The sequence below is a fragment of the Lactuca serriola genome, chromosome 7 (assembly GCF_051521515.1).
Source record: "Lactuca serriola cultivar US96UC23 chromosome 7, Lser_US96UC23_V15, whole genome shotgun sequence".
Taxonomy (NCBI): Eukaryota; Viridiplantae; Streptophyta; class Magnoliopsida; order Asterales; family Asteraceae; genus Lactuca; species Lactuca serriola.
The window spans coordinates 176,251,220-176,323,308 of record NC_136414.1 but is presented as its reverse complement, the minus strand read 5'-3'; the positions used below and the strand labels follow the sequence as shown (position 1 = coordinate 176,323,308).

Sequence of the window (72,089 nt, the reverse complement as noted above, 5' to 3'; positions counted from 1 at the left end):
TTTTTTTCTGTCTTAGTTCAGTTTTATATTTTTATTTTTGTTTATTTTGGAGAAGTTCATGACTAGAGGTTCCAAGACACCTTTGGTGCCACCACTTGAAGCTCCAGAGTTAGCCCTTCACAAGAAGACGGAAAAGAACAAAGGAGTAACTGAAAGACCAAAAAAGTCATCTTTCAAAGACCTCAAATTAGTTTTTGGAAGGAAGTCGGGAAAGAAATTAGGAGAGTCGAGTACATCATTAAAGGAAAAAAGCAGGATAGAAAGCTTTGAGCAAGATCTAAACCCAAAGGATACCGAATACGATACTGAGCCCAAATTTGCATTACATAGAAGTGAAACAGAAGACAAGTCTAATAAAGAAATGGAGGATATTGTGGATATGTCCATGGGAGCTTACAAAAAGAAAGTTAGAGATGATGCTGGTCCCGACCTTTTACAACCTACAATTCCTACAACTGCCCCATTCGAACTGAAAGGGCACATCCTTGCTGCACTTGGGGATGTACCATTTTTTGGAAAAGATCATGAGAATGCTTAAAAGAATTTTGTGAAGTGAATGACATAGCGGATTATTTTAATATCCCAAATGTTCCAAGATAGACAGTCTTGCTAAGGATGCTGCCAGTCACTTTTAAAGGAGTTGCTAAAGATTGGCTAAAGGCACTACCACCCGGTGCAATCACTACTTAGGCCCAAATACGCGAACAATTTTTAGATCATTTTTCCCACCTTCCAAGATAGCTAAACTCAAAAGTCAATAGCAAATTTTGAGCAAAATCCGGGTGAGTCACTCTATGAGGCATGGGAACGCTATAAGGGATTGTTCAGAAATTGTCCTCAAAATGACCTCAATATACAACAAGAAGTATCAATCTTTTATGATGGTGTTAATGTCATGACAAGGAAACTCCTTGATTCCCAAGGATAACTTACCAAGAAAAATCCTGGGGAAGTTAAGGAGTTAGTGGAAGAATTTGCAAAGCATTCTCGTGAGTATCATAATCCAAGAATGGAGGGAGTAAAAAGAAGCGGGTGTGGAAATTCTGTAGACATGGCTGATATGATGGCCATGCTTGATACAATGGATAGGAGGTTGACAAAAATGGACCAAACAATAAATGCTATACGATTTGGATGTGAAAGGTGTAATGGTCCACACTTGACCTAGGATTGCAGCTTAGATGATAATGGGTATAAAAAGGCTCAAGTTTGTTATTCTAGTGGGGATAATTATGATGAAGATTGGAGAAAACTAAAGAAGGAGTGACTGCCATATGATGAATACAAGAAGCAAAAGGAAGAGAAATATAAGTAGACAGGCCAAGGCTTCTACCAAAAAGAGCAACCACCAGCTGAGAAGAAAGTAGATTTGGAAAACATTTTGTCCCAATTTATGGAAACTTCCGAGAAAAAACATGATGATACCGATGCAGTGCTAAAGGAACACATGAAAATGATGAAAGAATAGCAAACAATGATGATTGACCAGCAAGCTTCATTAAGAAATCATCAAGCATTGATCCATAATCTCGAAGTCCAAATTGGTCAACTAACTACTTTGGTGAGCAACAAATTATCCTCACAATTTCCCGAAAAGAATGTTCAATCCCATGTTATGATGATTGAGACTGAAGAAGAGGCCATCTCTGAGTTCCTAGAAGCATTAGAAGTAAGGCAAAGGCAGCCCGAACCAGAACCGAAGAAGTTAAAGATCGAAAATCAAAATTCTACTGAAATACCAGATTCACGATGTGAGCCCGATATGCTTACGACGTAGGATCAGTCTGAACAGAAAACTTCAGAAAATGTTCAGGCTTATCGTCCGCATTTACCATTTCTGTCTTGAGCTAATCTTAGTCCACTGGAAAGGGAGCATTTAGAATTCATAAAGCTCATAAAGGGTATTCCTATAAATACTCCTTTTGTAGAGACGTTAGCTAAAATTCTCGAGTATGCAAAGTTGCTACAAGATTTAATGGATACTCGTCAACAATTGAAGAAAAATTCAAAGGTGGTTTTAAGTGAGAAATGTTCAAGGGTAGTGTTGGGAGAGTTACCAAAGAAGATGGGAGATCCTGGACGCCTCCCTCTTCCATGTGAGTTTGGGAACAATCTGAAAACTTATGCTTTAGCCGATTCTGGGGCTAGCATAAATTTGATGCCTTTCTTATTTTACAAAAAGCTTAATATTCAGAAGATGAAGGCTACTAAAATGACAATTCACATGGAAAACCGTTCAGTGACACAACCCCGGGGCATTGTGGAAAATATTCTTGTGAAAATTGGGAAATTTGTTTTTCCAATAGACTTTGCGGTTTTAGATATGAAGGAAGATCCTAATGTTCCGATTATTCTTGGTCGACCATTACTTAATACTGTTGGAGCTTTGGTTGACATACGTGAATCCAAGCTCACTTTGAGAGTTGGGGATGAGAAGGAAATTTTTGGAATAGAAGAAGGTTTCCAAGGGAGTGATGTTCAAGAAGAGGTTTTCAATATAGATGAAGAGAGTGAACTTGAAGAATTAGAGAAGCTCATGGAAGAAGAAATCAAAACAATTCAACAAGTTAAACGAACAAAACCAAGAGCATCCGTCCCGTTTTTAGTTGAATCAATTGCCTACACAAATCCAACTTCTTGGGTAAGTAAGGAAAGTGATGAGATATCAAGTGATGATGATGAAGATGAGGTAACTTCTAAGGAGACGAGTCCAGTGGTGAAAGAAGAAAAGGTTCGCATGGAGAATGAAGAAAAATTGGAGACTAAAGGGATCAAAAGAAAGCTTGATGTAGATGACATGAAAGCTAAAAAGGAAAACTCGAAGAAGGCGTACATTAGACGGGTTCAAGCTTAAAAGATGCGATGGAAAGAACAGAAGATTTAGGCGGTGATGGACTCGTCAGACGATTCAACGTGAGGAGGCACAGAGTCCAGCTCACGACTCCATAAAAAAAGCGCTTCTCGAGAGGCAACGCAAGTTCGTTTTGAATTTTCCTTTCTTTTTCTTTTAGTTTTTGCATTTTTAGGAAAACCAATCATATCATCTAAATCATTTTGTGCATAATAGATCACTATGAGTGGGGTCCCTAAAATTAAGTGGTAATAATTAAGAAAATAGTTAATAAAAATTTGGAATATTTAAGAAATTATATGCTCAGACAGAATTCACGACGTGAATCTGATTCACGAATTGAGTCGGGGAGGATTTACAGACTCCTTATTTCTTAGCCCAATACAAGTCCCAGCCCACTTATTTTTTAATTAAATGGCCTAACCGCACAACCCAAGACGATTCACGACGTGAATATCTATAATTCATGACGTGAATTTTAAAAAGATTACAAGACCACAGATAAAGGACAGAAACCATTTGACCTAAACCCATTTCTCCATCCCCACAAAGTGAAGAGGTTCCTGGTCCCCCCTTTGTTCCGATTTTGGCCATACACATCTAAAACATCCACTTTAGCTTACGTAATCTGCCCTTTTAAGGTAATTGCTTCTCAATTTCAATGGTTAATTTTAGTTTATTTATTGAATAAAGGGCTAGGGTTTGTTCTTAGTCAAAATAACGAAATTATGCCCCTAATTTCGTGTTATAGCCGATGCATGTTACTAGAATGTACTTAGACTTGTTCTAGGAGTAAACCCCACCAAAGTTTATGGCTCAATTTTTTTCTTCTACAGTTACCGGTCGAACGAAGCTATTGAACTCACGACGTGAATTCTAGGCGTAGCTATACCACTTTTAGTTTAATTCTAATATGTTGGATCTTTTCTTGTTTGGTTGTTTGTTGTTTCTTTTTGCAGAAATGGCTCCTAGACGAGAGGTTCCAACAGGGGTGGCTAGTTTGCACCCGTTTTACGTCTTTCCAACAAATTTATCACGGGATGTTTTTACACGATGCAACAACCGGTTAAGATGGTTGTACAATCGGGAGATTGCGTTGCACCTATAATCAATTGGTCAAGGTTGAGAGTGGTCGGCATTGTTGATCGGTTGTCCCCGTTTCTTACAAAGTTATTTGTGGGGAATGGATTCTCTTTTACATGCAAAGGGTGGCATAATTTGTTTCGCATTCAAGAAAGGGTGTACAAGGAGTTATGTGTGGAGTTCTTTTCGACGGTGGCATTCCATGAGAATGTCCAAGATCCTACCTTCCAGCAAGCCTTGGTTTTTCGTCTCGGGGGAGAATACCGAGAATGCAGTTTGGTTGAGTTTTCTTGGAGGATGGGGTTGTATGAGACCCAGGAAGCTATGACTCCCGAGTTTGTGATGTTTTTGAGGGAGGCTGCCCGGGGTTATGAGAATGAGGCATCGGGGAGTGAGTTTTGGAGCAATATTGCATCCGGGGTGTTTAATTCCGAGGTGTCGCTGGAAAGCAGCATAAAATCACCAATCCACCGACTTACTCAAACTATTCTATAATTCGACTAGGTACACTGCCTAGATGCATTTAGTTAGTTAAGTTAGTTAGGTTATAAATTTAAAATTAGGTGTAGCTATTTGCACGCTTCAAGTTTTTGGCGCCGTTGCCGGGGAAGGAAAGTCGAGATGAGAGCGTTTACGTCTAGCCAAGAGTCGTTTAGAGTTTAGAGTCGAGAGTTGAGACCCATAATTTTTAATAAGCGTGGGGTGAGTCAAGAGAGGGGATGGACTTAGAGAAGATTCATAAAATCATGTATTAGAAAGGTCTTAATCCATTAAGACGTTTGTTTGAAGTCAAAAGGTGAAGGCATAATTGTTTTCTGTATGCCTAGTACTCACGTTGTGAATCCCTAAAATTCATGTCGTGAGTCAGGTTCTCATTGGTTTCCGGATTTCACGTTTTAGCGACTTCATGTTGTGGTTCTTAGGATTCACGTCAAGAATCATGTTTTTCCACAAAAATGAAGCCCATTGATGCATTATATTACATGGGTCACCACTTTTCTTCTTGGGTTTATTATAAAGATTCTTTTGGCTCGTTTTCTCTACCATTCAATGTGGAGTATGCTTTCCCACATTAGTCTTTACGCTTTAGATATTTGCACCACCTTTATAAAAGATTGAAGTTTCGATTCCGTATTTTGTTGGCACTTTACGTATTTTGCGAGTTCAAGTATAACATCCAAAATTTCAAACAAATATAAACTTTTAAAAACATGTCAAGTTCATCAAAATATTACAACTTTGTTTTCAAAACATTGATTATCAGAGTCTTTCCCAGAAACATAACATAATAGGAGGAGCTATACGATCACGCCTTGGCCTTGGCGCGATCCCTTGAGGTTCCTGAAACAACAAATTGAAACTGTAAGCCCGAAAGCTTAGTGAGTTACCCCCAAAATACCAACACACATACAGTCCACATAATGATATAGAAATATCATAACATAACGACTGAACAGAACAACACATAACGGGTCTATAGCTCTACAGACTGCAATACCCACGAGCCCACAATACGAGTCTCCCTTAGCCCGTAACTGGAATGCTCCCGAGCCCATAGTACGAGTCTCCCTTAGCCCATAACAAGAATTCTCCTAGGGTTTGTTGGTTACCGTACGGAGCAGTACAACCTCAACCCATCCCATGTAACAAACACATAGATCATAAGAATCGAGCATGCAATAATCATATAACATCACAGGTAGTCATATAGACCTACCTAACAGGCATAACCACTAGCATGCAACACTAAGTCATCCTCAGCATCTAACACAACTCAATGTAACATATCAAATGGGCCGGCCTTGGTGCCTTAGACCCCTTAGGATAGTGAGGATAACTCACCTTGCAACGTCGACTCACATAAATAAGCTCCAACCCTCGGGTCACTGTCACGAACTTGACCACCTATATTCATCACGAGCTGTATACGTAAGTTTCTGATTCATCTAGAACTGTCCTCAAAAGTCAACAGGTCAACCTGGGTCAATGGTCAAAGTCAACAGTCAAGGTCAATAGTCCATGTTGACCTGACTCGCCAAGTTCCCCTGGCTACTCGTCGAGTTTGCTTGGCTTCCGGTGCACTCACCGAGTCATCGAGTTTCCCTCGTTTTTTGACTGAACTCTAAAGCCACTCGTTGGGTTTCCTAAGCGAAACTCGACGGGTACATACGTGTGCATATCTTTGGGGGAAGTTCATCCGACTCGTCGAGTTGTTCATCAACTCGCTAAGTTTCATGAAGATACTCATCGGACTCGCCGAGTTGTTCATCCAACTCGTCGAGTTAACGATTTTCTTCATTAGACTCGCCTAGTCATCCTTGTGACTCGCCGAGTCCGTTCGGTCTTTTTTTCCATACAAACTTATTCTGAGCCATGCAGTGGCTCCAATTCATAGATGTAGGCTTCTATGATATACTTATCATGTAAAGTCACAAACTTTATGTACATGCATTGCTTTTAAGGCTCTAAATGCCAAATCTAAGCTCTTAATGGGGCTTCATGCCCAAGAGGGACCTCATACATCATCAATTCTGCGACTTGATGTTGCTAGAGCTTAGAGAGGGTTCAGATCTGAAGTTACAACTTCAGATCCAAGTCATTGTTCAACTTATCAACCCTTAAGGTCCATAGAAAACCCTAGAACTTCATAAAAAGGAAACTCACAGAAAAGATGTTGATTTAGGATACCTCTGGAAGATGACAGCTGAGAATAGTGCTGCTTTCCCCACCTTACTTGTTCCCACCTCCTCTTCCTTCAAGCCTTCTCCTTCCAAAATCTTCAAATCAAGCTTCACACACTCACCAAAGCACACACACTCGAATCAGACCTCTCAGGGACTCTCTACGACTGTAAAGAGGCCCAAGGGAGGCTAAGGCTCCTTTAAATAGGGACACAAACCCCGCGAATTAGGGTGTCACTTTCCAGCTCCTACTCGCCGAGTCCCACTAGTGGAATCGCCGAGTCAGTCACTTAATTTGCTATCCAATCCCGATGCTACTCGACGAGTAGGGCACCAAGAAACTATAATTGAACCATACCTGAGAATCGGGGCGTTACAACTCTCCCCCACTTGAACTAGATGTCGTCCTCGAAGTCCGCTGGAATAAACAATGTCGGGTAATGCTCGCGCATCTCCGCCTCCGGCTCCCATGTCCACTCGGATCCCTTCCGATGTTCCCACTGTACCTTTACTAAAGGTATTTCCTTGTTCCGCAGAATCCTCATCTTCCTTTCCAAAATGTCCACAGGCTTTTCCACATAGTTTGGGCGATCGTCGATCTGAACATCATCCAATGATACCATAGCCTCTTGGTCCGTAATTCACTTTCGCAATTTCGATACATGAAAAGTATTGTGGATCCGACTAAGCTCCTCTGGAAGCTCTACTCTATAAGCCACCTTGCCAATCCTTGCAATGATCCTGAATGGCCCAATATATCGAGGGACCAATTTTCCCCTTTTTCTGAAATGGATCACACCCTTCCAGGGCGAGACCTTCTGAAGTACCATGTCGCCTGTCTGAAATTCCAATTCAGATCGGCGTCTGTTGGCGTAACTTTTCTGCTGACTCTGAGCTGTCTGCAACCTCTGTCTTATCTGCTGAATCTACTCGGTTGTTTGCAAAACCACCTCCGTCCGGCCCATTACCCTGTGACCCACCTCGCCCCAACAAATCGAGGTGTGACATCTCCGCCCGTACAACAGCTCGAATGGCGGGGCGCCAAGGCTAGAATGATAGCTGTTGTTGTAGGTGAACTCTGCAAGCGGTAGGTGAGAATCCCAGCTCCTACCGAAGTCGATGGCACACGCCCTCAGCATGTCCTCGAGGGTCTGAATAGTCCGCTCGCTCTGGGCGTCTGTTTGAGGGTGGAAAGCTGTGCTAAAGTGCAACCGCATGCCCAGTTCCTCATGAAACTTCTGCCAGAAACGAGAGGTAAACCTGACATCCCGATCCGAGACAATGGAAACGGGAATTCCATGGCGAGACACAATCTCGCGAACGTACACCTCGGCCAACTTCTCGGTCGACGAAATCTCCCATATGGCCAAGAAATGGGCACTCTTGGTCAATCGGTCCACGATGACCCAAATGGCATCAAACCCCTTCACCGTCTTTGGCAGCTTGGTGATAAAGTCCATCGTGATCTGCTCCCACTTCCACATGGGAATCTCCAAGGGCTGAAGCTTGCCGTGCGGCCTCTGATGTTCGGCCTTGACCATCCTGCAGGTCAAGCACCTCTCGACGTACCAAGCGATCTCGCGCTTCATACCCGGCTACCAATAGCTCAAACTCAAATCTTGGTACATCTTGGTGGCCCCCAGGTGGATGGAGAAGTGGGACTTATGAGCCTCTTCCATAACCATCTGCCTGATCCCGCCAGACATCGGAACACAAACCCGACTATATCTGGTCAGTAATCCCCGACTATCCTGCACAAACCTGGTGTTTTCACCCTTAATCCTTTCCCTCTTCAAATTTTCTGGTCGCACGACCTCTATCTGGGCATCCCTGATCAATCTCACAAGTGGGGAGTCCACAGCTATTTTCATACATATTGCGGGAGTGGAAGACTCCGCCGACTTTCGGCTCAAAGCATCTGCAACCACATTCGCTTTACCAGGGTGGTAAAGGATCTCGCAATCGTAGTCCTTGACTACATCGAGCCACCTGCACTGCCTCATGTTTAGGTTCGACTGATCCATGATGTGTCTCAAGCTCTTGTGATCCGTGTAAATGGTACAGTGGAACCCATAAAGGTAATGTCTCCATATCTTGAGGGCGAACACCACCGCCCCCAGCTCCAAATCGTGCATAGGGTATCGAGTCTCATGCGGTTTTAGCTGCCACGATGCGTAGGCTATCACTCGTCCTCTCTGCATGAGAACTGCCCCTAACCCTGTGATGGAGGCATCACAGAACACCACAAAATCCTCAACTCCCTCCGGGAGTGTCAGGACTGGCACCTCACACAGACGCTGACGGAGGGTCTCAAACACTCCCTGCTGTTCGGGACCCCACCGAAAGTCCACCCCTTTCCTCGTGAGATGAGTGAGGGGTACTGAAATCTTAGAGAAATCCCGTTTGAATCTCCGGTAGTATCCTTCCTATCCTAAAAAGCTCATAATATCTGAGGGGGATTTCGGAACCTCCCACTGCATAACCGCCTCGATCTTGGCTGGATCGACCAAAATCCCTTCTTGGTTAACGAGATGTCCAAGGAACTGGACCTCTCGTAACCAAAACTCACACTTCGAGAACTTGGCGTACAACCGTTTCCACATCAGGACCCCCAAAAGCTCTCGCAGATGCTCCTCATGCTGCTCTCGGGTCTTGGAATACACCAAGATATCATCTATAAACACTATGACCGAGCGGTCGAGCATCGGTCTGCAGACCCGGTTCATCAGGTCCATAAACACTGTTGGCACGTTGGTGAGCCCAAACGGCATCACCACGAACTCGTAATGTCCATAACGAGTTCGGAATGCGGTCTTCTCCAAGTCCTCCTCCCTGAACCTGACCTGGTGGTACTCAGACCTCAAATCGATCTTGGAAAACCAAGATGCGACCTGTAGCTGATCAAAGAGGTCGTCTATCCTCGGGAGTGGATAACGGTTCTTCACCGTTAGCTTGTTTAACTCCCGGTAATCAATGCACATCCGGTGTGAACCGTCCTTCTTCCGGATGAAAAGAATCGGCGCTCCCCATGGAGAACTGTTAGGTCGAATGAACTGCTTGCCCAGCAGTTCCCGCAGCTGCGACGACAGTTCCTGCATCTCAGGCGGCGCCAATCGGTACGACGCCTTAGCGATAGGGGCCGCACCTGGCACCAGGTCGATCCTGAACTCAACCTGCCTCTCCGGAGGCATCCCTGGCAACTCCTCCGGAACCACATTTGCGAAATCCCTGACCACTAGTACATCGGAGACCGAAATCTGGTCCCTGACTCGCGTATCTACCACGTACGCTAGATAACTCATACACCCATGCTGAATGTACTGCCGAGCCTTGGCAGCTGAGCAAAAACCTGAGCCTACTCTGGTGCCCTCATCATATATAACAAGTTCTCCCCTAATTGGGGTTCGAACTACCACTCGTTGACCCTCGCAATCAATCATAACACCGAACCTACTGAGCCAATCCATGCCCACAATCACGCACACCTCCCCCATGGGAATCAGAATCAAGTCTATCGGAAAAGACACTCCAAAAATCTCCAAGTTACATCCTTGATAAATTGAAGAAGTAGAAACCCCGTGTTCGTTAGCGATAGACAATCGCAACGGACACTATAAATCGACCACAGGCGTACTGAACTCCCTACTAAAAGACTGAGACACGAAAGACCGACTCGCCCCCGAGTCAAATAGGACCAAAGCAGGCAAAGAATCCACCAAAAACGTACCAGCAACCACATCTAGCGCCGCTCTAGCCTCCTCCGCCGTGAGTTGGAAGGCACGACCCTGAGCCTTCGGAGGCTCTGTCCTAACTGGTCTCCCGTCCGTAATCCTCAGAGTAGTTGGCGCTGCAGTCTGCACCGGGTTGGCGACAAGTAACGGGTAGTTGGCCTTCAGATGACCAACCGGATCACAATGGTAACATAGCTTCATACTCGATATCGGGGCGGCCTGGCGACAAACCTTTGCGTAGTGCCCCTCCTTGCCACACCTGTGGCACCCACTATTGGCTCGACATATTCCTGAATGAACCTTGCCTCACTTCCCACACTGACGGCTCTGCTGAATCCCTGCCCTCAAATCAACGGTCTTCGGCTGCTTCGGCGCCGGCTGCGACTGTGCCGGGGCCGACCGCTGCTCTCTTAGCTGCAGCTCAATCTCTAACTCCCGCCGCCTGACGGCCTCCTGCAACTCCAGTAGAGTATCACATCGTTGGGTGGATACGAACTGTCGGATATCAGTCTTGAGCATACTCAGATAACGGGTCATCTGAGACTGCTCGGAAGCAAACTCTGGGCAGAACATTGCCCTCTGAGTGAACATATGGGTGATCTCCATCACCGAATCTCCATCCTGTCTCAGACTCAGAAACTCCTGTGCCAAACGTTCCCGCTCAACCCTCGGAATGTAACGAGCGCGAAACATATCCTTGAACTGCTCCCAAGTCACAATAGCTCTATGATCATCAGTGTAAGCCCCAGTTGCAAGTCTCCACCAGTCCTTGGCTCCGGACCTAAGTAGGTTAAGAGAACACCTGACCTTTTGGTCAGTAGGACATGAGCAGGTGAAGAAACACCCCTCCACATCTGAAATCCTTCTCCTAGCCTTGATGGGATCCTGTGTCCCATCGAAAGTAGGGGGCTTCGTGTTGTCAAAGTCCCTCTACTGAAAACCCCTACCAACTCATCCCCATGCCGTAGTTACAGCTGATGCAGCTGCTGTGGCGGCTGTCTATGCGAGGGTTGCGTAACGCTCATTGAAATACTCCACCATAGCGGTCTTAATTGACCCGAACATTTCCGTCAATTCGGCCCGGAACATCGCAACAACCTCGTCATGCAGGATTGCTCGAATCCTTTCGTCCATCTTATCTGGCCTCATTTGGCCGATCGTCTCGGGTGCTGTCAGCTCCCCCTGTCCGTCCTCTCCTGATCTCGATCCTGATCCTGACCCGTATCCAGTCACAAAGCGCCTGGTCATCACCATTCTGAAACACCACACAAGGTATTAGATAACTTCATACCCAACAACTAGGGACCAACCCCCAACAAAACCCTGGGAGTTGTGACTTCCTTGTCACGCATATGGGTCCTGTGCTTTCAGTAGTACGGGCCCATACTACCTTCCACACCTACCCATATTTGTTCCAAGTATCACCACAACGCCCTAACAACCTACCCACTCACAAAACTTCCACCAACCCTGCAGCACTAGTGCATGCTAGCCATACATAACTCTGGACCCGATAGATTTTTGAATATTCAATTCTACCCTAAGCCCCCAATCAGACAAGAACAGAACATAAGGCTAAATCAGACATTCTCAGGCTATAAGGTCTTAATTATGTACAACCGTGATGCACACACTAAATCATTACAGTAATGATGTCAATTTCATGTAAAAGAAACCCTAGGCTACCAGGCACCACGTAATCATGCAATTTTATCATGCAATTCCTGAAGATCACTAGCCTAGTACTAGCATGGTGTTCAAACATATCACATAATCAAATAAATGTATGGTATTTTAGGGTTTGCTTACTGGCTCCGGCTGATCGTACACCCTGCATCCTCCTTATTTATTTTGAAAACCAATTTTCTAAAAACATTTTTGGAAATCGTTCCTTGATTTGAGATTGGATTCACACAAATGTTCCTCCAATTCACTCAAACCAAGGCTTTGATACCAACTTGTAACATCCAAAATTTCAAACAAATTTAAAATTTTAAAAACATGTCAAGTTCATCAAAATATTACAACTTTGTTTTCAAAACATTGATTATCAGAGTCTTTCCCAGAAACATAACATAATAGGAGGAGCTATACGATCACGCCTTGGCCTTGGCGCGATCCCCTGAGGTTAATGAAACAATAAATTGAAACTATAAGCCCGAAAGCTTAGTGAGTTACCCCCAAATTACCAACACACATACAGTCCACATAACGATATAGAAATATCATAACATAATGACCGAACAGAACAAAACATAACGGGCCTACAGCTCTACAGACTGCAATACCCACGAGCCCACAATACGAGTCTCCCTTAGCCCGTAACTGGAATGCTCCCGAGCTCACAGTATGAGTCTCCCTTAGCCTGTAACTGGAATGCTCCTAGGGTTTGTTGGCTACCGCACGGAGCAGTACATCCTCAACCCATCCCATGTAACAAACACATAGATCATAAGAATCGAGCATGCAATAATCATATAACATCACAGGTAGTCCTATAGACCTACCTAACATGCATAACCACTAGCATGCAACACTAAGTCATACTCAACATCTAACACAACTCAAGGTAACATATCAAATGGGCCGGCCTTGGTGCCTTAGACCCCTTAGTATAGTGAGTATAACTCACCTTGCAACGTTGACTCACAGAAATAAGCTCCAACCCTCGGGTCACAGTCACGAACTTCACCACCTATATTCATCACGAGCTGTATACGTAAGTTTCTGATTCATCTAGAACTATCCTCAAAAGTCAACAGATTAACCTGGGTCAATGGTCAAAGTCAACAGTCAAGGTCAACAGTCCATGTTGACCTGACTCGCCGAGTTTCCCTGGCTTCCGGTGCACTCGCCGAGTCATCGAGTGACTCGTCGAGTTTCCCTCGTTTTTCGACTGAACTCTAAAGACATTCGTCGGGTTTCCTAAGCGAAACTCGACGGGTACATCCGTGTGCATATCTTTGGGTGAAGTTCATCCGACTCACCAAGTTGTTCATCAACTCGCCGAGTTTCATGACGATCTTCATAGGACTCGCCGAGTTGTTCATCCAACTCGTCGAGTTAACGACTTTCTTCATTAGACTCGCTGAGTCATCCTTGTGACTCGCCGAGTCCGTTCAGTCTTTTTTTTCATACAGACTTATTCTGAGCCATGCAGTGGCTCTAATTCATAGATCTAGGCTTCTATGGCATACTTATTACGTAAAGTCACAAACTTTACGTACATGCATTGATTTTAAGGCTCTAAATGCCAAATCTAAGCTCTTAATGGGGCTTCATGCCCAAGAGGGACCTCATACATGATCAATTCTGCGACTTGATGTTGCTAGAGCTTAGAGAGGGTTCAGATCTGAAGTTACAACTTCAGATCCAACTCATTGTTCAACTTATCAACCCTTAAGGTCCATAGAAAACCCTAGAACTTCATAAAAAGGAAACTCACAGAAAAGATGGTGATTTAGGATACCTCTGGAAGATGACAACTGAGAATAGTGCTGATTTCCCCAACTTACTTTCTCCCATCTCCTCTTCCTTCAAGCCTTCTCCTTCCAAAATCTTCAAATCAAGCTTCACACACTCAGCAAAGCACACACACTCGAATCAGACCTCTCAGGGACTCTCTACGACTGTAAATAGGCCCAAGGGATGCTAAGGCTCCTTTAAATAGGGACACAAACCCCGAGAACTAGGGTTTCACTTGCCAGCTCCTACTCGCTGAGTCCCACTAGTGGACTCGCCGAGTCAGTCACTTAATTTGCGATCCAATCCCGCTGCTACTTGACGAGTAGGGCAACCAACTCGTCGAGTAGGGCCAAAACCAAGAAACTATAATTGAACCATAACTGAGAATCAGGGTGTTACATCAAGATCCAAGTTCCTATTTAGAAGAGGTCCATATTCGAGATGCACATTTCATCCGCACGATTGGAGTTCGATCTTGCCACTTCTATCCCAGGGGAGTTTGTTTTTTCTTCCTTTTATTGTTTTTAAATTATGTCATGCATACAATGAGGGCATTGTATGTAATAAGTGTGGGGTAGGGAGTAGAAAAAGTAAATTGCTAGAAAATCTAGTAAAATTTCAAAATTCAGTAACTAATCTAGTAATAATAATTTAAACTTAAATAGCTGCTATTATATGGGTTGATCCAATGGGAGCTCAAATGTTTAGCTAGCTAATATACGTTATAATGCATTTGTGGCCTCCTTTATTCTAGTGAAATCATGGGACAAAAACACAACCTCGCTTAGTTTGAGGGATGCAATATGTTTAGCAGCCTGTGCTTGAAATGTATCCAACAAAGCTTATGTAGTCATTGTACATAGACTAATGTCTTAACCAATAAGGGTTGAAGTTAAGCACCCCTACTTAAGCATGTAGGTTTTGAGTGAAAAAAAGTGAGTACATGTAAAAAAAAGAGAGAAATTACCGAAAGTTGAAGAATTTTTGGAGCAATCAAAGTATAAAGTTTGAAGATCAAAGATTAAAAATTCCGAAAATATCAAAAGTTGAAGATACGAAAAAACACACAAAAAGGTGATCAAATATCAAAGAAAGTGAAGAATTCAAGAGTTCTATATTGTGGTATCTTAAAGTTGTAATTCTCTAGATTATGTACGCTTGAGTAGCTTTACAAAAATACCTTGAGGTTAGAAAGTTTTTTGCGGATGGATTCGGAGGGATGCATAAAATAAGCATCGTTCAAAAGAAGTGGACGAGTGTTTATGAGGATTGTGAGTATTTAGAATTAAGGGGGGTCCATAGGAAAACTTTAGACACAAATGCATGCGTAGAGGTCTTGGCATAATGGCTGAGTTTAAAATGGATTGTTCTATGTGATGCTAGTGATGAAGGTTGAAATTAAAAATAATTAGATTTTCTTGAGGGCAAGCAAAGAATAAGTGTAGGGTATTTTGATATGGCCATATTTATACATGTTTTTAGGCAATATTTACTTACATTTTTATTAATATTTTGGTTATTTTCATAGAATAATGGCACTTATAAGCTTTAATTGTTCTTTGCAGCCAAAAAGAAGTATTCTCGGAGAAAAGGATTAAATATGACAGAATATGGAACTTTGGAGGCTTGGAGAATAAAACAAGACGAAAGCTTACATAATTTGCCATATTCACGTCGTGAGTCACATAATATTCACGACGTGAGTCCGAACCTTCCAGAAGATGAACATCGTGAAGAGGAGTCCTTGTCCAACACGTATATCTCATATTCACGTCGCGAGACATATCTATTCACGACATGATTTCGGAAAAATCAAAAACTATATATATCCTTGATCATTGCGAATTTGGGGACTTTTGGCTGATTGAAAGAGTTTGTGGAGACGAATTCAAGAAGGAAAAGAGGTCCGGTATTAGCTTTCAACACCAAAGGAGAAGAAGATTTCATATTAGCTTAGTAATTTGCTACACTTTAATTATGATTTTGAAGATGACTAGTGTTTGTTTATTTGCTAGTATGTCCAGCTAAATCTAGCTGCTTCTATTAGCTAGATGAAGCTAGAACTCATGATGTAATACATTAGCTTTGATTTATTTGTTGGTTAAGACTCGTGTTGGATTGATTGAACCTAGCATGTTTGTTTAGTATTTGATTGCTTTGATTTCTTATTTTTTCTAGTTGATGACCATTAAATTGCATGAATTAGAATGCATGGTAATTTAGTGAATATAAAATTATTAGAGCTAGGATCAAACCAATCTTAGTTAAGCAATTAATTACTGAATTAGGCTGTGCTAGAGAACTCAAATTATGAATATAATTATGTTTTGTTAATCAATCTTACATAGCTCTAATCTATTAAATAATTGATTATGTGTTAACTTAAGTGTGAACATACTTTGATTTACATGAATTAGTTAACGTTACTAGATTTAGAACTAAAATGCTAATACTATCTTAATTGGCAACCAACAGTAATTGTCATAGCTAATTTATAAACCATTGAGGGAAAGTGGATTCGAACTAACAGAAGTGTTTTGTTTACTGATCAAATTTGTGTTAAAGAATTAAGTTTATATAAACTTGCAAAATTAGATAAATCCCATTTCTTTGTTATTAATTAGGTTAATTTAGACGTAGATAGATTAATTAGACAAAAGCGTTCCTTGTGATCGACACCCGACTTACCTAAGCTATACTATAATTTGACTAGGTACATTGCCTATAAGTGCATAGTTAGTATAAGTTTGTTAGGATATAAATTTAAAAGTTGATAGGTATATTTTGTGCACATCATTTACATTGAGAGACCGATGATGATTCTTGACCGAAAGACGAAAACCTTGAGGAACAATGTTGTTGAGTTGGTGAAAGTGCAATGGCATTACTGCAAGGGTTCAGAGTAGACCTAGGAGCCAAAAGATGTGATGAGGGAGTACTATTGGGAGTTATTCCAATTGTATTTTTAGATGTGTCCTTGTTGCCTGGCATCGTAAAGAAGATGTTGTGTGTGAAAGGCACTAGAGTTTAGGCCATGATGAGATGCGAGAGTGAGAGAGGGGGATATTATAACACTTGGAAATTTGTATGTTTCATATTTCACCCTGGTTAATTAAAAGCTTGCAAAATTAGTCCCAAAGCTAGTACGCGGGTGTACTACCTGGATTTGGATCACGATCTTGGACCACGTAGGGTGGGCATATGTGGAGTACGCACGACATACAAATAGATTAATGAAAACTTAATCTTTGGGTGTCAAACCCTATTTAAACCTTGTGATAGCCTCACTAGGTTATGTTTAGAAAACCTCCATCCCCTATTATCTAGAAAATTGAACCCTAAGTAAGATTTTGAGAGTTTGAGCCTTAAAGTGTGATTTTTGGGTGCTTGTGAAGGAGAAGAAGAAGTGAACCATTTGGGGTTGTGCTTGGAGCTTGAAGATCTAAGATTTTTTCTTCATTTGCTCTTCTTTTGAGGTAAAAAGCTTCCATATTGCTAATCCATGACGATAGATCTAGTTTGGTACCATTTTAGTACTTTTTGAGTCCATGGTTGGGTTTTTGAGCCTTTGGATTCACTCCAGAAGTGATTTATGCTAGATCTAGCGTCCTTTAGGTACCTTTGTCCATACAAATGCAAGCTTTATGGCACTTATGGTCTCATACATGTGTTAAGTTAGTTGTTAAGCTCTAAAAGTCTCATTAAGCCATGCATGCACGTAAAGTTGGCAACTTTACGTGATAAACCACCTTAAGGAAATCAGATCTAGGTGTTGGAATGAATTCTTAGTTGTTTAAGAGATGAACGAGAAAGTTGGATAAGAGGGCGTAGTATGTTGGGTGTACAGGTATGCTGTGCATAGAAGCTCTTAAGCGAGTATGCTGAGTGTACGAGCTGAGTACGCCCCACATACTTAGTAGTGGGCTTCAGATTTGTGGGCTCCTTGGTTTTGGGCCATGTTGAACTTTAGTTGTCTTGGGCCTTGTTAGGCCATCATAATTCCATTATTGGGCTATTGATATTTTATTGGACTCGTTGGTTGGAGGACCATGAAAGAGATTTAGGCCTAATTTGGATAATTGGGCTGTAACATCCATAAAAATTTAAAACTTTTTCAAACATTCAAAAGACATTAGCTATTATAAAATGTTTTCAAAATAGTTTCATATCAGAGAATCCAAGAAATTAAAATCATAAAATGTGAGGAGGTGCACGATCAAGCCTTCGCCTTCCTGCGATCATTCGAAGTACCTGAAACAAAATCCAAAATTGCAAGCCCGAAGCTTAGTGAGTTCCCCAAAAATACGAATGCCATGTAACAGAACAATATCATAAACAAACAACATGCATATAGAGTCTTCAGTATGAATGGATCGCCCTCGCTGGGCCTTCAGTCTATCTGGTCCACTCTCAGAACCTTCAGCATGTTTGGTCCGCCCTACTGGTCCTTTAGACTGTTTGGACCATTCTCCGGGCCTTCGGTCTGACTAGTACACCCGATGGGCCTTTAGTCTATCCGGGCCACCTTGGGTTTGTTGGCCTAGAGCACAAAGCAAGACTGCCTCAACCCATCCGCAACCACACAATCAACACATAAATATCATATGCTAGCTAGCATTCATAGACAGTCATACAGATCTACAAATCACTAATCATAACAACATCCTATATACCAGGATACCAATCTATCAGATCACTAAACATAACATCATCCTATATCCAGGATACAATCCAAAAGGGTCGGCTTTGAGGAAATTCACCTCACAAGTACTGCTGAACCGATAAAGTCGAATCCCAACTCACAACTCCAAACCCAACTCCTATAACCACCATATGACTAATTCCATTAAAATCCCAAACTACCAAAATACCCTCATAAGTCAACCTATTCAACCATGGTCAATGCCAAAGTCAGCAGTCAAGGTCAACAATCCATGTTGACCCAACTCGTCGAGTGGATCTACTGACTCGTCGAGTTCCTTCATATCTTAGTAGATCGTAAAAAGCTCGAGATAACTCGCCGACTTACCAGAGTAACTTGTCGAGTTCTTTAGTGTTCAGAACCTGGGAAAAACTCAACCAACTCGTCGAGTTATCTCATCAACTCGCCGAGTTCACTTAGTATCCAGAAAGCAGGAAAACCTTATCTAACTCGTCAAGTTGGCTAAGCAACTCATCGAGTTTTCTTATCTTAACGTATTCAACGCTTTACAGTCGAATCCAAGGCCCCAAACTACAAATCTAGCCCCATAGGACTGAGATACCACGTAAAGTTGCTAACTTTACGTGCATGCAATGCATCAAAGGGATTAAAACACTCATATGAAGCTTATTATGGGTTTTAGAGCACGAAGGAGGGCCAAGACTTAATAAAGTTGGCAACTTTAAGTCCAAGGAGGCCCTAAGATGCTGACGTCCTAACGTCAAAGCATGCTCAAGAGCAAGAATGTTTCAAGAATAAGCTAGAAATGACCATAAACTCTCTAATGAAGAGATTTAACAAAGGAGTGATCAAGATGGCGACTTTTTACCTCCAAATGGTTGCAAAAACAGTGAACCACCCGGATCTAAGGCCTTCTATGCAATCCAACCTCTTCAAGCTTCTAGTTTCCTCCAAAAGAACACAAGATTTACTCTCCAAAGCTCACACACACTCAAGAAAACAAGAAATCACAACTAGGGTTTTTCTCTAGACAATAAGGTGGTAAGGGAGGCCGATGAGGGGGCTTAAGGTCATTTGAATAGGTTGAAACCCTAAAAATTAGAGTTTTCATGCACAACCTCAACTCGTCGAGTTGGGATCCGACGAGTTGATTCCATAATCCATGTAGCCTTATTAGTTTCTACACTACGAGTTGGGGCCTCCAACTTGTCGAGTAGGTCTTATGTGATGAACAAAAATCCTTAAAATTTCATATCTAGGAATCGGGATGTTACATGGGCCATATTTGGGCTTTAGGTGATTATATTGAATTTTGGGGCTTTGGATAATTAGAATGGGTCTTGGCCTTGGGCTAAGACGGGGAAAGGGTAAAAAGGCCTTTTACCCTAGTTTGGACTCTTAGTGTGGGTCAGGATCCAAATATTAATTGAATGTTATTTTGTGATTGATAGCACGATGATTTTAGTGGGTCAGCGGCCAGAGATTTATCTGTAAGATTCAGTAGTGTGAGGTGAGTTTCCTCACTGGGTTTAGCGGGTCAAAGGCACCAATGTCGACCCTTGTTTATTATGTTAGGATGCTAGGAGTCTATGTGACCCTTGCGTGTGTTATGTGCTGCTATGTATATTGGGTGGGGCTTGATGCCGGCGAGGTCCGATTTATTGTATGTTATTGTTTTTATGATTATTGTATGTGTTAGCATGTTCATGTGTTATATGCCTATGTGTATCATGGGCGGGGCCTAAGGAGTAACAGATCTATATACCGAGTCGGACTCGATGCCGAGCGGGGCCCGAGGCCGAGTGGGACTTGATACCGGGCGGGGCCGGATGGAGGGCGGGGGCCGAATATGTGGTTTATTATGTTTGCTATGTGATAGTTTAGGGAACTCAATAAGCTTTGTGCTTACGGTTTTTAATTTAAGTTTCAGGTACTTCAGGTTCAAAAATAAAGAGCCCAGGGTGATTGCAGCGCAACACCACCTTATTCCGCATTTTTTGATTTACTCTGATATTTTGAGATGTGTTGATACACTTTGGTTTATCTTGGTTGTTCGACAATGTTTGGATTATATTTTTACTTAATTTAAAAATAAAAAGTTTTGATTATATTTTGGGACGTTACAGAGATTGAGGAGAGAGAAAGGAAGAATAAGAAAATGAGTTACAACTCTAATACCATGTAATCAGTCGTATTTTCCCATGAAAGAAGACTGGTTATTATTCTTCATATCTATATCTTAAAAAATACAATACATGGGCCAAGCCTAGAATACGCAATGGACAGAAACCATAGATTACTCTATATACATGCCCACTAATAATTTCATCTGACAAACAAATTAGAAGTCTTCTTTCCCTCACTCCCCTCACATTTGTTCTCCTCACTTCTTTCACTTTCTGAATCTTTTGAGAAACCACTTGTAACAACCTGTGGTTAGATGGCCTCGAAAAAGAACCCCTATCACTAAACCACTTGCAACTCCTGAAACAATAAAAACCCAATCAAATCCACTTGGGAAGTCAGACCAAGAACCTTCAGCTGATGAGATTGTTGGACGCTCAGATACTTTTGGATCCCCACAATCCTTAGATAAAGGGTCACCACAAAGTGCTGAATTTCCCATGTAAGACATGTTCAGAAAGGTATTGAACTGTCCACCTTGAGGTATGGGGCCAATGAGTTTGTTGAAGGATACATTTAAGAATGCAAAAAAATTCAGTTGTACTAGCGCTTGAGGAATCTTTCCAGAGAGTTTGTTACTAGAAAGATCCAATGATTCAAGATTTGTCAACTACCCCATGGATGATGGAATGGTACCAGAAAGCTCATTATTGGAAAGGTTGAGCAACTGAAGATTACTAAGGGCTTTAATGGCTTCTGGAATGTCCCCCTGGAACTTATTGCTTGAGAGATCAACCGCTATAAAGATATTCAAAACTTTCTCATACTCCGTCTTTACACCTTTGTTAGTCATATTCATCGAGTATGAATAATTTCCTAACCAGATGTACCTTTCCCCCAAAATATCAACATTTGCTTGCATATATGCTGCATTTTGTTTTGTCTCCTTCATTGCTGACCAATCCTGGAAGAGTTGATGTGGCAGATCACCAGAAAATGAATTAAACGAGAGGTCGATGATGCGTAATTTTGAGAATGTAGAGTTGCTTTTACTTGGGATCTTTAAAGCACCATTAAATTTGTTAAACCGAAGTATGAGCACTTGTAAGTCTGAAAGTGCTCCCAGCCAGAAGGGAAACAGGTCCTCCATACAATTATTTCCAAGATCAAGGATCTGGAGTGACGCACAGTTTTCCAATGATCTTGGTATCTGTCCCTCTAATTGATTTTCACTTAAATTGATCATTAGAAGCTTGCTTCCATTCTTGAAAGCATTAGGAATGGTTCCTTGTAAAGTGTTACCCCTAAGATTCAACACTTACAACGAACTATTTAGTTTCTCCAAGCATGGAGGAATTGAGCCACTAATGTTGTTAATCGACAAATCAAGCAACTGCAGAGAGTGCAAATCACATATGGATGGAGGAATTTTGCCAGACAACTTATTGTTTGATACCAAATAGTTCATGGTGGTTGATGATGGCACTGGGATCGATCCATGCAACATATTGTGACTCAGGTCTACTACTCGTAAACCAACCCAAGGAAGAAGTGGCCAATGCTGCTCAAAACCAGTGAGGGAATTTTTAGAAAGAGAAAGTGTTTGCAATGTTTCTTTGCTAATATTCCCAATCCATTTGGGTATTAGCCCATCAATTTTATTGTCATCGAAGTACACTTCCTGCAGTTGATCTTGAACTCTCAGAAAGTCAGGGAAGACTTTCAAGTTACAGGATTCCAACTTCAAGATTTCAAACTTTGGTAGCTTATCACTGGTAATGTTGGTAATGACAGAAAGTGTGATTCTATTTCCCCCTAGAGTGAGAACGTTGAGATTCCTGAGACCAAGGAAAATGTCAACCTCCACTGTGGTGTTTATGTTGTTATCATTCAACACAATTGCTTCAAGACTTTGGAGATTCAGCAATGACCTAGGAATGGGGCCTTTCAGTTGATTTTCTTCAAGGATTAATTTCGTTAGCTTTGTCATGGTACTTGGAAAAGGTGGGACCCGACCTTCAATTTGATTCGATGACAGTATTAATTCTTCAACTTGGGTCAAGTTAAAAATTGACGATGGCATCTCACCATACAGATTGACAGCAGCAAGTTTCAAATAAGTAAGCTTATTTAGCTTACCAATCCAATCAGGAAGCTTCCATCTATCAAAATTATTGAGGGAGAGGAACAAAACGTTGAGGTTTGAGAGGCTTTCTAAAGAGGGAATTCGGCTTGTGAAGTCATTAAACCCGAGGATCAGGTCTGTAAGGTGTGTTAGGTTTGCAAGTGAGGATGGTATTTCACCAACCATGTTGTTATAGTTGAGGTAAAGTTGTCTAAGTTGTGTTTGATTCCCAATAGATGATGGGATCTCACAACTTAGATTGTTAAGCCTGAGGTCTAAATGTAAGAGGTTTGGAAGCTTACCAAGCCAATCAGAGAGGTTCCTTCCAATCAAATTCATTGGAGGAAAGTATCAGATAAGTGAGTTTTGATAGGCTGACCAAAGACGGAATACGCCCCCAAAACCTATTATGATCGAGCTTCAAAAGTGTAAGCTGTGTTAGGTTGCTGATTGATCCAGGAAGAGGCCCTGAGAAATTGCAACCACTTACATCCAACTGATTCAAGTGTATGAGGTTCCCAATTGACGTCAGTAGCATGCCATGAAAATTTGTTTCAGCAAGGATCAGATCTTTAAGTTGACTTTTAGCATGAAACTTAGGTAAATAACCGAAAAGATCATGGTTACCACTAATGTCAAGATGTTGCAGCATTGGTAGATGAAATATACCTGTTGGGAATTCACCCCTTCCAAGTTACAACCACTGCATCTAGTTGATGGGATATTGATCCCACGCATACTGAGTGTCACCGCCGATGGAATTCTTCCTTGTTTTGCTCTCCACATGAAGGAGAGAATCTTGAACGGAGTCCATTTTCCCCAATCGAACGGTCCATCACATACAACATAGCCAGCTAGCTCAATCCTTTCATGTAACCGATACACCATAAATCGTCCATCAGAAACAAAATCTGATTTCCACTCACCCTCACCCACATTCCAAGATATTACTTCTTTGGGATCAATGTTGACCGTTTGTAGAAATGACCTGGATTTGGTTATGTTTTTCCATACCCCCGTACCTGATCTATTTGCAAACACAGACCAGTGCCTTCCTTCTAAATTATGTAAACATCGAATAGTTTTTGCCCACAGTGATGAGTCCTCAGATTTCAAACGCCACATCCATTTTGCTAACAATGAGACGTTGAGAGATTTAATCGAGCCTAGTCCGATCCCCCCAATCGCCTTTGGAGAAACAAGCTTATTCCAAGCCACCCAGCTAATACTTTTTTTTCTCATACTCCTTGTTCCAAATAAAGTTCCTTCTGATTTTTTCCAACGTGTCGATCACACCTTTCGGGACTGCAAAGATCGACATAAAGTATGTAGGCTGGTTGCCAAGGGCCGCCTTTGCGAGGGTTACTCTACCACCGAATCTTAATGATTTCGCTTTCCAAGTCGTGAGCTTATTCTGGAACTTATCAATAACCGGTCTCCATGCTCGCTTCCGATTCATATTTTCGCCCACCGGAACCCCAAGATAAGAGAAGGGAATGGATGAAGGTTCACACCCAAGAGGAGCCGCCCAGTTTGAAACTTCTAAATTAGATGCCCCCACCCCAAAGACTTTTGACTTCATGAAGCTCACTTTTAGTCCGGACGACACATGGAAACACAGTAATATTCTTGCTAAATTTGCAGTGTTCCTCCTTGACCATTCTCCAATGAATAGCGCATCATCTGCATAGAATAAATGAGACAAGCAAATGTTAGATTGTGAAAATTTTATTCCTTCATATTTTTCTTTCTCCACTGCTGTTATCATTGCTTGATTAAGGCCCTCCATCGCGATTATAAATAGGAAATGGGAGAGTGGGTCACCCTGTCTAACTCCTTTTGTCATTGAGAATTCTTTAGTTGGGCTACCGTTGATTATTACCGACGCCCTCCCGGATTCCAGACAACCATTCATCCATATTCTCCATTTCAATCCAAATCCCACTTGTTCCATGATAGAATCCAGGAATGCCCAATTTATCGAATCAAATGCTTTATTGAAGTCAGCTTTGAAGAGTAGTATCTTTTTGCCTTTTGCCTTTGCCCAAGAGCAAAGCTCATTAACTATCATCGGCCCTTCTAGTATATTCCTTCCTTCCATGTAAGCTGATTGTACCTCCCCAATGATGTTACCGATCACATTTTTTAATCTAATTGCCAGCAACTTCGCAATAATTTTATAAATCGATCCAATCAAGCTTATTGGTCTGAAATCTCCTAAATGCATTGGATCCTTAGATTTCGCCGCTAGAGATATAAAGGATGAGTTACATCCACACGATAGCTTTCCGTGAACTTCAAAGTACTTTACCATCCCCACAATCTCCTCTTTCAGCAGCTCCCATAACTTTTTTATGAATTTAAAATCCCGTCCCGGTGATTTATCATCTCCACATGCCCAAACTGCTATTTTTATTTCCTTTGTTGTAATTCCAGCTTCCAAGTATCTAGCATCGATTTCAGAAAGTCTTTTGAAACCCAAATTGCAGAATTTTGGTCTAATTGGCCATCTTTCTTTGAATTTGTTTCCAAAGAACTTTTCTGCCTCCTTTTTGATTTCCACTGGGCTAGTACTCCAAGCACCATTGATCATAATCCCATGTATATGATTTTTACGATTCCTGTTATTCACGTAATTATGAAAGAAGTGAGTGTTGTCGTCTCCATTGATCTCCCATTTTAATTTTGCCCTTTGCTTTAGGTTCATGGCCAACCTTCTCGCGTGATCGTCGACCTTAACTCCCAAGATTGATCTTTCTTTCACCTCATTAATAGTCAGAGGCCTAGATTCCGCCAACATTTCAATTTCAGCCATTCTATTTTTCCATTCTTCGACTTCCTTTTTCTCCATATTAATTGTGTTTGTTTTCCAGTTTCTAATAGCCAGTTTGAGGTGCTTCAATTTGTTTAAGAGAATCATGTCGGGGGTACCATAACCTCTGAACACAGAACACGCATCCTTAATGACTCCATCCAGTTTGTCATTAAGTAGCCAGGAGTTTAAGAACTTGAACAGGGGCGGTCCAAAATCCTCATTTCTAGCCCTCAATACAATAGGGGAATGGTCTGATAGGCCCCTCTTCATTGCAAAGGAGGAAGCAAGAGGATACATAGAAAGAAAATTGGAACATACCAGAAAGCGATCTAACTTACTCAGTTTCCCTCCTAGAGTTCTGAAGTATGTATATTTTTGACCTCCCATCTTCAAGTCCGTCAATTCACCATTGAGGATGAACTTGTTGAACTCATTTGCACTCCGAACACAAAATTCAAAATTTATCCGTTTGTCTGGGCACCTTACCACATTGAAATCCCCCATAAAGATCCCCCATGAAGATCCAGGTTGCCGATCTCGATAATTTTATTGCCAACAATTCGTCCCATACTTTAGGTTTCTCACGTTCCTGTTGAGGGCCATACACATTGACGAACCCAGTGAGCCCTTCAATTCCCACAAAGTTCCCCAATGTCACAATAAAATTCCTTGATTTAATCACTTCCACTAATGAGAACATTCTACTATCCCATATCGTTATTATCCCTCCCGATCTCCCCGTAGTGAATACTTGCTTGAAATTGCAGTCTGCGTCACCCCAACAATTAGTTGGATTGAAAAGCGGGGAAGATTCACTCAATTTCATTTCCTGAATCCCAACCAAACATAATTTGTTTTCTCTTCTCAGTCTACCCACCCAATCAGTTTTATGTTTCTCTCCCAGGTCTCTGATGTTTAGTGACATGATGTTCATTGTATTAGCTGATTTTCTCCTTCTTCGCCTAGTACGTCTTTGAGGACTTCATTTTCATATTCCATATCAAAGCCCAACATTTTACCAACCCCCACTATGTTCCTGATTTCCGTTGATGTTGTCGAGTATGACTCGTCGTCCGATTCCGGGAGAGGGATTTGGGATGGGAGCGATTCTTGATTTAAGTCGACGGGGGGCTAATTTGAAGACGCCATCTGATTTTCCATGGACGACTCAGGAATCGGCGTCAATATCCGTCTTCTTTTATCATAGGATCCTTTAAAGTTGTTGTTAATACGACCCGAAAATGATTCACTTCGAACCATATTGTTAGGAAAAGGCCCAAAGCAGCCATATAGAGGTAACATGTTTAGGGGCCCATTTGACGAATTCATATGGCCCAAATTGTTAGACTCCAAGTTTTTTGACAGCGCTGCATTTACCGCTTCTCCATTTGGCGTTTCGTTAACAGACAGTTCATTAACGTTCGCATTAATTTGCGTCCTTTGGGATTCTCTATGTGAGTCGGTTTCGCTTCCACCATCAATCCCCACCGCTACCATGTTCTCCGGTGACAGAGCCTTCACCGAGGTGCTATGCTTACCGGCCACGTTTATGTAAGAGTTTATTTTCGTTCCAACCTCAGCTCTAATCTCGCCCTCTTCTGGTTCTTCCCTTTCATACTGCATAGGAAAGGTATCCGATACATGATCTTCATCGTTCGTTCCCACCATGTCGTCCACTTCGTCCTCATCTTCGTCTGACAAGGATGTATCCTCCATTGATTGTTCATACTGCTTAAGTGGAGTCCAGTCAAGATCAACTTCATCAATTCGGATTTTAATTGTCTTTCCATTAATCTCCACTGTCTGCTCACTTGAGATGGATGATAACGAGTTTGTGATAACGCCCACTTTCCCATAGACTAAATTCGTGGTAGATATATCAACTTCAAATGGAATAATCACCCTGCCCATCGATCCTGCTATTTTCGAGAAATTCTCTTCCGACCATAAATTTGGTGGGAGACCGATAATTTTTAACCATGTTATCCTTTCGAAGTTATAAGTCGCAATATCGCCACTCTCCATCGACCTAAACCATTCCGACCACCCTAGCAGGAACGAATCTTTGCTTTTTTCGTCTTTGAATTTGACACCCATTCTTAGCCCTCCCAGATATTTTAGTTCACATTCTGACCCATCACAGTTCTTGAATGCAAGTGGCGCCTTTTCCAAGTGGTCAAAGCTATGTGTTTCGCCGATCAAAGTTAACTTACTACTCAACCATCCCCTAAGCGGCAAATCATCCATGATTTTGATTGGAGATATATGTTCTTGAGTTTGGTAGACCGTAGTTCCCCCTAGTTTGTTTCTACCTCGTACCACCTCAACGAAAGATTTATTGTCTCTACCACTCCATCGATTTTCCTGTGGGCGTCTGTTTTGATTCTGATTCATCATAAACTTAGCCTCCTTTGAATCAATCGGTTTCCTTGCAAACCTTGCTATGTTGATCTCCAGAGGTCTTTCTTTAAAGGTGATGCCTTGCAGGGTCTCCTCAAATCTCCGTTCATCTTCCATCCTTTTAAATCGCACGAAAGCGAACGACTTTTTGTTTACGTCTTTCTTCGTAGCCATATACACATCCACCACGTCCCCGTATTTGGCAAAGAAACTTTTTAAGGATTCGATTCTGGTCTCCTGTGGAAGATTAGATACAAACAACGTCGTTACCCCTGCATGGTTCCATCTTTTTTGATCTCCAATCGGCACTGTCTTCCTTCGTCTTCTACTGCCAGCCTCTTGCCATCTTCCGTCCGTCGCCATCAAATCAATAAATGTAAATTTCCTAATATGATCTTTTTGGGTGAGAGTAGTACTAGAATGGGTGACCCCCTAGGAAGTCCTCGTGTTGCACCCCCATTTGGGTGCGATCATACCAGCACTAATGCACCGAATCCCATCAGTACTCATCTTTTCTAGCCCACACATTTTTACAATTACTACAAACATTTTTGATATATACAATATTAGAGGTGAAAAAAAAAGAGTTTGGTTGAAACCGCTCCAATTCGGAACAGATTCGGTGGTTTATACCGGCTTGAGGATTTTACAAATGAATACATTTAAGAAACCGGTTTTTAAACCTACAAAAAACCGATCGTTTTCATCCATTATTTTTCCAATTTGCTGTTTATATAAGGTTTTAGAGGTCTCCCAAGACTGGTTTAACCCATTGTACTACCCTGGATTATCGGTAAATACTTTTCTAAAATTTAAAACTTTTAAATGCCGGTTTGAACCTCCAAAATTGTTTTGAATGCTCGAAAAAATACATTAGCTAATGGTATAGCAATGGGTTTTACTTATTAGTTCGTTTATAATCAATCATTAATTTTGTTAAATTTGATACCTAAATCAGGTTTGGTAAAATACGAAAAACTAGCGAAAAACACTATTAGAAAAAGTTTTTCCTTCACAGACCGGATACAACATACACTTGTCAGGCATAAGAGAGTCATAAAATTTATGTCATATATCGTAAAGTATCAATGATTTATGACAGACAAATATGTGTCGTAAAATTTTGTCATATTTTAAATAGTAAATTAAAATGTTTTTTATTCGTTAATACTTTAAGAAAATATTGAAATTAAAACTATATCGGATGTAATTTAATTATAAGATAAAAAATATTTTTGAAAATTAAAATTCAATCCAAAGATCTCTATCAAATAAGAATTAAAGTTTTTAAGGTAATTAAATAAATTATATCAATTTAATTGCAATTTAAATACAAGAAATAATTTAAAATTTTATTAAAAATAAATAAATATATAAATGTATAGATTTAACAGTAAATAGTTAGAAAAACAAAGTATAAGAAGTCGTTGTAATGCCCCGACTCTCAGGTATTAATTTTTCAGCTTTATTTTTTTCATATTGGAAGGTCTACTCGACGAGTTGGATGCCCTGACTTGTCGAGTAGGAACTTTTGGAGCCACGTGTTTAAATGACCAACTCGCCGAGTTGGAGACATGACTCGACGAGTTAGAGCTAGAGGATGAACCCTAATTTCCGGGGTTTTGCACCCTATTTAAAGGGTCATTAGCCTCCTTTACAACCCCTTGTGAGTCTAGAAACCCTATATCGTCCTTTTTCCCTCTTTTTGGTGTGATATTAAGCTTTGTGGTGGATTGTGGAAGAAAGATCTTGAAGTACTCAAGCTTGGAACAAGAGGAAGGCTGTAGATATGAGTTCTTCTTCATCTTAGCATCGTTTTTAAGGTAACAATTTGTTACCTTGACCTTCTTCTATCTAGATCTATGCATGTATGAGATTAGGGCCACTTTGGAAATGTTGATATGTTACTTTGGGTATTAGGCGTGATCTGAAGTTGCAACTTCAGATCTAGGCTTATCTTGGTCTGTAAGATCTTAAAGTTTTAGCCTTTACTGAGTTAATACCTTCTTCATCCCTTAGAACCTTTCTTTAGCTTGATTTGGGCCATTATCACCTTGCGTGTATGTAAAGTTTGCAACTTTACGTAAGAAGTATGCCTTAGGAGATTGTCGTGCAAGGACTTATGCATGGACTCGGCGAGTCGGTAGGGTGACTTGGCGAGTCAACTAGTGTTTTCCTGATATTTGGACATGCATGAACTCAGCGAGTTTTAGGGAAACTCGACGAGTCAACTGGGGATTTCACGAATTCTCGAGTTCAGGAAGGACTCGACGAGTCGGTGAACTGCACTCGATGAATCAGGTCAACATGGATTGTTGACCTTGACCATTGACTTGGACTTTCACCAAGGGTTGACTAGTTGACTTCTGGGGTATTTTGGTAAATTAGAAATTTATGGAAATGGTTTTATGGTAAATATAGGTGGTAGAGTTCATGACCATGGTTTGAGAGTTTGAGTTTATCACTTCGATTCGCCAGTTGAGACGTGAGTTATCCTAACTATACTAAAGGGTGGGGTCGAAGGCACCAATGCCAGGCCATTGGATATGATACCCTAGCAGTTGGTATTATGTTGACTGTTGAGTATGAGTTAGTTATGCATGCTAGTTGCTATGCCAGTTGGTAGACCAATAGGGTTACATGTGCTATTACCTGCTTGTATGTGTGTGCATTACTTACGTTATATGTCGACATATTATGTAGGTTGGGTTGAGGTTACTGCTCCGTGCGGTAGCCAACAAACCCTAGAGTATTGCAGATATGAATTGAGGGTCGGACGGGGCATGCCAGACTCATACCGAGGACTCGGGAGCATTCCAGATACGAGTTGAGGGCCAGCTAGGGCATGTCAACCTCGTATTGTGGGCTCGGGAGCATTCTAGATATGAGTTGAGGGTCAGGTAGGGCATACTCTACGATACTCTAATATTATAGTATTTTGAATACAAGTTTTGTAATGATATAATGGTTTTGACATGTTTTGAAAAAGCTTAAATTTGGCATGATTTTTATGGATGTTACAAGTTAGTATTAGAGCCTTGGTTTGAGTGAATTGGAGGAAAACTTGTGTGAATCCAGTCTCAAACTAAGGAAAAGATTTTCAAAAAGGATTTCAAAATATCAAAGGATGATGCAGGGTGTACGAGCAGTCGGAGCCAGTAAGTAGACCACAAAATACCATATGGTTATTTGATATTGTGATATGTTAGAACAACATGCTAGTACTAGGCTAGGGATTTTCAAGAATTGCATGATAGAATTTCCTGATTACATGATGCCTGATAGCCTAGGTTTTCGTATATAAAATTGACATCATTACAATAGTTGCTTGTGTATGCATCATGTCTGTACATAATTAAGATCTTATAGCGTGAGAATGTTTGGTTTGGCCTAATTTCATGTTCTTTTTTGAAGAAGGGCTTAGGGTAGGATCAGGTATTCGAAAGTCTATAGGGTCCAGCGTTATGTATGGTTAGCATACACGAGTGTTGAAGGGTTGGTCGAAGTTTCATGGGTGGGTTGTGTGAGGCTGGTAGGTCAGTTATGAGATATTTAGCTTTCCTCTATGAGTGAGGAATAAGCGACCACCATATATATGTATATTGTTAGGGTGTTGTGATGATACTTGGGACAAATATGGGTAGGTATGGAAGGTAGTATGGGCCCGTACTACTAAAAGCACATGACCCATACGCGTAGCAAGGAAGTCACAACCCTTACAGTTTAGTTGGGAGTTGGTTCCCTATTATTATGAGGATTATCTGATATATTTCTGGTATATTTTCAGAATGGTGGTTACGAGACGCTTTGTGGCTAGATCTGGATCAGGATCAGGATCAGGAGATGGCGGCCAGGAGGGGCCGGCAGCACCCGAGGTTGTGATACAGATGGGAGCAGATGACCTAGACGCCAAGATTCGAGAGATCCTGCACGATGAGGTTGCCAATTTATTCTGGGCACAACTGCCAAAGATGTTTGGGTCTATTAAGACCGTGATGGTCGAGTGTTTCGACGAGCGTTACGCAGCCCTTGCAGGGACAGCTGCCGCCGCAGTTTTATCGGCTGTAACAGCGGCAGGGGAGGAGCCAGTCGGGCTTTTCAGTATAGGGACTTTGATAACACGAAGCCCCCTACTTTTGATGAGACTCAGGACCTCATCAAATCCATGGGGTGGGTTTCTGATGTGGAGGGGTGTTTCTTTACTTGCTTGTGTCTTACTGACCAGAAGATCAGATGTGCCCTGAACCTGCTTAGGCTCGGGGCCAAGGACTGGTGAAGATTGATGATTGGGTCGTACACTAATGATCAGAGACCTGATGTTACTTGGGAGCAGTTCAGGGATATGTTCCCCGCTCGTTACATTCCACAGGTCGAGCGGGAACGTTTGGCTCATGAGTTTTTGGGATTGAGACAGGATGGGGAGTCGGTGACGGAGATCACCCGCATGTTCACAGAGAGGGCGATGTTCTGCCCGGAGTTTGCTTCTGAGCAAGATCAGATGACACGTTATTTGAGCATGCTCAAGACTGGCATTCGTCAGTTTGTGTCTACCCAGAGATGTGATACTTTACTAAAGTTGCAAGCGGCCGCTCGACGGCGTGAGTTAGAGATTGAGCTGCAGTTGAGGGAGCAGCGCTAGGCCCCGACACAGTCACAACCAATGCCGAAGCGATCTAAGACCGCTAATTCTAGGACCAGGAGTTAGTAGAGCCGCACTTGTGGAAAGTGCGGCAAGGGTCATTCTGGGGTTTGTCAAGATGGTAGTGGGTGCCACAGGTGTGGCAAGGATGGGCATTATGCGAAGGATTTTTGCCAGCCCACCTCGGTTCCAAGTATGTGATTGTGTTATCACTGTGATCAGGTTGGCCACTTGAAGGCCAAATGTCCGTTACTTACCACCAAGAAGGCGCAGGCTCGCACGCCAGATACACTGAGGATTACGGATGGGAGGCCAGGTAGAGCAGAGCCCCTGAAGGCTCAGGGACACGCCATCCAGCTCACAGCAGAGGAGGAGAGGGCAGCACCTGATGTGGTTGCTGGTATGTTTCTTTGCCTTATCTCATTGATTGTATATGTTTGATGCTTATCTGTTCATACCAGTGATTACGTACGTTTTTAGTGAACTCCTTGCCTGCATTGGTTTTGTTCGACTCGGGGGTGAGTCAGTCATTTGTATCTCAGACATTTAGTAGAGAGTTTAGTGTGCCAGTAAGAGAGCTAGCGTGTCTGTTGCGAGTATCTATCGCTAACGAACACGGAGTTTCCGCTTCTTCGGTCTACCACGAATGTGAGTTACCGATCTTCGGGTTATCTTTTCCGATTGAATTGATTCAGATCCCCATGGGGGATGTGTGTGTGATTGTAGGGATGGACTGGCTTAGTCGATTCGGCACCATGATCGACTAAGAGAGTCAGCAGGTAGTGGTTCAAACTCGAAGTGGGGGAGAGTTGATTGTCTATGGAAAGGGTACTAGAGTGGGATCAGAGTTTTGTTCAGCCGCCAGGGCTAGATAGTATATTCCGCATGGGTGTGCGGGTTATCTAGCGTATATGGTAGATAAGCTAGATAGAAATCAGATTTCAGTTTCAGAGGTTCCAGTGGTCAGGGAGTTTGGGGGCATGTTTCCGGAGGAGTTACCAGGGATACCTCCGGAGAGGTAGGTCGACTTTTGGATCGACCAGGTGCCAGGTGTGGTCCCTATCGCCAAGGCGTCATACCGATTGGCACCACTAGAGATGCAGGAGCTGTCATTACAGCTGCAGGAACTGTTGGGCAAACAGTTCATTCGTCCAAGCAGTTCTCCATGGGGAAGAATGATCCTTTTCGTCAGGAAGAATGATGGTTCACACCAGATGTGCATTGATTAGAAGGAGTTGAAAAGGCTGACGGTGAAAAACCGTTATCCACTCTCGAGGATAGATGATCTCATTGATCAGTTGTAGGGAGCAACTTGGTTCTCCAAGATAGACCTAAGGTTCGGGTACCATCAGGTCAGGGTTAGAGAGGTGGACGTGGAGAAGACTGCGTTTCGGAATCATTAAGGGAACTACGAGTTCGTGGTGATGCCGTTTGGGCTCACCAACACCCTATCAGTATCCATGGACCTGATGAATCGGGTCTGTAGACTAATGAGTGGGACTCCATACCGGGCGGGGGCCCAGTATGTGGTTTATTATGTATGTTATGTGGTAGTTTAGGGAACTCACTCAGTTTTTTTTTAAAAGGTTTTCAGTTTATGTTTTAGGTACTTCAGGATCGAAAGGGAAGAGCCCAAGGTGATTGCAGTGCAACACCACCTTATTCTGTATTTTGTGATTTACTCTCATATTTTGAGATGTGTTGATACACTTTGGTTTATCTTGGTTGTTCGACAATGTTTGGATTATAGTTTTACTTAATTAAAAAATAAAAATTTTTGGGTCATATTTTGGGACGTTACAGAGATTGAAGTGAGAGAAAGGAAGAATAAGACAATGAGTTACAACTCTAATACCATGTTATCAGCCGTATTTTCCCATGAAAGGAGACCGGTTATTATTCTTCATATCAATATCTTACAAAATACAATACATGGGCCAAGCCTAGAATACACCTTGGACAAAAATTATAGATTACTTGCCCCCTAATAATTTCATCTGACAAATAAATTAGAAGTCTTCCTTCCCTCACTCCCCTCACATTTGCTCTCCTCACTTCTTTCACTTTCTGAATCTTTGGAGAAATAACTTGTAACAACCTGTGGTTAGATGGCCTCCAAAAAGAACCCCTATCACCAACCCACTTGCAACTCCTGTAACAACAAAAACCCAATCAATTCCACTTAGGAAGTCAGACCAAGAACCTTCAGCTGATGAGATTGTTGGACGCTCTGATACTTTTGGATCCCGACAATCCTTAGATAAAGCGTCACCACAAAGTGCTGAATTTCCCATGTAAGACATGTTCAGAAAGGTATTGAACTGTCCACCTTGAGGTATGGGGCCAATGAGTTTGTTGAAGGATACATTTAAGAATGCGAGAAAATTCAGTTGTACTAGCGCTTGAGGAATCTTTCCAGAGAGTTTTTTACTAGAAAGATCCAATGATTCAAGATTTGTCAAGTTCCCCATGGATGATGGAATGGTACCAGAAAGCTCATTATTGGAAAGGTTGAGCAACTGAAGATTACTAAGGGCTTTAATGGCTTATGGAATCTCCCCCCTGGAACTTATTGCTTGAGAGATCAACCGCTATAAAGATATTAAAAATTTTCTCATACTCCGTCTTTACACCTTTGTTAGTCATATTCATCGAGTATGAATAATTTCCTAACCAGAAGTACTTTTCCCCAAAAATATTTACATTTGCTTGCATATATGCTGCATTTTGTTTTGTCAACTTCAGTGCTGACCAATCCTGGAAGTACTGATGTGGCAGATCACCAGAAAATGAATTAAATGAGAGGTCGATGATGCGTAACTTTGAGAATGTGGAGCTGGTTTTACTAGGGATCTTTAAAGCACCGTGAAATTTGTTGAACCGAAGTATGAGAACTTGTAAGTGTGAAAGTGTTTGAGAATGTGGAGCTGGTTTTACTTGGGATCTTTAAAGCACCGTGAAATTTGTTGTACCGAAGTATGAGAACTTGTAAGTCTGAAAGTGCTCCTAACCAGAAGGGAAACATGTCCTCAATGCGATTATTTCCAAGATCAAGGATCTGGAGTGACGCACAGTTTTCCAATGATCTTGGTATCTTTCCCTCTAATTATTTTCACTTAAATTGATCATTAGAAGCTTGCTTCCATTACTGAAAGATTTGGGAATGGTTCATTGTAAAAAGTGTTACCCCTAAGATTCAGCACTAACAACGAACTATTTAGTTTCTCCAAGCATGGAGGAATTGAGCCACTAATGTTGTTAAACTACAAATCAAACAACTGAAGAGAGTGCAAATCACATATGGATGGTGGAATTTTGCCAGATAACTTATTGTTTGATACGAAATAGTTCATGGTGGTTGATGATGGCACTGAGATCGATCATGCAACATATTATGACTCAAGTCTAATAATCGTAAACCAACCCATGGAAGAACTGGCCAACGCTGCTCAAAACCAATTAGGAAATTTTTAGAAAAAGAGTGTTTGCAGTGTTTCTTTGCTCATATTCCCAATCCATTTGGGTATTAGCCCATCAATTTTATTGTCATCAAGGTACACTTCCTGCAGTTGATCTTGAAATCTTAGAAAGTCAGGGAAGACTTTCAAGTTACAGGATTCCAACCTTAAGATTTCAAACTTTGGCAACTTATCACTCGTAATGTTGGTCATGACAGAAAGTGTGATTCTATTTTCCCCTAGAGTGAGAACCTTTAGATTCCTAAGACCAAGGAAAATGTCAACCTCCACTGTGGTGTTGATGTTGTTATCATTCAACACAATTTCTTCAAGATTTTGGAGATTCAGCAATGACCTTGGGATGGGGCCTTTCAGTTGATTTTTTTGAAGGATTAAGCTCGATAGGTTTGTCATGGTACTTGGAAAACGTGGGACCCGACCTTCAAATTGATTCGATGACAGTAATAAATCTTCAACTTGGGTCAAGTTAAAAATTGATGATGGGATCTCTCCATACAGGTTGACAGCAACAAGTTGCAAATAAGTAAGCTTATTTAGCTTACCAATCCAATCAAAAGCTTCCATCTATCAAAATTATTGAGGGAGAGGTACAAAACGTTGAGGTTTGAGAGGCTTTCTAAAGATGGAATTCGGCCTGTGAAGTCATTAAACCCGAGGATCAGGTCTGTAAGGTGTGTTAGGTGTTGGGGTTGGAAAACTCTTCTATTAAATACTAAAATAGAATTACAATAGGAGGAGCAACTCTCACACTCAACTATTACAAAAAACCAACCCTCTCACTAACACTCTCACTCTAAGTGTTATACTATCTGTTTCTCTGTGTTTTGGGATGCTTACAACTGAAGATGAAGCCTCTATTTATACCTATGACAGCCACCATTTGTGTAACTTTCATTAATTGTGTTCATCATAGGGTAGGAAGAAAAACTTGTCACCGTAGGTTTCATTTTGTCAAAAAAGATGGCTACTGTAGCTTTGGAGACTTTGGAGGCTGGAACACAACAAATCTCCCCCTCCAGTCTTCGTCCAACAATCCTCATCCCAACTATGTCACCACATAGTTTGTGTTTCTCTTGTGTCACCACCTTTTTCAACATGTCTGCAGGATTGTTGTTGGTGTTGATCTTTAACAACTTCAATTCTCGTCCCTCAATTGCTTCTCTAAGCCAGTGATAACGGATATCAATATGTTTTGTGCGGGAATGGTACATCGAGTTCTTACTTAGGTCCATAGCACTCTGACTATCACAATGAATGATGTACTCTTCTTGTGGAAAGCCTAATTCTTGAAGAAACCGTTTCATCCATATAAGCTCCTTCCCAGCTTCAACGGCTGCAATATACTCGGCTTCTGTTGTTGACAGAGCGACAAACTTCTGTAACTTGCATTGCCATGAGATAGCTCCCCCTGCCAAAGTGAAAATGTAACTTGATGTAGATTTTCTATTATTAAGATCTCCTGCCATATCGGCATCTGTATAACCATCCACGATTGGCTTTGCTCCCCCGTAGCATAAACATAGTTTTGAACTACCTTTTAGCTATCGAAGTATCCATTTGACTGCTTCCCAATGTTGCTTTCCCGGATTAGCTAGATATCTACTCACAACACCAACAGCATGAGCAATATCTGGTCTTGTACACACCATCGCATACATAAGACTTCCTATGGCTGAGGAAAAGGGACTTCTTTCATCTCTTCTTTTTCTTTCTGAGAAGAGGGACAATTTTTCTTATTCAACTTGAAGTGATTAGCCAAGGGTGTACCAACGGGCTTGGCATTTTCCATGTTGAACCTTTTGATCACACGTTCAACATACTCTTCCTGTGATAAGAACAATTTTCTTGATTTTCTATCACGAATAATTTTCATGCCCAATATCTGTTGTGCTTGGCCTAAGTCTTTCATATCAAAGAACTTAGACAAATCCTTCTTCAAGTTGTTGATCATCGTTGCATCTTGGCCCACTATCAACATATCATCCACGTAGAGCAAAAGGATGACAAATTTCCCATCTGGAAACTTCTTCAGATAGACACAATGGTCTGCAACAGTTCTCTTGTACTCATGATTCATCATAAATGAATCAAACTTCTTGTACCACTGCCTTGGAGCTTGATTAAGACCATAAAGGCTCTTCTTTAATTTACAAACGAGATGCTCTTTCTTTGGGACTTTAAAGCCATCAGGCTGCTCCATGTATATTTCTTCATCCAAATCACCATGGAGAAAGGTTGTTTTCACATCCATCTGCTCAAGTTCAAGATCTAGACTGGCAACTAATCCGAGTACAACTCGAATAGACATCATCTTCACAACCGGCAAAAAAATTTCATCAAAGTCGAATCCTTCTTTTTTTTGGAAACCTTTGACAACGAGTCTCGCCTTATACTTCATAGTATTTCCCTTGTCGTCTTTCTTCAACTTGAAAACCCACTTGTTTTTCAAGGATTTCTTTCCTTTAGGGAGTTTCACCAACTCATATGTTTGATTCTTCTGCAAAGAATTCATTTCTTCTTCCATGGCCTTCTGCCAATTTGCTTTATCAATATGAGATTCCGCTTCTTGAAAACTCTCTGGCTCCCCCTCAGTAGTAAGAAGGATGTAGTTTGAAGTTGGATATCTTCTTGATGGAGCACGAACTCGTTCGGATCGTCTAACTTGAGTTCCTTCGTTTGTAACTTCTGGAAATGTATCTAAAGTATCATGGGGTGGAAGCTCCCCCTGCTCAACACCTTCTTGATTTGCATCATCAAATTCTTCATCCTCTTCTTCAGTGGAAACATCATCTTTATTTTCAGATATTATATCTGAAACTTTGGAGCTTTGTTGCTTGTTAACCGGTGCCTTGAAATCATAATACTGGTTTTCATAGAAAACCACATCTTTACTTCGAATAACCTTCTTTAGTTCTGGGTCCCATAGCCTGTACCCGAACTCTTCATCTCCATATCCAATAAAGATGCATGGAGTGGATTTGAGGTCCAACTTCTTCCGCAATTCACTTGATACATGTGCAAACGCCTTGCACCCAAATACTCTCAAGTGAGAATATGATATGTCTTTACCCGTCCATATCTTCTCTGGAACTTCAAAATTCAATGGAGCAGAAGGTGACCTATTTATTAGATAGCAAGATGTCAATACAGCTTCACCCCAAAATGGCTTTGGGAGTTTAGTCATGCTGAGCATGCATCGAGCTTTCTCAACAATAGTGCGATTCATCCGTTCTGCTACACCGTTGTGTTGTGGGGTTCGTGGGACAGTCTTTTCATGTCTGATACCATGTTCCGTGCAGTATTTAGAAAACTCACGGGAACAGTACTCGCCTCCATTATCTGACCTGAGACATTTCAACTGCTTGCCTGTTTGTCTTTCCACCATTGCATGAAAAGCTTTGAAGCGGTCTAATACTTGGTCCTTCGTCCTCAAACAGTATGCCCATACCTTTCGTGATGCATCGTCAATGAATGTCACAAAATAGCGGCTTCCACCAAGAGATTCTACTTCAATGGGTCCACATACGTCGGAGTGGACAAGGCTCAACAACTCAGAGCGGTTCTTTCTTGTGGAGCTAAAGGAAACTCTATGTTGTTTCCCAAATAGGCAGTATTCACAAGGATCCAAGGCAACATCTTTTGCCATTGAAATGGACTCCTTCTTTGCAAGAGTCGTCAATCCCTTCTCGCTCATGTGGCCTAGTCTTCTATGCCACAAGTTTGGTGATATCTCTTCTTCAACATCATTGAGACTTGGTTGAAGTAGCTTTGCATGCCTTTTATAAAGAGTACCATTAAGTTGTCCCCTTGCAACAACCATAACACCTTTTAACAACTTCCAGGTGCCATTTTTGAATTGATTATCATATCCTTGGACATCAAGAGCTCCAACTGAGATAAGATTCATTCTTAGCTCTGGGACATGTCGAACATCTTTCAGCACCAATGTACATCCAACATTGGTCTTTAAATGCACATCACCAATACCAGCAATGCTTGAAAAACTGGTGTTTCCCATCTTCACGGTACCATGGTCTCCGGGTTTATAAGTAGTGAATAAATCCCGGTTTGGAGTCGAATGATATGATGCGGCGCTATCAATCACCCACTCATCATCATGAGTTCCAACATGTAGGCATGCTTCTTCCTCATATGTAACAAGGGCAACGTCTTGTGTTATGGTGACCATGGTTTCATCATTCTCCTTACTTGGATTCTGACTTGACTCGGGCTGCTCTCGTAAGAACCTTCGACAATCACTTCTTTTGTGGCCATAATAATTACAATGATTGCAACAGCCTTCGAACCATGCATTTGAAGATTTACCTCGCTCTCGCGATTTCCCTCAATCTCGTGATTTCCCACGATCTTGAGATCTTCCTCTACTTTGACTATGTCTGCCTCTACCTCTACCTCGACCTCGGCCTCCAGTTCTGCCCCCGCCTCTTTCTTTGTTTTCTGACACAAGGGTAAAAGATTGGTCTGTACCAACTTCTTTCCTTCTTGCTTCCTCGTAAATTAGGGCGTTTGTGACCATCTCCATTGTCACTTTACCATCGGGGGCAGAATTGCTGAGAGTCACAACAAGCGTCTCCCAATTATCTGGTAGAGAAATCAAGAGCAATATGGCTTGTTTCTCGTCTTTGAGAACCCAATCAGCAGCACCGAGCTGATTTACGAGATCCTGGAACTGACTCGTATGCTCGGTTATGGACATACCACTTCGTAACTTGTGGTTTACAAGGCGCCTCATTAGCAAGGTCTTGTTGCGTGCCGTCTTTGCCTGATACATATTCTCGAGCTTCTCCCAAAGTTTGTACGCTTCTGTCTTTTGAGAGACATGGTGAAAAACACTGTGGTCGATCCACTATTGAATTTGTGCCACCGTTTTCCTGTTTATTCTCGTCCAAACTTCGTCTGTCTTCGTGTCGGGTTTGACGCCTTGCTTTTCTATAGGCTCTGCTAAATCTTTCAGATTAAGCAAATCTTCCATCCTTGGCTTCCATATGTTGTAATTTGTGGGCGTAAGTCGAACCATCGTAATCGTACTTGTAGATTCCATCGAAAATAATTGCAAATTTATTTTACAAATATTTCGAGGAAAAATTAGATAAAACCAAGCTCTCGGTTGGATTCGGAAGTGTAAAAAATGGTGGGGTAGAGTTTTTCGGGGTCAAAATATACTTTCTTGAAAAGTTATGTGCTAATTTGTAACTTTTCGGAACTATAGGGGCTAAACTGTAATTTTCGAAACTTACAGGGGCCAATCTGAAATATTTCTGCCAACCAGGGACTTTTCTGAAACTTTTCAGAACTCTAGGGACCAAAACAGTTATTTTCAGAACAACAGGGACCGAACTGCAGTTTTTCAGAAACAGTGGGACCTTTTTGCAATTTTCTGAAACTTCAGGGGCTAAAATGCAACTTTTCTGAAAGGCTGGTCAATGCTGACGTCACTGCTGATGTCACTCTTTCTTCTCCGGCATTCTTTTCCGGCCACCTGGTTTTTCCGGCGAATTTTCCGGCAGTTTTGACAAATCTTTCACCGGTGTTTTGGAGATCTTCCCGTGGTCAAAAAATTACGAAAAATATATTTTCGGAATCCTTGAAATGAGACCTTTCTAATGGTTTACCCAGAAATCGATTTTGAGACAAAAAAATTTGACGAAAAAACAGAGAAATTCGTGAAAAATTCCCTGGACACCAAACGGGGCTCTGATACCAGTTGTTGGGGTTGGAAAGCTCTTCTATTAAATACTAAAATAGAATTACAATAGGAGGAGCAACTCTCACACTCAACTATTACAAAAAACCATCCCTCTCACTAACACTCTCACTCTAAGTGTTATACTATCTGTTTCTCTGTGTTTTGGGATGCTTACAACTCAAGATGAAGCCTCTATTTATACCCATGACAGCCACCATTTGTGTAATCTTCATTAATTGTGTTCATCATAGGGTAGGAAGAAAAACTTGTCACACTAGGTTTCATTTTATCAACAAAGATGGCTACTGTAGCTTTGGAGACTTTGGAGGCTGGAACACAACATTAGGTTCGCAAGTGAGGATGGTATTTCACCAACCATGTTGTTATAGTTGTGGTAAAGTTCTTTAAGTTGTGTTTGATTCCCAATAGATGATGGGATCTCACAACTGAGATTGTTAAGCTTAAGGTCCAAATACAAGAGGTTTGGAAGCTTACCAAGCCATGCATAGAGGTGCCTTCCGTCAAATTCATTGGAGGAAAGTATCAGATAAGTGAGTTTTGATAGGCTGAGCAAAGACGGAATACGCCCCCAAAACCTATTATGATCGAGCCTCAAAAGTGTAAGTTGTGTTAGGTTGCCGATTGATCCAGGAAGAGGCCATGAGAAATTGCAACCACTTATATCCAACTGATTCAAGTGTATGAGGTTCCCAATTGACGTCGGTAGCATGCCATGAAAATTTGTTTCAGCGAGGATCAGATCTTTAAGTTGACTTTTAGCATGCATGAAACTTAGGTAAATAACCAAAAAGATTATGGTTACCACGCATGTCAAGATGTTGCAGCATTGGTAGATGAAATATACCTGTTGGGAATTCACCCCTAAGCCCACAATCTCTAAGAACGAGTGATGTTATGGAAGAGGTATTGGTCAAGATAATAGGTACTTCAGAATCTATGTTGACCCCTGAGAGAATGAGTTCTCTCAGAGTATCCGTTATGTTTTGAACTAGGTTTTTGAAGCTAAGAGCTTGTAGCTTTAATGGGTTTCCAGTTAGATCCAAGGAAATCAATTGGGTAAGTTGTGTGATTTCATTCGGGATTTGACCACCGAAAAGAGAATAGGAGAGATTTAGATTTGCTAAATGCAAGAGACGTCCTATTCTAGATGGAATTTGTGAGAATTGGAAATCGTTATCTGCAAGGTTTAGGGTTCGAAGGTGGATGAGGTTGAAGAGAGAGTTGTTGGATTTAATGGGGCCATAAAGTAAGCTGCTACTTAAGTCAAGACCTATCACATGACCTGAGCTTTTCTCACTGCATTCAATCCCATCCCAAAAGCAACAATCGCTCGTGTTGAGCTTCCATGAAGCAACCTTTGGATAAGCATGAGGATCAGAGGATGCAGATTGGTTTATAGAGATGTGCTCCTTGAACTGGAATAACATAGAGCACTCGTCATCATGTGCCAATGATTCACGTGAAGATGAAAACTTAGTTGCCAATGTGGATTGAAGAACATATAGCACAAGTATCAACAAAAACACATGCAATGGTTTTTCCATGATACAGAAGAAGAACTAGAAAAGCAAACTTATGTATACTAGGATGAGCAGTGTTTGTTATAGATTAAATTTTGTGATTATTTCCATTCCAAAAATAGTCTCTTTCCCAGGTTCTCTCAGCGATGATTAAAATACTTAGAAAAGAACTTTCAGCAGGGAAATAGTAGTTAATTAAAAGATGATAATAAGAGTAAACAATGACTAATACGATGACTTTCTGCAACTGATGTTTGAAAACAAATACTATGCTTTTTGACAAAACTCAGTAGTTAAATGATGCAAAACAAACCGTAAGATGACAAAATGTAGTGTAAACAGAGAAATAAATTTTCTTTGTATTACAATATTATAAGCATCAAGATTCTTGACTTGGAGATACCTAGCACTTAACAATGACTTCCATACTTGTAAATATGAGTGTGACAACACATACTTTTCCAAGATTATTTCCATTTGAGATTTTCAGCCTTTTAAAGAAGAATTAATGTGACCAAATTTTTTCTCTTTCCGAGGTTCACTTGGGAAAGATTAAGATACACAGAAAACTACTACGCTTGTGGATGTCGGGAACTAGTTAAGAGGTGTCATCTCACTCAAAAGATGCCACATCATATGTCATGTCAAAATGGTGTTATAATATCAAATGGAGGAAATGGACAACTAATTATAACATGTTTAACTTTGTTTGTCATCATTTATTTTTTTAATTTTTTTTCGATTTTTTATTTTTTTTGAATTTATTTATTTTTTATTTTTCTTTTTCGATTTTTTTTTAATAACATTGGAATAATTAAAAAAAATGAAACATGCAATTTAGTTAACTCCTAGATTACCCATAACATTAAAAAAAAGAAATTACACACCCAAAAGAAACCCATTGTCGAAAAACAAAAAACCAATCAACTAGTCATATTGCTTTTCGATTTTCTCCTTCATCTATCTGGGCACTTGCGCTTCTCGTGGTCCCATATTTTATTCGCTAGTCTGAAAAATTGCTAAATCTTTTGTCATTTGATATTTCTCTGCTTGCTTACGAAGAAACTCCAAGTGCTCACATTGCACATCAACCTTTTGTTGGGAGATCAGATTGTGTTGGTCAAACATTGCTTTCATTTCCTCCAATTCTTGTGCCCTTCTATCAGTTTCGTCCGCGTGACGTTGAGCGCATTTCGTTTTGTCGATTTTGATCCGTCGGCGAGAAGGGGGGGGGGATCTTTTCTATGTCGTCAGGGATGTCATCCGTGTCGGCGCTCAAGTCGATGTTAGTTTATGCGTCGGAAATGTCAAACGAACTAAAATTGTGAGACCTCTTTGATTGTGCTCCGACGATGTTATCGCCTTATTCCATTTTGGATCTAGCCTGACAATCTCTCATATTTTTTTCTGTTGAATCATAAAAGTGACCCTCTTAAACTTGACCTACCGCAACCCCTTGAAGATCCGCTGTCAAGTCAGTTCAGCAACCGCATCCGAAGTCATCATCATCAGCAGTTCACTATCTAGTTTTCTTAGTTTCGCCTTTTATCTGTTTTTCTTAGAATACTTTCTTTTATCCAGTATGCCTTGCATGGCTACGTTTAGATAGATGAACAAGTGTAACCTCTGAGTCTCTATATATAGAACTCAATCTTTCTCTACTATATACATCTAATAACATTTCGCATCCTAAATCTCATATCTTGTCTTATTACTCTCATCACTTTCTTACTCTCGAAACTCACTATATCATAACTAAACATCATCTCTCTTAGGAGCAAGTCATTCTTGACTTAATCACCAAGCTTGATCTCATTTACTAACTTGGTTTGAATGCATTCCTTGTTAAGAATCAACTTACGTGTATACTTGATATAATACCTGCTATCATTATACTTCCTTACATTTCCGCATCTAACTCTCTAATTATCTAACTCTAACTTATTATTATTATTTTTGAGCTTTAGATCCTTTGAGATAAACTATTCCGCAACTATACTTTTTCTAACGTTTGTTCAAGTGTGTCTCAAGGTTTTCTCTCAACAATTGGTATCAGAGCCAAAGTGGTTGCCTTTTAAAGAAAAACTATGATTTTCAAAAGGCCTTATATACCACTGAAGCTCATTTCTTTAAAAAAAACAAAAAAACTTTTCAAAACAAGGAAATATGGCACAGGCATTATCTCTTGATGTATCAAATAGTGTTGGTGGTTCGAATACAACACCAATACTTGTGGAAAATGAATTTCATAACTAGTCTCCGAGAATGGAAAGATATTTAAGGAGACTTGGAAGAGACATATGGAGATCTATAGAAGAAGGACCTCATGCTCCTGTTCTTACTCTAGTACAAACTGATGGAGCCACAACCAGACTAGGAGGAGGTCAACCAGCGTTGAATCGTCCCACCAAGGACGATCTTGACAAAATGGAAAATGACGTTATTTCCTTTTATGAGATTTCTTATGGAGTTGCACCTGACAACTTCGACATAATTATAAATTGAAAATCTGCAAAGGAGATCGGGGATGTTCTCAAAAATCTGTATGAAGGAACTGAACAAGCTTAAGACAAAAAGCTTACTACTGCACTCAATGAGTTTAACAACTCTAATGCTCATGCGGGTGAAATCTTTGAATATTCCTTTAAAAGGTTTAATGTGATAGTCACTAAACTATCCAATGCTGGAACTGTCCGAAGTAACCATGAAACAAATCTTCAGTTTCTTAACGGTTTAGGAAGGCATTGGACGACTGCCAAAATGGTTGTTCAATGGGATAGAAAAATTCATTCTCTATCTCTCTATAAGCTCTATGGTGAAGTGCAAGCTTAAGAATCTACCATACTCAAAGACTGTGTAGACTTCGGTGGTCCACTAGCCCTCGTAGCACAATCCCCTCACTCTCAATCATACTCCACTGTGTATGAAAACCCTCCACAGTCATATGAAGCAGACTCTGAGTATGATGATGAAGAAGAATTTCAGAATGCAATTACACTTGTCAGCCAACAATTCAACCGACTACCACCTTCATTCCGAAAGAACCAACAGTACAACAAGCCACCTTTCAACCGTAATCTTAACTCTCAAAACAATCACTCTCGTTTCACAAAAAACCTTACCCACCACCGCAGTCTCAAAATACTCAACTCAAGGAGGCATTGTAGTCCATCCAAACTACGGAATCTGGTACTCCTTCAGAAGATAAAAGTGATGTTGTGATATGTCACAAGTGCAACAAAGAAAATCATTTTGCCAAAGGCTGCAAGACAAATATAGTTAAAGATAAAGCATTCTATCTCAGGATTGCTCAAGAGATGGAAGAAAGGGAAAAAGAAAGAGCATATGTTGCTCAAGTGAAAAGAGACCATCAAGTTCGGTCCTCGGGAGATGAAGATGAGGACATCAGCAACATTAAAGGAAAGGGAAAGATTTATATGATTGCAACTGCTGATGAGGATGGATCCACAAAGAAGGAGAAGAATTACTGTTTTATGGCTAAAGATGGGACACTCAACATTGTCGAACAGGTAAAACTTATGATCCAAACTCTAAATTATAGCATGCATGATTGTCATCCCTTCATAGACAACCTTAATGACACATGTGCTGCCGTCCTTATAGACTATAACAAAGCATTAGATGAGAAGAACATTGTGTCCCAAGTGATGTTTCACGTAAGAGGACGACTGGACAACAAAAGACTCAAAATGACTATGTTAGAGAAGGACTTAATGTTAGAGAAAGATGTAAGAATGTTGAGTGAAACACAGTTAGAAATAGCTTTGAATCAGAGAGATCTAGCTCAAAGTGAAATTGTACGCTTAAATCTTTTAATAGAAAAACTGTTTAATGAAAGTGAAGCCATCGAGAATCTGATTAACAATGGGACTACTGATAATACTTACAATTAGGGTTGCTCCAATGGGTACTCTACCGCAACGGACTCATCACCCCGATTCAATAAAGACCGTCCCTAAGTCCCTCCTGACCGTGAGTTTATGATTCCGGTCAATGACAAAACATTTCCTGAAGATATCAAAGTTCACTTTGGTAGACTTCATGATCTGAGTAACAATTGCGTTATCGAAGAAATTATTCCTGAATTTTCTAATTCTATAGATAACACAACTCTTCCCAGTTCTTAGACTTCATCATTTGCTGATGAGGAAATTGTATTGGAAGATTCTGAAGTCTCATTAGACTTCCTGTCTCTGCCGCCAGACCGCAGTATCCCTTACTGCAGTTATGAACCGCAGTCTGTCCATCTACCACTCAACGATTGTCCCACCAGTGTACCCACTTAGACTTATTTTGCGGTTGTTCAAGGGTCCAAACCACATACCTTAGTCAAAAATATTGTGACCATCCAACCAATTCATCATGAATTACCAATCGAAAACTTTGAAGTTGGTCAATGTTCCTTGAATCCTGAACTCTCTAGTTCAAATGAATCAAGTCCTCATTTTTCAAAATTACCAATTGTCTCAAGGAAACCGCAACTAAATGTCACTGACCGTGGTTCTCCTAAAACCGAGGCGAGAATGGCTTTCAAAGAAGAAATTCGATCTCGTGGGAAAAAGGGGGAAAATCTTTCAAAACAAAAGCAACTTGTCAAAATTCCTATGTCTAGAAGTCCAGAAAAACTTATTTTCTCAAATTATCTGTCTAAAAACTCTGCAGTCAAGAAAACGAAGAAAAAGGAATGTATAGTTTATAAATCCATTCCAAATCCATCTGAAACAACCAAAGATAAACTAAAGTCTTTTCGATGTAATGGTTTTCAAATCTATTCCTTAGATAATCCAAAATGGAAGGGTATTTTGCCGACTCCAGCACTCTTAAAGTCACATCAAAGTTTTAAGAAATCACTTCACAAAAGGTCTACACATGCTTTTACACCTACAAAATCTGCTTTTTCATATCCTACTATCAGACCTCACAACCCTCAGACTGGTCACAAACATACTTCCTCACAAAGATCACTGACTAAACAAAAGGTCAAAAAAATGACAAAAGTCCAGTTTGAAAATGTCAGTGTCAAAAGTTTTCTTCTCATATCAAATCACGCTCTTTTCAAAAACCTCGTATCTTTTCTCAATCTCACAAAACTCCAAAAAATCTCAAACACCCAGGACTAGGTCTAAAATTTGACACAAAATTTGTCCCTGCAACCTCGTATCATACGTCAATTAAGAATTCTTATGTTGCCCCAGGCTCCAAACTCGTTTGAGTGCCTAAACTAACTGTTTAATTCTCAGGCTTTATGCAAGGAGGACTAAGAAGAAGAATGGTTGATCGATAGTTCCTGCTCCTTGCACATGACCGGAAGGTTAGAGTACTTTTGGGATTTCAGGCCTATTTGTAATGGGGGTAACATCACATTCGGCAACAACGCGAATGAGATCATCCGAGGTTATGGTGTTCTTACTACTGGAAACTTTTACATTCAAAAAGTAGCATATGTAGAAGGTCTCAAACACAATCTCATTAGTGTTGGCCAACTATGTAAGGCAGGCCATCAGGTTGAATTTGATAACCAATTCTGCTACATAATGACAAGCGATAGGAGCACTTGCCTGATCAAATCCAGATCCGAAGGTACTATGTATCCTCTGGATGTCTCTCTGATCATAGGCAAACCACAACTCTGTTTCCTATCAAAAGCCATATCCGAAGATAGCTGGCTTTGGCATCGTAAGCTTGCTCATCTCAACTTCCGGTATATCAATAACCTGGTCACAGGAGAACTTGTCTGAGGTCTTGCTGTTATTAAGTATTACAATGACACTCTCTGCCCTGCATGTGAGTGTGGCAAACAGTCCAAAGCAAGTCATCCTATGGTGATCGACTCCTCAATCACAGAACCACTAGAACTTCTCCACATTGATCTCTACGGTCCATCCACCGTAGTTAGTCTTCACCATAAGAAATTCATATTGGTTATAGTAGATGACTTCACTCATTTCACATGGGTCTTCTTTCTTAAACTCAAGTAAAAAACATCACATGCACTAATCCATTTTATCAAGGAGATAAAACTTCAAATCAAACTACCAGTGCGTCGCATCCGTAGTGACAATGGAACCGAGTTCACTAATCATCATCTCAATAGTTTCCTGGTTTCCAAGGGCATAAGTCTCAATTTCTCAGCTCCCTACACCCCACAGCAGAATGGAGTAGTAAAGCGAAGGAACCGCACTCTGGTAGAAGAAACCAGATTTATGCTCAATTTTGCCAACCTTCCTCTCTACTTCTGGGCAGTGACATCCCCACCCCTCGGGCAGTTTGAGTTGTAGTTAACGTCCAAACACTCAAATTGTTCCTAAAGTCCATGAAGAGAGAAAAAGGCAGTCCTTTAGTGAATATGTCGACATATTGAAGACTCGAAGGGATGTGCAGGACACGAATTTCACCAGTGGAAACTTTGTCTCTAATGAAGTGAATGTCTATCTCGATGTGTTTCGTCCTTTGATATTGTACTGGATTCCTAGAAAGGTACATGGCACTGATGTTATCACAATACACTATGGTTTCCTTAGGAATGGAGGTATGAAGCTCACGAAGAAGATTTTGAAGCCAACAAGATTCGGCAACCGCATTAGCAACACCACGATATTCGGATTCGACACTTGATATGGAGACCGTTGGTTGACGTTTTGAAGACCATGAGATCAAGTTATCTCCTAAGAAAACACAATAACCACTAGTAGATCTGCGAGAAGAAGGACAACCACCCCAGTCAACATCTGAGTAGGCAATCAAACCAGTGGTAGAGGATCGATGATGCTGGAGATCGAAATCTAATGTCCCGCAAATGTAACGCACGATGCATTTAAGAGTAGGAAAGTGAGGTTTGCACATATAAACATATTTGTTGCACAGCAAAGGAAATGTCAGGTTGAGTAAAGGTCAAGTAATGTAAGCCTCTAGCTAAGCTGCGGTAAAGAGTCGGGTCAGAGACTGGGTTGCCTGAGTCGTCGAGTTTTGATTGGGTGTCGGTTGGAGTTCGACACGGGTTACAATTTAACATGTTAGCTCACTCAAGGATTTCAAAGGCATATTTGCATTGAGAAAGAAATAGTCCTGCATTATTAGATGTTACCAGTGTTCTAAAAGGCGCGCCAAGGCGCGCCATGGCGTGAGGCGCGGCGTCGCCGTTACGAAAAGCTTCATAACGTTGCTGTTAGGCGTGGCGCGTGGCAAGGCGTGATATGGCGTGCCATGGCGCGTTATGGCGTGTGTTTTTTCGTTTGTGACACGTTTTTTTGCTCTTTTTTATACCTTTTCTAATCGGACATACAAGTATTGTGTTTTTTATTAACTTCTAAAAACTAGGTATACTTGATATAAATTTATATTTATGCGGTAATATAATTATAAATTAATACAAAATCGCCGCCTTACATCACACCTTGAAAAACGTCATGGCTCGCCATAACTCGTTAAGCTTGAGGCTTGGCCTTGCCGCCACGCCACGCCTCACGCCTTTTAGAACCTTGGATGTTACCGAGATGCCTATAAAGTATGATATAGGACCTCGATCGGTCATAGCAAATTCCATAGTGAGAAGTTTGATGATTCGGTCTAAGAGAGATGTCGTAGAAGCTGTCAAAATAATATCATCAACGTATAGCAGCAAGTGAGCAGTGGCGTCGCCGCGCTTAAATATAAATAGGGATGAATCGGTTTTGCTGTGGATGAATCCAAGGCAGGTGATAAAGGTAGCAAACCGATTGAACCACGCTCTCGGGGCCTGTTTGAGACCGTAAAGAGACTTTTAGAGATGAAACACATGATCTAGGAATTTCGGGTCATCAAAACACGGAGATTGATGCATGTAGACAGTTTCATTGAGGTGACCATGTAAGAATGCGTTTTTAACATCAAGTTGGTGTATATGCCATTTTCGAGAACTGGCGAGATTGAGAACGGTGCAGATGGTGGCCGGTTTAACAACCGGGCTAAAAGTTTCATCACAATCAAACCCCGTCTTTGACTTTTTCCAATTGCAAAAAGTCGAGCTTTGTATCATTCTAAATAGCCATCTGCTTTGTATTTCTTTTTAAATAACCGCATAGACCGAACAATGTTGATACCCTGTGGTCTAGGTAGGTATAGGTACCCATGTTCTATTAGAAATAAGAGCATTAAATTTAGTTTTCATGGCATTGGTCTAGTTTGGGTACGGAGGACGTAAAGATGAGAGTAGGGTAGCGGGGATTCAGTTGAGGTAAGAAGGTTGTCTTTAGAGATAGGTTTGGTGATACCACTTTTGGATCTAGTGGTCATAGGATGAGGGATGTGAGTTGTAGGAGAAGGAGAGGGAGGTGAGGATGGATAATGAGGATCAGAATCGGATGAAGAAGGGCTATTTGGGACGGTTTCGGATGTGGGGGGCTGTTTTGGTGGTTCTCGAGGAGGGGTCTGGTTTAGTGATTGGCAGAAGTTGTGGGGTTGTTTGAAGAGGTGTCGACGTGAGGAAAGAAAAAGAAAAGGGGAGAGGGTGGTGAGGTGATGTCATTTTCAAGGAAGGTATAAGATGGTGGAGAGGTTGGTGTCATAGATTTAAATGGGAAGGATTGTTCATCAAAGTGAACATGACGTGAAATAATAATTTTGCGAGTGTGAAGGTTTAGGCAATGATACCCTCAGTGGAGAGATGGGTACTCTAAAAAGATACATGGAGTTGATCGAGGAGCAAGTTTGTGAGCGGTCGGTATTAAAGGATAACAAAGACAACCAAAGACGCGTAAATGATCATATTTTGATTTTTTATGGAATAAGCGAGTGAAGGGAATGTCATTTTGGATAAAGGTAGATGGGGTAATATTGAGGAGATGGCAAGCCATATGTAAGGCTTCCACCCAATAGGTGGGTGGGATGTGTGCAAGAAAGAGAAGAGTGCAGATGATATTGTTAATGGAATGAATCATCCGTTCGGACTTGCTGTTTTGTTGGGAGGTGCGGGGGCATGAGAAACGAAATTGTATGTCATTTTGATCAAATAGAGAGTAAAATTCATGATTGTAAAATTCTCTATTATCATCACATTGGAATCATTTAATTTCACATTTGAATTGAGTTTTAACATATTTGCGAAAATGTAAAAATTTAGTGAAGACATCGGATTTTTTTTCGTAAAGAGTAAACCTACAAAAAATGAGAATAATGGTCAAGAAAGATAATGTAATATTTAATACCACTATTGCTAGTGACCGGGGAGGTCCATAAATCAGAATGAACAATTTCAAACAACTCAGTAGCATTATTATTAGAAGAAACAAACGGTAAGCGAATGTGTTTGCCAAGACGACAAGCATTACAAGATATAGAAAGACTGGTTTTATCATATGAAATAAAATTACCAGAAATTAACGACTGAAGAATGCGAGTTCCAGGGTGGCCCATGTGTTGATGCCAAAGAGAAACATTGGTTGTAAGGAGGGCGACAACAGATGGTGTTGTGGGATAAAGGTCACCTGTGGTATCACATCTAAGGAGCACCTGCTTGGTCATGAAATCCTTCATAGAAAAACCATATGCTTCAAATTCAATGGAGGCATTATTATCAGTAGTAAATTTATGAACATAAATCAAGTTTTTCATGATATTGGGTGTGACAAGGACATGATTTAAGTGTAAGGGTCGATGGTTTGTAGGAATTGTGGAATGGCCAGATTGGGTGACGGGAATGGATGAACCGTTACCAACAAAAACTGAATTATATGAACTTTTATTACTAACAGAAAAAAGTATACCTGAATCTGATGCGAGATGAGAGGTTGCTCCCGTATCCATGTACCAACTTGCATCTCCGGGGTCATTAAGTGCCATGGTGTTAAATGCAGTAGCGATATCAGTGGGTTGATCATTGTTCACCGGTGGAAACCATTGCCAAGGCGGAGGAATGGTAGCTGGTCGGTGGTGGTGGAGTGGTAGGCGGCTTAAGGGAGTGTTGAGCTGTCGTTTGTTGGAGCTTTTCCAAGGACGCCACAGAAAGGATCTTGGCGGCGCTATTTCTGGAAGGTAGACGGAAGGCGTGAAACTGCCCATGGTGGCGAGGCAGGCCAACTGTAAGCATCTGTCACACCCCAAAACCGGAACGGCGGAAACGTTCTGGGGTGGATGACGTCATGTCAAGTATCACAACACATGCATATAGTAATCAAAGTACAACAAAACATTGCATTAATAGTAATAGTTTTACATGGTTACATTACAATACACCAAAGTAATACAAGTAATAGAAATAAATACAGAGTGATACTAAGCTATCTTCATCAACTGCTCCGGGGATGTACCTGTCTAATTTCTGACCTGAGAATACAAGTTATTTGAAAAGCGAGTATCATCATTTTTACAAATGCTGGTGAGTTCATAAGTATTTAGTGACATTTATTCAAATAACTTTATAAAGTAGTAGTTTAAGAGATTTCAGTGTATTAGAGTCCTTTCCAGAAAATCCTATATTTTCTTTAATAAAAGCAGTCTTCTACCAAGACTGGTCAGTGATGTGTGGTAAACAGTAGTTTTCCCTAAATTGCTATCGTTATCAAAATACTGAATTTGATTTTTGGGGAAAGCAAACGACATCAGGGAATATCATATGCCTCAGCAGTGAGGACTGCTGACTAAGGCCAGGAACCATAGACTCCAGGAAAGTATCAAACGAACGACACGCCTGGTTCAGTCTAACAAGTGGAGACACAGACCCAGAAGGTACCAAATGAAAGGTACAACTAGTAAGGTCTAACAGAGTGAATACAGACCGCAGACGATATCAAATGAAAGATACGTCTAGCAAGGTCTAAAACAGTGAACACAATGAATACAGTGAATACAGTGGATTTTGTGAATACAGTGGATACAGACCCCAGACAGCATCAAATGAAAGATATGTCTTGTAAGGTCAAAAACAGAGGAGACAGACCCCAGACAGTATCAAATGAAAGATACGTCTTGTAAGGTCAAAACAGTGTGACTCTGAGAATGAGTTACCAGCATACAGTGTAAATTGCTGGCGAAATACCGTTACCTTAAGGCCAAAGAATTATAAGGTAACCCGGGATACTCGTAACCATACTGACTAGAGTACCAGATGCCCTACAAGCGTCTAAGATGTGACATTTGTCACCCATTGGCTTGGTAGGCCGGGACTGTAGCTAGCAGTCTGGGTGCGGGGTTGTCAATCCTGTATAGATCTATACACACAATGTCCGCTCTCCCTACAGGAGACTCTGATTACCAACTAGACGACGGAGAAGGCCGTGTCCTGAAGATGCATCCCAAATAGTGGGTAGAGACTTTCAACTAGTGGGTTTCTAATGTAAGTGTAGACTAGAGGTAGAGACACTTAACTGAACTGACTTGAAAATTTCTATATGTCCATACTCACATACATAATATATAACTAATGATTCAAACGACCTTCGGACGGCCATCCGATCCCACCAGACCACATCTCAACAAAGAAAAGGAAATAGGGCAGACGAGCCTTCCTAAGTCTTTCAATCATTACTTATATGTACCTATATAAGCATAGACATACATCTAACTACGACTGAGTGTGTATCAAGTAGGAGTGATCTTTGTGAAGTAGGAGTGTCTAACAAGTGAAGTAGGAGTGGTCGCAAGTGAAGTAAGAGCGTCGAACAAGTATAAGCGTCTCATAAAGTAGAGACGACAATAAGTGAAGTAAGAGCGTATCGAGTATAAGTAAAGTAGAGTCGATATCAAGTATAAGCGAAGCAGAATTGTATCACTAAGTAAGAGTATGAATAAGTATAAGCGTCCATCAGGTATAAGTGACTTCAAGTATAAGTGAAAGCGTTATAGAGTAGGAGTATAAGATAAGTATAAGCGAAGCAGCAATATTTAACAAGTAAAAGTATACGTCGAAAGAGGGAAACTCTGATGAAAAACCTTTATATCCGGAGAAAATCACAATTTGTATTCTTTTGTAAAATATGTTTGAAAACCTTGGAAAATCTTTCATAAACCAGTTTGGAATGAATTTAGATAAAACAGTATGAGTAAAAGTTTTGAAACAATTGAAAACCATTATAGTGTCCTACTCGTTAAAACAGTGTACAGTGGTAAAATCTTGTGCATGCGGGTTATCAATCACATGTGATTGATATGATAACTGGCATGTTTAAATTGTATTCCCCCCCTATAAAACATGTAAAAACATTAAAAAGGTTCATTCAGGGGTATGAACTCACCTGGTGTAAGTAGGTTCGACGAAGGTGCCGTTTGGGCGTTCGGTGTCACGCAAGGACTTGAACACACACAATGACCTATTTAACATATGATAACATATTTTCACATACAATTAGTATATTTAATACTAATTAAACAAATATACGCGCTCACAGGAGCGGAAAACACTTTGGTTAAGTGTTTGGGTGTCCCGGCTAGCGTCTAAAGGTGTGTATGGCTAAGGAATGGAGCTTACTATCCAAGAGTAAACCCTTATTACATAGTTTACGGCCCAGGGACATCTCACAATGAGTTTATGGCCGTAAACTCATGGTGATGGGTTCTAGGGTGTTTTAAGGCTTCTACTTGCTCATTGAATTATTCTAAGTACTTTTCCCAAAAGGCATGAGTGGGTTTGAGGCTTCTAAGGGGATTATCTTGGAGTTTACGGCCTAAGGACCCCTCCTAAGGGAGTTTACGGCCGTAAACTCTCATCCTTAGAGTTTTGTGAAGTTTAAAGCCCTCATATCACTTCTAGCAATTTATAATGGAGTGTGATGTTATTTTGGGGGATTAAAACTATCATTTGGGTGAGTTTTGGGGAGCTTACGGCCTAGACACTTGCTTGGGCCGTAAACTCCTTTTAATTCCTCCATTTCTTGTGTTTAATCCCTTAAATCCTTCCTAGCATTTTATAGAAATAGTCTAAGGTCATTTGGGGGACAAAAACCAACATTTTGGCTTGGTTTGGGGAGTTTACGGCCTTGACACATGTATGGGCCGTAAACTCATATTAATCCTCCAATTCTTAATGTTTAAGTGATCTAAACCCAAGAGAATAAGCCCCTAATTTATGTGTTAAGCCCTAGGGTGGTTTGGGAGTGTTTTGGAGGCATTTTGACAAGGTTTTGAGGGGTTTACGGCCTAAGCATGTGCTTGGGCCGTAAACTCATTTTTATGCCCTAAATCATTGTGTTTTGATGTTTAAACACTTCTAGGTAATCCCCTTAATTTATTTCCGAGCCTATAGGGACAAGTTTGGGGTCTTTTGGCCTTGTTTAAGGGGTTTACGGCCTAGGAAGGAGCTTAGGCCGTAAACTCCATTCTAACAGCTTCTAAGTCCGAATTTTGGGCCATAAACATGAATCAATATGTTTAGAATAGGCTAGGGTAAGCGGACTTACACTTTGGAAGCGTTTGGTCGCGGATTTGGGGCGAAAACGAGTCTAGAGAGAGAGTATAGAGAGAGAGTGTAAAAAGTATTCAAATGGAGTCCACTCACCCTTATATAGGGTTTTGAGTCGGGGCTCGGTGGAATTCTACCCAATACTGCCGTTAAACAGGGCTTTTGGTCGCACCCGATTTAGTGGTCGTCATAATAAAACTTAACATTTTCCAAATAAATGGAAATGTGTGTCCTGTGTTTTTATTTCCTTTTATCACGACTTAACGACATTTTAAATGTAAACAATGGAATGTTTATTAAATTGACGCCCTTTAATTAACGGAATTTTTATAACTGGAATATTCCGTTAACGGTAACGGAGAAAGGTAACGGGACAACTTGGGTTGTCACAGCATCCCATGGGTATAAGTAGGGGTTCTATAACTGGAATATTCCGTTAACGGTAACGGGGAAAGGTAACGGGACAACTTAGGTTGTCACAGCATCCCATGGGTATAAGTAGGGGTTCTATAGTGGCATCTGTGCTTGTCGAGAGGAGCTATGCGGCTAATTACTATCGGTGTGGGGTGGAGGACCATAACGACTGTTAGAGGAGTTGGTGGCTCGACGGTTGGTAAATGGGCGGCTGTTTTGAGATTGCTTATTGTTATCTGATCTGTGGTTGGCAACAAGAACAGAAGGAGATGAGCTGTGGTCGTGATGGCTTGATGATTGGTGATGAGTACGGTTGAGACGAAGTTCTTCAGAGAGAAGCATTGACCAGGCTTGAAGAAAGAAAGTAATGGATCTGTGTGACGGATTAGCATAGCAATGTTTTCAAATTTGGTATTTGACCGTTAAGCGTGTAGGTGACAAGAGTTTTCTCGGGAATCGGGGAGTCGATGTTGGCTAGAAGATCAGATAAGGACTTCAATTTCTGACAATAATCTGCAATGGTGCGGTCGCCAATGACTAAGGAGCGGAGTTCATTATCAAGCTCGATTACCCTAGCATCTTTATTGTCCCGAAAGAGTGCTTCAACGCTTAAACAAACTGACTTTGCTGCGGAGTCCGGTTTTAAGATCATGTTGAGTAAGGGTTGCGTCATGGTGCTATAGAGCCACATCTGGACAATGTTGTTGAGATTTTCCCATTCAACATCGGTGGGGCTGGTGGGTTTTGTGGTGCTGGTAAGGATGCCATGAACGCCAAAAGCCTTACAGTGAGTGGTAAAAAGTTTGCACCAAGCATCATAGTTGAGTTCGTTTAAATCAAGGATCATAGGAACATATGCCTTGATGTTTGTAATACCGTATGGTTTTTTATAAGCCATGTCCAAGAAAATGAGAGAGGGAGGAAAGAGAGGGACGGTGGAGGAACACCGCTTGAGAGTGGGGAGAAGAGAAGTAGAGCCGACTGGATTAGGGTCACCAAGGATCAAAGAAAGATCTCTAATACTATGTTTGACACGTAATTTCCCATCTGTGATTTCATTGAACATGAATGAATAAATATACAACACAGTGGGCCTTAGGCCAATATACAAGATCAATACAAATGTGCTAGTTATCCTTCCAAATATAAAGCAATACACAAGAATATATATATATATATATATATATATATATATATATATATATATATATATATATATATATACACACACATATATAGGCGTAGGTTCAGATGTGGATTGACATCTATTGTGTGGACGAGTGGACAATGCTATTCTATGAGAATGAAAAGGAAAACATGTTGTTTGATAATGTGAATACTTTCAATCTTATATACCTATTCTCATTATTACACATTTTCACTAAATAAATCGTCTATAACGTTATTATAGACATTTTTTGTTATTTTCATTATGTCAGAATATTTATTGAGTCGTATTCTGTAAGAATAAAAATGAGTGAAAAACAATGTCTGAGAACAAAATGAATAAGAATTAGTGAGATTGCATTAAAATAACGATAGTTTTATGAGGTTGAACATATTCACATTACTAAACAATTTATTCTCTTTGTAATTTTCATAGAATAGTATTGTTCACGCGTTTGCACAATAGTTGTTCATCCACATTATAACCTAGCCCTATATATATATATATATATATATATATATATATATATATATATATATATATATATATATATATATATATAGTTAGGTTCAAATGTTTTCACTATCTATTGTGTGCATGTATGAGTGATTCTGGACCAATCATTTTAGTTATTTTAAGAAAGTAATTAATGCATATTAAATGTTGAAGATGTAATTGATATTCATTATATCTTCAACATGTAATACGCATTAATTACTTTCTTAAAATAACTAAACTGATTGGTCCAAAATCAATCATACATGCACACAATAGATAGTGAAAACAAAATAACCTAACTATATATATATATATATATATATATATATATATATATATATATATATATATATATATATATATACTCAAGCCAAAATTGGTATGAGTGAACTTGATGAGGATTCTAATGGTTTCATTCAACCTTATGTGTGTAACTTGGTATTGTTTCTTCATTATTAATATTGATTTGTTGGAAATTAATCATGTTTCTTAAAATTTCGTTTTATTTTAATTTTTATGAGCATTGTGCATTTGCATGACAGGAAATGGAGGCTTATATCAGAAGTCTTATTCCTAATTTGGCTCAGCTTTGTGACATGCCTACAAAATTTGTTCAAATGTGTTGCCACATAGTTGTAAATAAGTTCTCCTACTTTTGTGATCTGACTAGACGACGTTTATCACTCTTATTTCTTTTTATTTTTTTTATAATATCTTACAGTTTTCAATATGGTATACAAAACCATCATGAAAGAGCTCCTAGATGACTATGTATAAGTGTCTACTCTACAGATAGGGACCAACTCTCTTTCGCATACTAATCTTTTGCTAACGTCAGTAAACGTGATGATGTTTGTATGTGATTAATAAGTGATGGTATTTACCAACCTAGTCTGTGTATGATTCGTCCTAATCATAAACACGTTCTTATGCATTACATTTTATTAATAAAACACTCATTTTCTACAAAAAAGATAAATTTGATAACATAAAAAGCATAAAAACTTTACAAAAAAAATATTTCAGGAACGATTCACTAATATAAGATGAAACATGGTTGCTAATCTAATTTTCTAGTAGCGTACCAGCCCACTATTTCTTCAATTCCGTTTAATGATAATAGAGTAAATTACATGAATGGTCCCTATGGTTTGGGGTAATTTACGCGTTTGGTTCCTAACTAATTTTTTTAACTCGAAAAGTCCCTAATGTTTGTTTTTGTTACGTATTTGGTCCCTACTATTTGTTTTTGTTACGTGTTTCATCCCTATCTTACCTAAAAAGACTATTATTTAAATAGGGAAAAATGGTGGGATAGATAAGGTAAGGTGAGTGGAATGGATTCGAGGTGTGTTTATTTAAATAAATTAAAAAATCAATGAAAAAATAGTCTTTTTAGGTAAGACATGGACCAAACGTGTAACAAAAACAAACTGTAAGGACCTTCCGAGTTAAAAAAATAAGTTAGGGACTAAACGTGCAAATTACCCTAAACCATAGGGACAATTCGTGTAATTTACTAATAATAATAATAATAATAATAATAATAATAATAATAATAATAACAAAGCAGCAACATAATAAGTTTCCAAAGATGATTTTTTTAAAGAAGAGTATTTTTTGGGATTATGGAAGCTTAGCATGATTGGAATATCTGTTTTCACACTCATATTTACACCCAAGGTTCTAAATGGCGTGAGTCGTGGCGTGGCGGCAAGGTCAAGCCTCAAGTTTAACGAGCCATGGCGAGCCATGGCGTTTTTCAAGGCGTGATGTAAGACGGCGATTTTCTATTAATTTAAAATTATATTACCACATAAATATAAATTTATATTAAATATAACTACTTTTTATAAGTGATAGATCAATAACTAGTAACAAAAATTTAACGAAAACCACAATACATGTATCTCCGATTAGAAAAGACATAACAAAGAGCAAAAAACCGTGTCTCAAACGAAAAAACACGCGCCGTAACACGCCATAACGCGTCATGGCGTGCCATATCACGCCTTGCCACGCGCCACGCCTAACGGTAACGTTATGAGGTTTTTCGTAACGGCGGAGCCACGCCTCACGCCATGGCACGCCTTTTAGAACACTGTTTACACCTACGGAAGTCGTAAGTGTTTGGTATTATCCAATCAAAAATCTGAATGTTTCTGTTTATTTTAATAAAAAAGGTAGTTTATCAATTTGTTATTAGTACATTTTGTCAGCTTACAATTTGTTTTGCATCTTTTAACTACCGAGATTTGTGAAGTCATCCTCTTAGTCATTGTTTACTATAAATATCATCGTCTTTAATCTACTATTTCCCTGCTGAAAGCTGTTTCTCTGTTTATTTTAATCCTTGCTGAGAGAAGCTTGGAAAGAGACAATTCTCATCAAATTAAACGAATAGAATGTGGTCTATGTAGATAACAATTTGTTAAAGAATTACTAGTCATCTCCGCTGGAAATAATCACAGAATTTGAATATATAAAGAGTCAATTACACGAATGGTCCCTATGGTTTAGGTTAATTTGCGTGTTTGGTCCCTAACTTATTTTTTTTAACTCGGAATGTCCCTACTGTTTGTTTTTGTTACGCGCTTGCTCCCTGTCTTACCTAAATATACTATTTTCCATTGATATTTTAATTTATTTAAGTAAACACACCCCCAACCCCACCCCACTCACCTTACCTTACATATCCCACCATTTTTTCCTATTTAAATAATAGTTTTTTTTAGATAAAACATGGACCAAACGCCTAACAAAACAAACCATAAGGACCAAGCACGTAACAAAAACAAAACAAACGTGCCCATTCGTGTAATTTACTCTTATATAAACAACATTGCCAAATTCCAATCCAAGTACACTTAAATTTGCATTTTCTCATTCTTCTCTGATATCATGGCAAAATTGTTGCATTTCTTTATGCTGACACTTGTCCTATATGTTCCTCAATCTATCTTAGCAAATGAGTTTTCATCTTCAACTCAGTCATTCCGCCATAGTGATGAGTGCTCTATATTATTCCAGTTCAAGGAGGACATGTCTATAAACCACTCTGCATCCTCTGATCCTCATGCTTATCCAAAGGTTGCTTCATGGAAGCTCAACAAGAGCGATTGTTGCTTTTGGGATGGGGTTGAGTGCAGTGAGAAAAGCTCAGGTCATGTGATAGGGCTTGACTTAAGTAGCAGTTTTCTCTATGGTCCCATTAACTCCAACAACTCTCTCTTCAACCTCATCCACCTTCGTACCCTAAACCTTGCAGATAATGATTTCCAGTTCTCTCAAGTTCCATCTCGAATAGGAGGTCTCTTGCACTTAGCAAATCTAAATCTCTCCTATTCTCTTTTCGGTGGTCAAATCCCGAATGAAATCTCACAACTTACCCAATTGATTTCCTTGGATCTAACTGGAAACCCATTAAAGCTACAAGCTCTTAGCTTCAAAAACCTAGTTCAAAACATAACGGATACTCTGAGAGAACTCATTCTCTCAGGGGTCAACATAGATTCTGAAGTACCTGTTATCTTGACCAATACCTCTTCCATAACATCACTCGTTCTTAGAGATTGTGGGCTTAGGGGTGAATTCCCAACAGGTATATTTCATCTACCAATGCTGCAACATCTTGACATTAGTGGTAACCATGATCTTTTTGGTTATTTACCAAAGTTTCATGCTAACAGTCAACTTACGAATCTGAACCTCGCTGAAACAAATTTTCATGGCATGCTACCGACGTCAATTGGGAACCTCATACACTTGAATCAGTTGGATGTAAGTGGTTGCAATTTCTCAGGGCCTCTTCCTGGATCAATCAGCAACCTAACACAGCTTACACTTCTGAGGCTCGATTATAACAGGTTTTGGGGGCGTATTCCTTCTTTGGTCAGCCTATCAAAACTCAGTTATCTGATACTTTCCTCCAATGAATTTGATGGAAGGAACCTCTCTGCATGGCTTGGTAAGCTTCCAAACCTCTTACATTTGGACCTTAGGCTTAACAATCTAAGTTGTGAGATCCCATCATCTATTGGGAATCAAACACAACTTAGACAACTTTACCTCAACTACAACAACATGGTTGGTGAAATACCTTCCTCACTTGCGAACCTAACACACCTTACAGACCTGATCCTCGGGTTTAATGACTTCACAGGCCGAATTCCCTCTTTAGAAAGCCTCTCAAACCTCAACGTTTTGTTCCTCTCCCTCAATAATTTTGATAGATGGAAGCTTCCTGATTGGCTTGGTAAACTAAATAAGCTTACTTATTTGCAACTTGTTGCTGTCAATCTGTATGGTGAGATCCCATCCTCAATTTTTAACTTGACCCAAGTTGAAGATTTATTACTGTCATCAAATCAAATTGAAGGTCCAGTCCCACCTTTTCCAAGTACCATGACAAAGCTAACGAGCTTAATCCTTCAAAAAAATCAACTGAAAGGCCCCATCCCAAGGTCATTGCTGAATCTCCAAAATCTTGAAGCAATTGTGTTGAATGATAATAACATCAACACCACAGTGGAGGTTGACATTTTCCTTGGTCTCAGGAATCTCAAGCTTCTCACTCTAGGGGGAAATAGAATCACACTTTCTGTCATTACCAACATTACCAGTGACATGCTACCAAAGTTTGAAATCTTAAAGTTGGAATCCTGTTACATGAAAGTCTTGCCTGACTTTCTTAGATTTCAAGATCAACTGCAGGAAGTGTATCTCGATGACAATGAAATTGATGGGCTAATACCCGAGTGGATGGGGAATGTTAGCAAAGAAACACTGCAAACGCTTTCTCTTTCCAAAAATTCCTTAATTGGTTTTGAGCAGCATTGGCCAGTTCTTCCTTGGGTTGGTTTACGATTATTAGACCTGAGTCACAATATGTTGCATGGATCGATCCCAGTTCCATCATCAACCACCATGAACTATTTGGTATCAAACAATAAGTTATCTGGCAAAATTCCACCATCCATATGTGATTTGCACTCCCTCCAGTTGCTTGATTTGTCGTTTAACAACATTAGTGGCTCAATTCCTCCATGCTTGGAGAAACTAAGTAGTTCGTTGTTAGTGTTGAATCTTAGGGGTAACACTTTACAAGGAACCATTCCTAATGCTTTCAAGAATGGAAGCAAGCTTCTAATGATCAATTTAAGTGAAAATCAATTAGAGGGACAGATACCAAGATCATTGGAAAACTGTGCGTCACTCCAGATCCTTGATCTTGGAAATAATTGTATGGAGGACCTGTTTCCCTTCTGGCTGGGAGCACTTTCAGACTTACAAGTGCTCATACTTCGGTTTAACAAATTTAATGGTGCTTTAAAGATCCCAAGTAAAAGCAACTCTACATTCTCAAAATTACGCATCATCGACCTCTCGTTTAATTCATTTTCTGGTGATCTGCCACATCAGCTCTTCCAGGATTGGTCAGCAATGAAGGAGACAGAACAAAATGCAGCGTATATGGAAGCAAATGTTGATATTTTTGGGACAAAGTACTACTTCTGGTTAGGAAATTATTCATACTCCATGAATATGACTGACAAAGGTGTAAAGACGGAGTATGAGAAAGTTTTGAACATCTTTATAGCAGTTGATCTCTCAAGTAACAAGTTCGGAGGGGAGATTCCAGAAGCCATTAATACCCTTAGTAATCTTCGGTTGCTCAACCTTTCCAATAATGAGCTTTCAGGTACCATCCCATCTTTCATGGGGAACTTGAGAAATCTCGAATCACTGGATCTTTCTAGAAACAAATTCTCTGGATCGATTCCTCAAGAGCTGGTACAACTGAATTTTCTCTCATTCTTCAATGTATCCTTCAACAAACTTATTGGCCCCATACCACAAGGTGGACAGTTCAGCTTTCAGAACATGTCTTACATGGGAAATTCAGCGCTTTGTGGGGAACCTTTATCCAAGGATTGTGGGGATCCAAAAGCATTAGAGCATCCAACAATTTCATCAGCTGAAGCTACTTGGTCTGACTTGCCGAGTGGAGTTGATTGGGTTTTTATGGTATCAGGAGTTGCAAGTGGGCTAGTGATAGGGATTCTTTTTGGAGGCCATCTAACCAGAGGTTGTTACAAGTGGTTTCTCAAAAGATTCAGAAATTGAAAGAAGTGACGACAACAAATGGGAGGGGAATGAGGGAAGGAAGACTTCTGATTTATTTGTCAGATGAATTTTTTAGTGAGCATGTATATAGAGTAATTTATAGTTTCTGTCCATGGCGTATTCTAGGCTTGGCCCATGTATTGTATTTTGTAAGATATAGATATAAAGAATAACAACCAGCCTCCTTTCACAGGAAAATACGACTGATTACATGGTATTAGAGTTGTAACTTATTGTCGTATTCTTCCTTTTTCTCTTCTCAATCTCCCTCTCTCTCACTCTCGCATCTCATCATGCCCTAAACCCTAGTCGCATCTCGCCTTTCACACGCAACGTCTTCTTTACGATGGCAGGCAACAAGGACACATCTGAAAAGCCATTTGGAATCACCAACATCAAAGATTATTATAGTAATCCATAAGTTTTATAAAAAAGGAAAAAGAGATGGTGCAACCACGTTTTTGGAAGCTGTCCAATTCATCATATCCTTTTAATGAAGGTTGTTGCCATTTTTAATGTTTTCCTTTATGTTGTAGTTGAAAAAAGTCAGAAGCAGTTGTCTTGTTTAAATGATTTTTCTCTTTGTATTAGTCTAGTTTTTTTTTAAATAAAAAAAGAAAACAAACGTGACAGCAATTTAGTTACAATTTTGGCATTTGTTTTTTTTCTTTTTCTCTGCACATACGAAAGCAAAAGTTCTCCATCTCCCTTCTCTATTTTTTCTACAAAAAGACAAGTGATTAAAAGGTAGTAAACCAACATTTGGTATCAGAGATTATACAAGTTTATGCCAAAATATCAACCCCGTTCTGCATCCATGGGAGATTCGTCAAGGAATGAGAAGGATGGTCAGATTACACTACACTATCCTATGCTATCAGGAAACAACTATGCTGCATGGGCCATTAAAATGAAAGTGTTCATGCAAGCACAAAGTGTTTGAGATGCTGTAGAACCAGAAGATGTAGTTGAAGTTAGAAAAGATAAGATGGTACCTGTAGCCATCTATCAAGGAATCCCAGAAGATATGTTGTTGTCATTGACAGAGAAACAAACAGCAATGGAAGCATCAAAGACTCTAAAAATTATGTACACTGGGGCTGATAGAGTAAAGACAACAAGGGTGCAGACGTTAAAAGCAGAATATGAAGTTCTAAGTGTGAAGGAGATGGAGACAGTGGATGAGTTTGCTATGAAGATAAACAATATTGTAAGCAATATTCGGGCCTTAGGAGACAAAGTTGACGAAGCATATTTAGTGAAGAAGCTACTACAAGCAGTTCCATCAAAGTTTTTGCAGATTGCATCAACCACTGAGCAATTCGCAGATATTGATAAGATGATTGTTGAAGAAGTTGTTGGTAGGTTGAAAGCTCACGAGGAGAGAATCCGTGGGCACAGTGAAGTTGAAGAAAAGAAGCTTCTATTGACTCACCAAGAGTGGTCTGAAAGAAACAAGAAGCAAAGAGAAGAGTACTCAAAATCCTCTCATAGATCCTACCATAGTAGTCCAAGCAAAACGAGGTCATGGAAGAAGTCATGGCAGATGGAATAACTATAGCAACCGTGGAAGAGGCCATGGAAGAGGTGTTGTTGAACAACAACGACAAGGAAATCGAGGGTCATCAAACAGTTACGGCAAGAGCAAACTTGTAACACCCCAATTCTGGTATGATATTTATATTTTTATTTATTGTTATTTTTCTTCAAGTTTTAAGGGGAACTCGACGAGTCGGTAGCTGGACTCGTCGAGTAGAGTCGGGATTTCGAGCACGTTTAAGTTGGAGACTCGGCGAGTCTATATTCCGGACTCGGCGAGTCCGCCAGTCTGGATGGAACCCTAATTTCAAGGGTTTGCACCCTATTTAAACAACTTTTGAGGCCACAAGTCAGCCCCCATCACCCCTCAGAGCATCATTCTCGAAACCTTAGAGCCCTCTTTGCATTTTGTGTGATTTTGGTGTGTTCTTTGAAGATCTTGGTCGAAAAAGGAAGATAGATCAAGAGGAGAAGAAGGAGATCCTAGATCCTTGAGGAATTTCAGAAGATAGTAAGGTATATCTTGGCCCTTTTCTGTTTCTATGCTTAAATCCCCTTTTTGAAGCCATTAAATCTATTCTTGAACCATTTCTTGGCTTAGTAGTAGCATAGAGGACTCATGGAGTTGAATAGCCTTCGGATCTATCTAGGTTTGAATTCCAGAAGCTTAGATCTAGCACCTTTATGGACCCATTTTGCATGGAAGCTCTAGATCTACTCTTATAGTGTGCTTTGAACCTTAAAACCTTCATTTGATGTTATTTACACGTAAAGTTGGAAACTTTACGTGTTAATCATGTCCCAGGAACCCATATCTATTAATGGTATGGACTGGTTTCAAGCAGAGTCGAGTATATAGTGTTTGCATGCATACGACTCGGCGAGTCGTTCTTCAGACTCGGCGAGTCGAGTCGCGAGTCCCCTGTTTTCCCTTTTTCGAGTTATGCCGAGTGGAACCAGTGAGTGAGAGATGGACTCGGTGAGCTAGAGGGTTAGATTCATTCGTGGAAGAACTCGGCAAGTCAATGCCCTGACTCGGCGAGTCCAAGGCAATCTTCATGCCTCAAGAACAGACTCAACGAGTTGTTCATACAACTCGGCGAGTCACAACTAGAATGTTCATCTGATGAAGGAGAACTCGACGAGTTGTTCATACAACTCGGCGACTCGGATGCAAATTGTCGGAACGTTAGTAGCAAAGAAGAACTCGCCAAGTTTGTGCCAAAACTCGACGAGTAGTAGCGAGTAGAATCAAGAAAGTAAGAGTAAGGACTTGACGAGTTGGCGACCCAACTCGACGAGTTAGGTCAACTGAATGTTGACTTTGACAGTTAGGTTGACTTGGACTAGGGGTAAGAGAGTCATTTTACCCTCAATATTATTATCAGTATTTGATTGATGGTTCTTATGGAAATTGTAGCCGGGGTGAAACCGGAGCCGCAACAGACAAATTCTGGAGCAGTCCTTTCAGCAGCTAGGCTACGTGGTGAGTTTCGTTCCAGTAGGAACGGGTCTACGTGTAAGTCCCTAATTTGCCCGTGTATCAGTCAGATCCGTTTGATGGTGCGGAATCTCAATCAAACAGATGATGTCAGATAAAAATATAAGAGAATGAGAAGAAGAATTAACATGAATCTTGTATGTATTGATATGAATTATGATCTGGATACAAGAGATTCACACACACATAAAAGCTCTTGTTTCTCTCTGGCTGTAAACTCTCTACTGTTCATCTATCAATACTCCTCACCCTAACACCTCTATTTATACTTGAATATGGGCCGGACACACATCGGCCGTAAATGAGTTTACGGTCGTAAGGTGTTTACGGCCGTAAAATCAGCCGTAAATGTCACACCCCAAAACCAAGAACGGCGGAAACGTTCTGGGGCGGAGGACGTCATGTATAGTATCACAACACAGTAAATGTAAATAAGTAAACAACATCATCCATTGCATTAAATATATAATTTTAATACAAGTGCGTTCTGTACAATTATAGACACCAAAAATAATGTAACACAAAATAATATGAGATGAGTCTTGAATGCACTCCATCTTCTCAAAAGCTGGCCTCGGTACCTGTCTACTGATGACCTGAGAATACAAGTTATTTTGAAAGAGTTTATCAGCATTAAGCTGTTGAGTTCATAAGTATTTTAGTGTCAATGTTTGTTGGCAAAAACGTTTGAACCTGTCTCAATGTATAAGTATGTAAAAATGTAAGTAAATGTTTGAAAGTGTTTGCAAAAGTTTGAATCTCTCAGAAAATCCTATATTTTCTATAAAAGTAACCTTCTACCAAGGCTTAACTGTCTTGTATACTCGTTTGTTGTAAAAGTGTGTAATTACCCAAGTAACTATCATTTAATAAAATATAGTTTGTACATTAATGCTGAAGTGAGATTATCACTAAAATATGTAATGGGTAAATCATTGTAGTACGGTAGCTTTGTATAATAAGAACTACTGCTGTACTAATTACTACCACCTTAAACCGGATTTATATTAAGGTATAATGTGATAAATTGCACCATGCTATCGACTGGTAACAACGACATAATGAGTGGTCGTAATAAAGAAATGACGTTTGGCACCCGCAGACCTGCAAGTCCGGCTGTAGCTAGCAGCAAGGTGTAGGATAGTCAATCCAGTATAGATCTATACGCAAACTCACGCTCTCCCTCCAAGAGAATTCTGGCTACAACTCGGGCCATGACATTTAAGGCATGCTCCGACACAGTGGATCACAATTGTCAACGTATTCATGTATATGTAATGTTTCTCGTTCTAGTATAGCTGTATATGTACTTGTTTCTAGTATAGCTGTATATGTACTTGTTTCTAGTATAGCTGTATATATACTTGTTTCTAGTATAGCTGTATATGTACTTGTTTCTAGTATAGCTGTATATGTACTTGTTTCTAGTATAGCTGTATATGTACTTGTTTCTAGTATAGTTGTATATGTACTTGTTTCTAGTATAGTTGTATATGTACTTGTGTTACCCCGATGGTAACTAACTATTGATGTACTGATAAGTATAAAAATGGAAGTACTTTTATGTCTATACATGTATATATGATATATAAGTAATATGGAAACGACCTTCGGATGGTCACCCGAAATCCCACCAGACCACATCCAAATCGAGAAAAAGGAAATAGGGCGGATGGCCTTCCTAAGCCCTTTAAACATTATTTATATATTTATACATATATGGGCATGCAATTGTATATATAAAAGCATAAATAAGTTTTCATAAGACATTTGAAGCATAAATATAATTTCAAGAGAAGATCGACTTGATGTCGATCTATAAAACAATTTGAAGGCATAAGTTGATGAAACAGTTTAAGTATAAGAAGCATTTGTTTGAATCACAGTCTATAAATAAGTTTGGATAGTAAAAGAGTTTGTAAAACATTTCAAAGTAAAGTAGTTTGATAAACAGTTTGAACAGTGGTAAAAATCGTTGTTTTCCTAGTTATTAATCACATGTGATTAAATGCAATCACATGTGATTGAAGCAATAACTATAAGTATTTGACTTGTATTCCCCCCCCCCCCCCCATAAAGTATTTAAAACATTTTAAAATCATTTCAAAGGTTGATTTAAGGGGTATGAACTCACCTGTGGTGAGTCGTTTGAATTGCAGTGTCGGATACCGTGCTAGGTGGCAAACGGAGACTTGTTTACACGCACGAGCCTAGTTATCATATAATAAGCATATATATAACTAATTAGACAAATAATAACTTAGTAAATAATTTAGTACACTTAGGAACATGTAAACACTTTTTATAAGTGTTTAAGGTCTAAATGGTTGCATCTAAGCTGCTACGGGACAAGGCAAAAGGGTTTGAAACATCAAATGGCCTTGCATAATAATTCACCACCCAAAAAACCCCACCCTTTGGAGTTTACGGCCGTAAACTCATGGGTTTATGGCCGTGAACTCCTCACATGGTGGTTTTGGGTGTTTTAAAGTGTTATCTTGATCCTAGAACACTCCTAGCTTTGTTGGAATAACACATGAAGTAGTTTAAGGCCCTAGAATGCTCCATAGGGGAGTTTACGGCCTAAAGTCCATTTACCCTAGAGTTTACGGCCGTAAACTCATATGGGGTGATGGCTTTTAATTGTTTTGAGGCACTTGCACATCAAGGATGGCTTCAATGATTTTATCTAAGGCTAATGGGGACAAGAGGCACACTTTTGTGCCTTCACTTGGAGTTTACGGCCCAAGAGGTGTTCCTTGGCAGTAAACTCCCTTTAAGGGATGTTCTTGATGGCTTTTCCTCCCCATTAAAGTCCTAGGTGTTCAATGGTAATTGTCTTAAGGCCTAAGGTGTCTTTGGAATGCTTTATACCCTAGAAAAAGGGGTTTACGGCCCAAGAGATATTCTTGGCCGTAAACTCCTATAACTTAATGATTTTGAAGTGTTTTGATGTCTAAAATAGGTACAAGCATTTGAGGGTTAAAGTCCTTAAGCATTACGGGTAGTTTAGGGCACTAAATGCCCTTGAAAAGGGGTTTACGGCCCAAGAAAAGTTCTTGGCCGTAAACTCCTATTACTTGATGATTTTGGATGCTTTATAATCTATAAAGATCATACACAAGGTCCTTATTAAGTTGCCTAACATGGGGATGGGTCTAGGAAGCCTTAAAGTTCCATTTTGGAGTTTACTCCCCAAGAACGTTCTTGGGCGGTAAACTCCCGGATCTTGCAATCTAAACATGTAATTGATGTTATAAAGCATCTAACAAGTATTGAAACACATTTAGTAAGGTAGACTCACAATCTGGGATGAAAACCCGAAGATCCGTCAGAGAGAATATGGCTTTTCTCTATTTGGAATTGTGAATAATGAATTAATTTAATTCAGAAAACTATTTATAGTCCTGGAATATTTTGACATAAAATATTTTTATTCCCGATATAGGACTGTAACATTATGAAACTTGAAATGCTCAAATTTCACAAAACCAGGAGCATCCACTCTCCTGATATCTCCTTAAACATAAACCCTAATGTACACAAACTTGTTCGGAAAAGTGTGAAAGTCACAGGAACTGGACTAGCTTCTATTGGATAGATAATGTTCGTACAATGGAAATTTCAGGTTGTCACAGTAAACTAGGCCATAAATTCATAAACTATTACACAAAAATATAATTGCCCAGAAAAGTAAAGTATAAACCATATTTTGACCCAACAATCTCCCCCTTGGTTTATAGCTTTATTTTCTTAATGACCCAACAAGCTCCCCCTAAAAAGTAGCTGACTTTCTTGATAATCTTCATTGGGAACTTGGCTTCAGCATTAACCTTCGATTTCTTCACAGCATCAGGATGAACATATGAATCTTCAATGAATGACTTCATCTTGAGCACTTGAGGTTTTCTTCAGAATTTGGCATTGAACGCACATTGGGTGAGGAGGCTTCTTGTACCGATTCTCGAAAGATGGCGCTTTCAGCTTGAGAATCTTCAGAGAGAACATCAGAGAGAACAAATCTTCTGGATCACTTCAGCAGGTACAAAGATAGCAACAGACTGATTGAGGAGGCTTCAATGCAATCCGTCACATAATCTTCAATTTCAGCTTCACCTTGCTCCTAGGGTTGAAAGATTGAATGTTGAA

The 72,089-nt window shown here is 40.2% G+C and overlaps 2 protein-coding genes, 1 non-coding gene and 1 pseudogene across 3 annotated transcripts; 1 reads left to right on the top strand and 3 right to left on the bottom strand.

Moving 5' to 3' along the window:
* Window positions 1–743: 743 nt before the first annotated feature.
* On the bottom strand, window positions 744–849 carry LOC145065122 (small nucleolar RNA R71). The gene has a single exon (XR_013688273.1). It is a non-coding gene; the product is annotated as a small nucleolar RNA R71 (small nucleolar RNA).
* Window positions 850–20,748: 19,899 nt separating this feature from the next.
* On the bottom strand, window positions 20,749–43,328 carry LOC145064579 (uncharacterized; annotated as a pseudogene).
* A 14,165-nt stretch (window positions 43,329–57,493) lies between these two features.
* On the bottom strand, window positions 57,494–58,174 carry LOC145064578 (uncharacterized). Its single transcript, XM_079012000.1, has one exon. It carries the CDS (start codon window positions 58,172–58,174, stop codon window positions 57,494–57,496), a length of 681 nt encoding a protein of 226 aa, XP_078868126.1.
* A 3,501-nt stretch (window positions 58,175–61,675) lies between these two features.
* On the top strand, window positions 61,676–65,141 carry LOC145064900 (receptor-like protein 6). Its single transcript, XM_079012263.1, has one exon. The coding sequence runs from the start codon at window positions 61,676–61,678 to the stop codon at window positions 64,898–64,900; it is 3,225 nt and encodes a 1,074-aa protein (XP_078868389.1). The 3' UTR covers window positions 64,901–65,141.
* The last annotated feature ends 6,948 nt before the right edge of the window (window positions 65,142–72,089 follow it).

Excerpts from the sequence above, each read along its gene's own strand:
- LOC145064578 (XM_079012000.1), bottom strand. The coding sequence starts at position 58,174 with ATGTTCAATGAAATCACAGATGGGAAATTACGTGTCAAACATAGTATT.
- LOC145064900 (XM_079012263.1), top strand. The coding sequence starts at position 61,676 with ATGGCAAAATTGTTGCATTTCTTTATGCTGACACTTGTCCTATATGTT.